General features: G+C 38.2%; 4 protein-coding genes across 4 annotated transcripts in view; 1 reads left to right on the plus strand and 3 right to left on the minus strand.

Annotated features, from left to right (window-relative positions):
• Nucleotides 1–382: 382 nt before the first annotated feature.
• RB195_015544 (uncharacterized protein) lies at nucleotides 383–4,193 on the minus strand (the record flags this gene model as incomplete). Its single annotated transcript, XM_064206302.1, has 10 exons — nucleotides 383–458; nucleotides 516–619; nucleotides 762–893; nucleotides 949–1,071; nucleotides 1,382–1,438; nucleotides 2,607–2,777; nucleotides 2,891–2,965; nucleotides 3,028–3,090; nucleotides 3,170–3,291; nucleotides 4,064–4,193. 10 exons carry the CDS (start codon nucleotides 4,191–4,193, stop codon nucleotides 383–385), a joined length of 1,053 nt encoding a protein of 350 aa, XP_064062183.1.
• A 24,812-nt stretch (nucleotides 4,194–29,005) lies between these two features.
• RB195_015545 (uncharacterized protein) lies at nucleotides 29,006–29,563 on the minus strand (the record flags this gene model as incomplete). Its single annotated transcript, XM_064206303.1, has 1 exon — nucleotides 29,006–29,563. The coding sequence occupies one exon, from the start codon at nucleotides 29,561–29,563 to the stop codon at nucleotides 29,006–29,008; it is 558 nt and encodes a 185-aa protein (XP_064062184.1).
• A 545-nt stretch (nucleotides 29,564–30,108) lies between these two features.
• Nucleotides 30,109–30,756, minus strand: RB195_015546 (uncharacterized protein; the record flags this gene model as incomplete). Its single annotated transcript, XM_064206304.1, has 1 exon — nucleotides 30,109–30,756. The coding sequence occupies one exon, from the start codon at nucleotides 30,754–30,756 to the stop codon at nucleotides 30,109–30,111; it is 648 nt and encodes a 215-aa protein (XP_064062185.1).
• Nucleotides 30,757–59,805: 29,049 nt separating this feature from the next.
• RB195_015547 (uncharacterized protein) overlaps nucleotides 59,806–60,110 on the plus strand; it is a gene marked incomplete at both ends in the record, with an annotated part of 952 nt that continues 647 nt past the window's right edge. Inside the window, one exon of the mRNA XM_064206305.1 lies at nucleotides 59,806–59,925. Within this exon, the coding sequence (XP_064062186.1) occupies nucleotides 59,806–59,925 (120 nt within the window). The remainder of the gene's footprint in view (nucleotides 59,926–60,110) is intronic.

Here is a 60,110-nt window from a genome sequence, read left to right on the forward strand (position 1 = left end):
GCTGCAAAAGTATTATCTTCGTAAGCAGAAGTTCAGGAATATAAGTAGAATTTGAATCAGTGATCTTTCTTCTTATGGGAGTGTACCAAGTTTACCAAGAATTATCGGTGGATTTTTCAAAATTTTCCTTAAACTCATAAATAAAATAATTTATTAGACGAGTTTCTTGTATTGCACATATAAAGTTATCACATCACAAATGCGGTCGGTAATCATAAACAATAATTCAACGAATGCACACCTGTCTCTTATGGTCAAACTGGGCCACAATAACATAACAGAACTAAGAAAAAAAAACAAATTTAGCGAAGAAAAACGGCCAAGTAAACCACTCCTGAAAAATACATCTATACGGTAATTACAGTTTCCTCTTCTTTTGTGTTTATAATTGTCGATATGTGTAGCATGAGATGTCGCCTTTTGTTTCTTGACAGAACAACTCCGTATTTGTTACGTAGCTGAAATATGAATAAAATGAGATGTGTGCAGGAAAAATAGGATTTTTGTAGGATTACCTGAAATCGCCATTAGCGCAGATTACATCGAATCTGCCACCGAATTGTGCTTCTGCGGCCAATTGGATCAATCGCTTCGAACTGTTCAAGTTGTCGTCAATGTTCTGAAGGAGTGATGTTGCTTTTCATGACAAACAGAAAAAAAATTCCTGCAGTACTTCGGATGCATTTCTTGATCAGTAGCAGAATTAAGCTTAGAGTTATAAGTTTACGCAAAAAAATCTTCTTAAAAGTTCTTACACGCACATCGAGCATCAATTTTCTCAGATCTTCCGAGTTGCAAAGAGGATCATCGGTTAGCTTAAGATTTGAGATATCCACGACTTTCTCCTCGGCTACTTCAATGGGGACTGTTGTAGACCCATCACCTTGAGGTGCCTAAAAAATTAATTTGAGCCTTTTATTTTATCACTTCCTTCATGAGTATCCTTACCGCAGTTGTCATTTCCAATCCGGATTTCTCAAGCGCTTGGTCTTGTTCTTCCAAAACTTCCTCGTTTTTGGAACCAGCAGCAGCTGCGGTAGCAGTGGCAGCAGCAGCTTCTTGTTGAAGACCCTGAAAGTGCTGGTTTCAGAGGCCGTAATTTGTTGACTTGGCTCCTTATTTCTTAAACATTTGACGAATGTGCGCCTTTTTGCGTTTATGGCGCAAATCGACTTCTACGATCTATACTTGTATTAGAATTTGAAGGAAAATGTACCTAGCATATGAGGAAAAAGTTCTGAAAAAATTAGGAAATCATGAAAATTAATCTTTAAAAAGTGTGAAGCTTATTTTTGAGCCGCACTGTCGTTGAACGGAAAAAGGTATTTCGGTTTTTGATAATCCATTGGAAAATTTTCAGATGAGAGCCTTCAAAGCTTACGTTAACGAGGTCCTGCGTAGAATCCCGTTGAGCAGCAGGTTCTACTTCTGATGTTCCCTGAAGAAAAAAAAAGAAATAATTTCCCTGAAGTTGTTCTTCTAATTGGGTAATGTTGAATTCCGTAATTCAGTTGTTTAAAGATTAAATTGAAATGTGCTTTAATACAAACAGTGACATTCAGTCAAGCCGCTCCTAAGTGTGTTGGAATTTCAGACCGTTAGTGATCCTATAAGTGGAGGTCAAAAATCAATTAATTGATGCTTCAGGTCACTTTTATTCTTGATGAAGAATAAAGGTAGCTTATAGCATCGATTACAGTACAGTGCCGACTACAGTACTAATAAGTTCTTTTACAATTGGATATTATATGCTAAACTCAGTAGTCCTTGTACTAAGCGGTGTCCCACATTTTGTTGGATTAAAAGAGTAGCGTTTAGCTGCACATTAATATTTTGTTACGTTTAGCGAGTATATTTAAGAGGATTCCGACAGTTTTATTCTGTTACTATGTTTTTTTGTATGCCAAAACAATCCCTGTTCCCTTTCAATTTTTTGTCTATCGATTTGCTGTTGAGGATTTCTAGGAACATCGTAGCTGTAAGAACAGAACACAGTTTCTATAGTGAAATTAGTGATGGCGTAATATTTTACGTGTATAGTGGCGCAAAAATTCTTCAGCCGAACTATCGTAAAGCGCGTTCGACTGGGTTTGAGCGTGAAGAAAAGAGGGCGCGTGGACAGAGCTGACGCGCTCCAATCGAACTCGTGGAAAATGTTTCTCTGCAGGAAGGGATTTTTCTAGATTTGATTCAAACAGTAATTTCTTGGAAACTTTTCCAACCTACCTTTTTTTTAAAAGGTTTTTCTTGCAACAGAACCGTGGATCAGTTAATATTTTATATATATTATGATGCAATATTCGACCAAACAAAAGAGGTATGAACACTTTTTGATTCCATCGCCTTTGAAACCAGAAAAAGGATCGACCGTATCACATTCATTTTTATTGCTATTTGGTTGGAGTGATTATTCGGTTTATATCGCTTTACAGAATTGTTTTCTTTACAAAAAATTTTTTTTTGAAAAAAGGTTACTAATTCCTCATAAACCCATAGAATTGTTTCTGCGGTTGTGTAAAATTCTTTCCGTGGTCGTGCAGTTGCATCAAATTTTAACATAGTCGTTCTTTTGTATCGTACAAGTGTACTTTTACTGCTGAACGTACCTGGTATGCTGCACCTTGCGGCTGTACTTGCTGTTGATATACGGGTAGAGTTCCAACGAGTTCTCCAGGGGGTTGCTGATAGACTCCTCCGGCCGGCTGCTGATAGGCACCTGCGGCCGGCTGTTGATAGACGCCTCCGGCAGGTTGTTGCGGGGCTATTGGTTGGACTTCCTGAGCTTGAACCATATAAAAAACATGTTTTCTTCAAATGGAAATTTTCAATAACCACACTTATCAAACATTACAGTAAACCAGTTACAGTAAAGGTAGTAACGTTCTTTTACCTGCGGTGGGTAACCTTGAGCGGGTGGTGCGCTCTGTTCATAGCTTGGTCCGCCTTGTTGGATGGGGAACGACGGCTGGAAGGGAGATTTTGAGAGTTTTCATCCCAAACATCTTCCCGAAACCTCAGGTCATTTACCTGCTCAGGTGGAGTGTAAACTGGAGACTGAGGTAGTAGTGGTGGGCTGTAGGAACCGCCACCCTAAAAAGGAAATTTGTGAAAGTATTTTTTGCTGCTTGCGTGGTGAATGTACAGATTTATGGGGTACTCCAGAACTTACCCCTATAGGGTAGCTGGGTGCAACAATTGGTGGCGATATTGGTTGAGATATTGGTGGTGGCAAAGGTGGTGCTTGAACGTAACCACCACCTCCTCCTCCACATGATGGTGGAGGGCAGATTGCTGAAACAAGATGAACATTTTTAGGCTATATTCTTCGTTTTTAAAGACAGCCCAAGGAAATATCACTACTTTTAAGTCGATCAAATTTTACTTGGGGGAGCTTAGGAGACGATCAGAGGAAGAGATTAACCGGAAAACCAATATTGCCAGTATTCTGGTGTGTTCCCGGAGAATTAGCGCACAAACTGGTGTTTATGTTACTTCCTACGCTCCACCTGGCTTTGAGAACATGCAGTTCAAGTGAAGTTAAAAATGGTCCAACCTCGACCACTTCACTTCAGTTTCGTTGAGCCTTCAATTCTGCATATTTCGGGTCTTAAACGCAAAGGAATGCTCAGACAAAAAAATTTGAAGCGGCTGCGTAAGCGACCGCTCCCGAAGCGGCGCGATGGAATCAACGGCTGCTATCGAGATGGGATTGTCGCTAGTTCTGCAGTTTGAGTGGAACTAGGATTAACCTTGATGCTACTACAACCTCGATGGCAAGCGCCAGCCGAACAGTGCCGCTTCCGGAGCAGCTGCGTACACATCTGCACCAAGCCTCAAGTCGTTTTGGCATATGACCAGGAAATCTTAACCTCAAAGCCGGAAAATTCCTGTTGAATATATCTTCCTGAAGTAGATTGAGCAGATAGAGATCTTTTTCAGTCTTTTAAACAATTAATTTTAGTGTTGTTTTTACCGAATTTTTGTTTATTTCTGGATTGTGCATAAAGAACTAATTTACGCGGGAGGAGTATTTTTCGTGACTCAAGCAAAACCGTAAACTTACGAGCAGGAGCGCAGATAGGAGCTGGAGGACAAATGGGCGCAGGTGCACAGCCACAACCACCACCACCAGTTCCAAAGAAGAATTGCGATGTGGAGACGAATAAGGCTGATAAAGCGAACAGCTGAAGCATTCTGAAAAAAAGGAGGACGAATTGAGTAGGAGTGAGGAAACAAGTCAAATTATCATTTTAGGCGACTCATATCAGTCAGATAGAAATAAAAATCGAGAATGAAGAGAGCAACGAACAATGATTAGGCGTTTGGAGACTTCGATAGAAAGGGATCAAAATGAGAACCATCTTAATCCTGAGACTGAGCAGACATCTATTCCCTTTCATATCTGTTTTTTCTCCTTATTACTATTATGTTTATTTTTCCAAATAGAATGTTCGGAAAAATTCCTAATATTCTGGTATTTTTGCTACATTTTTCTTATCCTTACAAAAGCCAAAAGCCAAACAATCTTGAGCGCAACAATTTGAATAACTTCCACGACATTAATATATTTTCTTTTTTTATTTTTTTTCGTTTGTTTTCTTTTATTCTTTCGATGTGTTCGTCTTTTTAATGATAGAATTGCCTAACCCAATATTCTAAAAAGCGCACACGCATTTACTTAAAAATTGCCAGTGATCTGCATACGATCAGCCACTGCTATGTACAGTAATACTATTATTTTATATTTTTTAAATCTATTTTTATACTTTTCTATTTTTTTAAACGTTAAAGTCACTGGCTCGGGATCTCCACCGCCAACACATACACTAACATTCAAAAATGTATGCGTTCCATTTCTTTTCTCCTTCCTTTTAAAGAAATAGAGTTCAAACAGTCACAAAAACCTATTAATATGACAAACTGGTGTGATTTGTATCAAGAAAATTGCGAGAAATCTGATTAGGGTAACTGGACGAGGTTTCTAGAAAGATGTTAGTACTGTTGCGGTAGAGAGGCTAAGAATTATTTCTAAAATATGAGAGTAGTCACAAATTCTGAACGTGACCATTCAGAGAGTTAAAACTTGAAGTTAGTTGAATTATGGAAGGAGCTGGGATTGCGTTATTTCGGATGACGTATGGTGTAGGATAACGAAGCATGACTGCGATGATTATGAGATAACCAGTTGAAAGTTTCGATGCATGAATGATTGTCTCCCGTGACGCGTTAACGGTTCGCGCTTGCAACCCCGACATATCAAGTTTTCTCCGTTGTTCTGATCCGGGCAACAATCTGGTGACGAATGCACTGACCACATTCTCACATAAGGCTCTCACATGAGAAGATTTTCTCTAATAAAAATCTACAAGCAGAGGGAGGGGCACACATTACCAGTGGAGCCGAAAGAACCTTTTCGAAAATTTCTTTACCACATTGGGTTATCTATTTTTATACATCTTAGTGATATTCAAAAAAAGGGTTAAAGTCACTGGCGCATTAATGGGAACCTCCACCGCCTTCACCTCAATTCAGAATCGTCTGAGGTTTACGATCGTGTAACTAGCCTAAAAAATGATCTGCGGCGTCAGCCAATCATAACGCCAGTGTTTTTACCCTCTTGGACGGGTCTGGTATAAATTTATCGCCCCGTGGGGATGAAAGCATTGGTTGGCACCAAAGCGGTTTCGAGCCATCGACTGTCTGGCTACAGCGAACCTCTAACCGAGTGCGCCGCACCCGCCCTTAATAATATTTAATAGTTGCATATATTTATTGCTGTAATATTTAATACTTACATATATTTATTACTGACTATCTTAAATTGGTTTTTAATCGTGGTTATGACCAAAGAAGACGATTGTGCACTTACCATCAAATGAAAACGAAAGAGAAAAGCAAATAAATACTTAGGGTCAGAATTAGACAAAAAGAGCTACGGTTACTGGGGTAAAAACAAGGAGATTTTGAGGGATTTTTACAGTTGAAGAAAAAATTCGATGCTTAATAACGGACGTCGTGGATATTGTGGGTGCACTTAGTATAGACATTAGTGCATTGTATATGTGTAAAGTAACTTCCTGCCAATAACAGCAGTCACTAACCGATTGAGCATACACTGAAATTGCACTAAAAATGGTAACAACTTTGAAAATTGAAAGTGAACGACAAATGCAAATAATAACAAAAAATTTGACAAAGATATTTCTTCAGAAGTATGCTAGAAAACACCTTATTCCCTGTTTTTTTTTTTTGTTTTTCTTTCCAAGATTAGAATTCTTAGAGGAATGTTCGATTACTCTAGGTGAACTGTTCTACTTGATTGTTCTTAGTTGAATCTTTGGAAGAATTTTCTGTTATCACGGATACTATTGACTACTACAGTATTTTGATCTATTTCATGGCTTGATATATTCCAGCAAAATGGGACGTTTTTTTTCGTAAATGGAAATTTTTTGCAATGCCTTTGCAGTGAATAGGGAATTGGTTGATTTTTTTTATGAGAGCTCTACCCGGTCTGTTTTTACAGCAAATCTGAATCTTTGGATTTGAAACTATTTTTGTTTGAAAACAATAAAGAATTGTAGAGACAGAGGAAAAAAGTTATTGCTCGTTCGAAGCTGGATTATCCTCTTACAACACTTTTTTTGAAGAAAAATAATATATATTGTTCCCTTAAGAAATCAAATATTTGGAACTCAGAAGAAGGATGAAAAAGGAAAGTTTCAAGACGTCGACGTACATGCATTGAATCATAGAGACATCCCGTCGAGATGTCGCACATGAATGAGGTCGTGATGAGGGCGTATCTTTTTCCGGACATGAACTTTAAGGTGTAAAAAAGTGACGACGAAAGTGATGTTCATTCGGTGATCAGCGGAACTTTTAAGGTCAAAACGAATGTTCTATCCAGATCCGGTTTTCAGCCGTTAATTGACAGGAAAAGATGTCGGGAAACAACATCAATTGGTTTTTACGTTCTGAAGACTCTCGGCGGAATTTTTTCCTCATCATATTTTCGATTCAACCTAAGTAGATTTCGGAATCGGAATGGAAATAGAATGATGGTCAGATGATTTCTTACTTTCAAGTTCAAGTGAGGTGCAGAACCATTTTGATCAAAGGATAAGTAAAGGTGAGATTATGCACGTGCAGTGAAAATCGGTTTCTACTGGTTTTTGTGAATAACGTCGTTGGTGCTGAAATAGTTTGGTCTCAATAGAAGAAAGAATATAAGACGGAGCACACAATATTTCACATCGATCGTTCCAACAAGAGAAAGAGAAAACGGGTTAAAAAATATCCCCCCGCCAATATTTCCGTCGCTTTTCAGAATGAAAAATTTAGTTTGAAATGTTGCTTCGGAGTCTTCTTCCACCTCACGTAGATCTCATTGAGAACTCAGCTGGGTTTCTGGGTTTTCGGTCAGTTTAAACACCAAAAATCACCGGGTGGATGAATGACTGCTAAGAAAGTGTTAAAAATCTTGTACTTTTTTGTTCTTTTGTAGAAAATCGACACTCCAATATTTAATACAAAATTTAATACAAAATCGATATTCGGTCCAATATTTACAGTCCTTAAACCACTAATATTATGTATTATATCATTTTATGCTCTGTCCTTTCGCTTTTTTTTTGTCGAAATTGGTCCTGTTTGGAAAACAGCGTTAACTGAAAATAATCGCCAGAAATTGAGGGAGAAATCTAGCTTGTGGCTACTCGCGATCTCGTGAAACTTTCACTTTGAACTGATTAGCTCGAGAGACGTTCTTTGTCAAAACAATTTTAGAAAAAAAATCTTTAGAACTTAGATAGATAGTTTTAGAAAAAGAAATCTAGGAGGAAACAGAAAAAAGAAAGCGGTTAAAAGTGAAAAGAAGTAGGATGAAAGAGATTTGAATCCGTAGGCCAGCCAGCCTATTAACCTTAGATGACTAAATTTTTTATCTAAAAAAGCCACAAAAACAAACGAAAACAAAAAAGAGAAGTGTTCGGAAGGGAAAAGATCCGGCGAAAACCAGGTTTCGTAAGGCAACAAAAGAATAGGGAGAAATCCATTCATCGCACTCCTCATCTCTAAAATATCAGAATCGTTGTCGCCCGATCCACTCACTACACTACGATGACGAAACGATGTGAACGACGTCGACATGATCGTCTTTCGCCTCTTTAAATGGCGCTTTGTATCCATCGAATGTTCAACCGATTTTCAAGCTGATTCAGGTGCGGTTTTCGGACGTTTCGAAGCCGGTTCTCTCGCGTCCCCCGAAGCCGTCGTCCCGTACCCGATATACGGAAACATCGGTCGGCGACACTCATCACCGAGTCGATCATAAGCCGTTTCACTCTCGATCAAGCCAGCTAACGGATATATCGCATCGTATGATCTCCCGCGTACGCGGCGATAATCGCACTTTCATGACCCTCGAGAAAAACTAAAAATCGACAGGAACATAGCATCGCATTTATGTGAACTCACTAACAAACATTAACCCGGTATGACATTTCTTCTTCTCAGTGAACTATTCAAATTGATGTGACGAGCGAGTGAAGCTAGCCTCTTTCCTTACGTCTGTTTGTGACGAATCTGGTGGTGTTTTCAAATAAATAAATGATTTTTCCGTTGGAAAATGAGTCAACATCAGTTGAAAGCACCGGCAACTCCTTATTTTGTAGTCTCCACCTTTTCATTTTTTTGGAAACCCACTCTGGAACGTTAACCACCTATTTGGCTTCACCTGATCGGAATTGTTAATAATTAAATTATATTATTGTCAATTTACAAATGACGAAGGTCCTTCCACGGAATCCTCATGAGTGTCGACCCTTTCCAGTGAAATGTATATCTCCATTCTATTTCTTCTTTTCGTAACTGTTTGTTTAAAGGAGTTCACACAACAGCTTGTAATTTTTCCAGACGATTATTTGCACCCTAAAACCCCCAAAAAAATGACTGATTAAAAACTATTTGCTGCCATTCGTGGTAATTTCCTAAAATGACGCTGCACAGGTGATTTTGTGCGTAAATCTTTAGACATCATATCCGGAAAAGCGAAAAGAAATAGGTTGGGATTTTTGGGTCATTTTCAAAGTTAACAGCCCTCTGAGCAAATCTCTTCAATTATTGTATTTTCTTGGCAAAATGAAGAAAATAGAAAATATATAGAAAAACGTATGTGTATGTAGGTCACAAGAATCCTGGAGAAAGAAAGAAATTGAAGCACTGTTTCTTTTTGTTGCTGACTGCAGAAATATGATACAGTTCATCAGACGACACGAAGCAACGTGTGTACAAAATAAATTTGAAAATGAGACAGAAATTGTAAAACAAATAAAAACAGCCCAAATATATTTTTCGTGTCAGACGTCAGGTCAGGTTTTTTTTTTAAGAAGCTCGAACATTTGAGGCAATCGGCAATCATACTTATTGTTCCAAAATAAAAGGTACAAAATAAATTAGAAATAGCTTTTCTTTGTCTGTTAGTATTTCTAACGTTAGAGTAGTTAGATTACTAAAGAGAACTTTTTCATGATTTTTATATTTATAATCTTAGTACAAGTTCACTTAGACATGAGCGGCTTCCGAAGTTGCTATGACATTTATTTCTCACCGACATTTTGGCTAATTCACATTAGTTAAACCCGAAAGAGTGAAATCGTTGGCGATTGTTCTGGATAATCAACTTATCCACCCAAGGAGAAGCCTCTAAGTCTTTTAATCTTAAGCCGACATTTTTAGTGCAGGAAATAGTTTTCCTACTGAAAGATTATGGTTACAAAGTATAGATCTTATGCTGTAACATGGTGGTATCGTAGTCGTTGTCGTATGCAAAGTTCGTAACTTCCATTTCTTTTCTAAAATTGCTTTGTGATCGAATAATAAACTTGTGACACGTACCGTTCTCGCTGTCAGCGTAAACTTAACGTATAGAAGGATATTTTGTATGGTGTTCTTCGTTTTCTCTTTCTTTGTTTTTTCTCCAGCATTCACTTTTGGATTATCGTCGTGGATCTAAAACACCTCAAGGGCTTTGTGCGCAACAACAAAAAAAAAACGTCGTGCGTCGAGATGATGGCCTTAATTTGTGATCTCAGTCCGATTCCGTGTCAACTGAACGTACTTAGGCCCCTGGTGAAGCACAGCATGTACATACACATGGAAAAAAAAACTTACGGACATTTGCATGCATCTTTCATTGAAAAAAACTACAGATTAAAGAAAAAAATAAAGACATATACGTAGTTTTCGTAGGAAATAAAACACTAGAAATCCAGGCGATCGGTCATGGATACTGGATACGTATGAGGAAACGAAGCACAAAAATACGTTACACTGATTAGAAATTAGAATATTAAAATAACTTAATTAGAAACAACACCACTTTTTAATTTTTTCAATCATTTTTTTTTGCCAGAGCAAAGTTTTCAATATTTACAGTTTTTGATTGTAGCTATGTACGATTCTTCAAATACATTTTTTTCTTTTTTTCTATGTGAAGACCAAAACTGATCTAGGTGATAAGGGATTTTGTTCCAGCCAGAGATTTTTTGAAGCACATCCTTGTTCTTTTTTGTATTAGATATAGGGATATGCGTATAGGGCTGAGGCTGCGAGTTTTCCCGCTTCGCTTCTGGTCATTTTTGGGTCACGAAACGTAAAAAACTACCAAAATGTGGCTTCTGGAACGAAAAATGAAGTGAGAAAGTTGTGGGAACCGTTTAATGAAGCAAAAGAGATTGATCTTTCCGTAAAGTGCACAATAGGGTGAAGGCAAATAAAGACTGAACCGACTCGAACAGTCTTAGTCTTGATTTTAACTCGCGATAACCCAAATTCACTGAATGTGAAAGATTCGATTCAAGCATAATGTGAAAATGATGAATTAACACGTAAGAAGTTCCTAAAGAAAGCAAAAATCCTACAAGGAACTCGATAAAAGCAGGTGGAGATTTGGATCGATAAAGTAATAAATAAAAAATAAACCTTGGGGTCCTTTTATTAGCAAAAAATTCTAAGTTTAACGTGTGTAATATCCATTCAGCTTTACAGAAGCGTCTTAGAAAAAATATAACCTTTTATGGAAAGTAAATCTTTAGGTAGGATGAGTAAGGAAAGGGCTTTCCATAGGAAAGATTGCCCTTTTTGGGATTCTTCTAATATCCACAAGTGTTAGCTACATTTTTCCAAATTCCCTGTCTTACATTTGTCCAGCCACGACGCATCGAGCGCTTGACCTTCGAGCAAGCAAACGTGCCTCGTGGGTTTTTAGTTTTCTGTCATACGATGGTTAAATACCTAAATATGCCTAAATATACAAGTTACGTTACTTGTTAATCCCATCAGAAAAAAAAACCCAAGGGAATTGGTTTTACGTTGACAGAACTCCGAGTGTCGCGTTGGTGTCGCGAACTTTTATTTTGAATCATTTCGATCGTTCTTGAATTGTGGAGCTGAAAACTGATCTGTAACTAATGTCTTGGAAGTTTCTGATGTGAAATTGTGAAAATTGAATAATTTCGACCACATCGCTTTGAGAACAAGCAGTTCCGAGCAATATGGCTACTTAAACTACTCCGATTAAAGAACGGTACTGCAGTATTTTATTTCAAATCATATCGATCGTCCTAATCGGTGTGAGTAGATGATCCTGGCATTTTTAAATGCGAAGGGGCTGTTACATACTTAAAGGCAACATACCACGAATCTGAGGAGGTGCGGATTTCAGGTGGAGTATTTAAATACGGGATCGTAGATTATGGAGAGGGGTGTGATTTCGTCCATTTCTTCCTAATTGCCGTAGAAACGGCTCGGAAGATGAGAGCGTGCACAAGGCTAGCGCGCTCCAATCGAACTCCTCGCGGGAAATAGTGCGCCGGAACGCTCGAAGCCGTATCTTCCGGGCCATCTCCAACGGCAATTAGGTAGAAATGGACGGAATCACTCTTCTCTCAATAATCTACGATCCCGTACACGAATACTCCACCGGAAATCCGTACCACTCTAGTTTCGTGGGGTGATGCCTTTAATTATATGAATGACCATGCTATGTACGGATGGTCCTCGGCGAGATATCAAAAATGGCGTCTCAAGTCTCCAGCCCCACGACCACGAAAACTAAAAAAAACATCTCCCTCTTTCGTGCCACAATCAATACGTATCGCTTCCGTACGGACGAACGCATGCGTAGTTGAGTATAAGTAACCGCTTCGTGATCTATTATTACGGTTGGTGGATCTGTGCAGCTGTGCAAACGAAGCACCCCGTATTCTTTTTACAGTGCACGTTATTGCATGTTCCAGACTAATGAAAAAAAAGATTTTTTTTCGATTTCTGCAATGAGAGATGCGGTAACAAACTGCGGAACTTGCTTGAAGACTGGAATAGCCTGAGAATTCTTCTGATGATAGATGCGTCTGAAAACTTCTTCCTAACAAACAGAATAAAACTTCTTGCAGCTCTTTAAGCAGCTGCTGATTAACGATAAAGCGAAGGTAGCCGAAGTGTTATCGGAAACAGGTCTCCGTATTTTTTATGTTTTCATGTAGATTGCAAGTTTGCGTGTGCGCATGCTTAGGAATGCGCTCTTTAACGATCATCTACTTATCACTTTAGGGCAAAAAAAGCTTGGGCGAGTCGGTTTATCCACATCAAAAAAGTGTATATGGGATTCTTCAGCGGAGAGGGACGTTTAGAGCTCCAGTTCTAGCGCAGAAGCATTTACACCGTCGATAGCTAAAGTAGTTAAGATAGTTGAAAGGGTCAGGAAAGAATCCATCCTTAACAGAAGTGGAACTTGCAGCCTGCATTAAAGAATTTAGTGAAGAAACTTCTCATTCAGCAGCGTTGAATTTTATTTTTATCACTAAATAAAAAATTTCGATGCTATTACTAAATAAAAAGGCATCAACAGTTGGAGATGCAGATATAGTCGGTGCAAAATAGGCTCCTCAAAATCCTGAATAACGACGGTACCGGCGAATTTCATCCCACTGAATTTAGCGCGGTTGTAGAGAGCACTTTTTCTTATTTGAGCAACATTTGCTGTTTCTGACTCTTCTAGGTTTTTGTGAAACCTAGTCGAGGAAACAGAACGATTGTCGTCGATACGCATTAGTTGTCCGGCCCACCTCATTCAACTCTTCCTCGTATATGCACCAGCGTCTCTGATCTTCGATCGATGTAATTCCGAACTTCGAATCCTCGCTTCTACTCGCGAGAAGTAGAGTTCCCACCCTTCCATTTGCATCAGTCCTTCAATCGAGTGTTCCATGACTCTGATCGCACTTTTCTCTTTCTTGGTCCCTCCTCCACGTTTCCGTAGCGTAGGTCAAAGCGGAAAGAACGGTGGCGTTGAAAAGGTGATAACGGAGCTGAATTTTCTTAGCCTTCTTCACTACATCCTCGATGCTTCTATATTATTTGTTATGGAATGCCAAGAATAAAGGATTACGACAACCTTGTGTCCGACTCAAAAAAACTAATATAGAATTGCACTTAATCTATGCAGTAGGTGCCCCTTGCCTTAAAGGCAGCATACCACGAATCTGAGGTGGTACGGATTTCAGGTGGAGTATTCGTATACCGGATAGTAGATTAATTAGGGGAGGGGGAGGATGTGATTCCGTTCATTTTTTCCTAATTGCCGTAGAAAACGGCCCGGACGATAAGGCTTCGAGCGAGTTGCGGCGCACTTTTTTCCACAAAGAGTTCGATTGGAGCGCCGGCCTTGTGCACGCGCGCATCTTCGGTGCCGCTTTTTTTTACGGCGATTAGGAAGAAATGGACGGAATCACCCTTCTCTCACTAGTCCACGACCCCGTACACGAATACTCCACCGAAAATCCGTACCACTCCAGATTCGTGGGGTGATGCCCTTAAAGTATGACCTCAAAATAAAGTGTAAAGATGAAGTGTCTGGCGTTAATCTGTCCGCTTGGGATGCGCCGCCACGTTCGCTTCAATTCAGAATCGTTGAGGTTTATGAACGTGTAACTGGCCTATACAATGACTTGCGGTGGCTAGCCGATGTGCCAAGTCAGTGATTTTATCCTCCCACGTCGTTGAACCCTTTCTTGCCATTCCACCATTTATGTATAGCTATTTTTAAAAGTATGTAGCATCTTATTCATCTGTATTGTATATATTAGTGCAGCAGGAGTTGACGATTAAAAATGATTACAATTTCACAGCTTGTAGCATTCCTGGACGACTTATACAAGCAAAGGCAATATAATCAGCAGGTATGGTTCAATTTTTTGTTTCTAGACGCATTCGAACTGGATAAACACACTGTTGAAATGAATTTTGCTCAGTGCTGCGTTGCGGCCGAGCGCATCCAAACGGACATGGCTTACTCGAGCCCGCCTGTAGCTGCGATCGCTCGTCGGATTCACTGTTCTCTTCGATATTCTCAAGGAATAGCGATATCTGCTATTTATTTCGGTCTCCTGGGGCACTGATCAAATCAAAATGTATGGATAGCTCGCGAGAAGCCTTAACGTAGTTTCACCGACACTGTCCGGATTTTCTGGTGCTTGTAGTGGTTTATGGCAGTTTTTGAATAATTAACAATAAATAAATACAGTGAAACGGTTACTAAACTGATTCAGTCCTAATCTGAGCAATTTCTTTTACTCTGAAGTAACAGTGCTTTCTTTTCAAGCTGAAAAGACCATAAAATCCAAGAGGTCAGGTGAACGGTTGGAAAAAACTGCTATGTAGGTTCGATGACTTCCTAATAGACTTATTCCACTTTTTCGTAAGTCCAATAAAGAAAACAACATATAACAGCACTCCGGCGCTTATACAAAGCAGAGGACACGTGAAGAATTCACGGAGCTCTTATATGACGGATCAAGCGTGGGTTGAGATTTTCTCAGCCGGGAGGTTCCTAGAAGGGGTGTGGTAGTGGAAGAGAGTTGTGAAGGGATCTGCGAGGAGAAAATTTTACAAATTACAAAACTAAAACATTACAAAACATTACAAATTACATTACAAAACTAAAACTTACATATGAAGGCGTTGAAGAGACTAATGAGAAACTTTCTTATTCAGCAATGATGAATTTTTCTACTATCATTCAAAAAAGGCATTTCGATGCTTTTACTAAGCAAAAATAGGCATCAACAGTTGGAGGTAGTGATACAATCAGTGCGAGGTAGGCTCCACGAAATGCTGATAGCGACGATACCTTTAAATTTCATGCCATCGAAATCGTAGAGACGATTTTTTCTTCACTTGAACAACACTTGGTGTTCAAATCTGCTTTCTAGTCTTTTTGAAAACCTTGTCGGAGAAAAACTCTGGATTTTTCTCAAAGTAATAAATCTTCGTTTCAACGTAACCGTAAATGCGACCATTTCAGCAGTTATTTCCAATCAGAGTCAGTGCTCGTCGTTAAAATCACTTCCAAATCACACTTGAATGCGCTTTTAATGCCTTTTAGGGATGTGCGGATAAAATATTCTTCTCAATAGATATGTTTCTCAGAAAATAAGGGCTCCAACTGTCAAAAAGTGAAATTATGTTAACTGGTAGGAAACAGGTGGCAACGCTTTAGGAAAGTGGCTTGCACCATTATCAGTTTTTTCCCCTTGCAAAAGCCAAGTTTCAAGCCATGAATGATCAAGTTTTTGATCATTCGTAAACATTTTCAAGTGAGAGAAATTGTGTCATCGAATACATGCTGAAAACTCCTTTCTGTTTTTTTTTATTTAACTTATATTTGCAGATTTGGACTGACACACTTTTAATTCATCTAATTTCAAATCGGAGCCATCTGTGGAATTAATAGTATATTATCTATTTTATTCCACTTATATTGCTGTGCATTATTATTTATTAGACTAGTATTTATTAATATTTATTGCATCATATTATTCTATTTTGATTTATTGAGTGTCCTTTTTGTTTCTTTAAAGGCATCACCCCACGAATCTGAGGTGGTGCAGATTTCAAGTGGATTATTCTTATGAGGGATATTAGATTATGGAGAGGAGGGTTATTCCGTCGATTTCTTCCTAATTGCCGTAAAAAACGGCCCGGAAGATGCTACGCGTGCACACTGGCGCGCTCCAATCGAACTCGTTGTAGAAAATAGTGGGCCGGAACGCTCGAAGCCGTATCTTCCGTGCCTTTTTTTACGGCAATTAGAAAGAAATGGACGGAATCACCTTCCCCCTTATAATCTACGATCCCGTATGCGAATACTCCGCCTGAAATTTGGTACCACCTCAGATTCGTGGAGTGATGCCTTTAATTCAATTTACCACATTAAATTTTAGATTGCTGTACTACTCCTATACTAGAAAGAATGAGATGGAGAAAAGTATTTTTTAAGAGAGTCTTTTATGAGAAGAGATTGTTTTCAAGAGGGTTTTTTCTCAACTACGCGCTTGACTATTCTTATAAGATTCTTCTGCGTACGTTACGCTTACGTTTCTGTGCGGTGACGTCTCGTGCAGCGTCGCGATCGCATGCGTGCGACACCGTTTGCTTCGTGCAGAACGGGGTTCCATAAACTGACTTATCTACCTCCATAGAGAGGAAAACGGTTCCATCCATCCAGAGAAAAATCAGGGATGGGAAATGAATTGAGGGCAGCCGATAATCTTTTGAGACCATAAAAATAAAGTAAAGAGAAAGTAAATGGAGTAAATAGTAAGTAAATAGTAATTATTAGTAAATAAAGTAAAACGATTGAATCTCTGTGGACTGAGATGTAATCCATACACAGTGAACTTCCCTCCTCACAAAACTAACCTGAGACTGATTAGGAGTCAGCAGTGTCGGTGACCAGAACAGGTTCCTCATCCAGTCTCCAATCATTTCTTCAAAAAGTCCGTTTAACGAAATTGACGATGTTGAGATCATCTCACAGGTGATCAACAGTAAGGACGAAATTCACAAATAAGAGCGCAATCATCCCCAATTTCTCTTATTAATCCAGAAAAAAAGATGTTCAAACAGCCTTTGTGATCCTCTTACCTCTACACGAAATCAGTAGAACTCAAATAATGATGTGCGATCACTGAGGGTTTATTTTGAGCCTATTTTATATGACTGAAGTAGTCACTATGCTTCCATTCTTCTTTTAAATTTCACTTGTTTTCCTTTCCTTTCTTTTCTTGTTTCTGATATTACAGTTTTCATCGTTTTTCACCATTTTTTTTTTGCTTGTAATTTAAAAACAGTAGATTTGTCAGTTGTTGTACAACTTTACATGATTTGGAGATGCTCTCAAGAAGCGATAGGCTCACTCATCTCATTTCTTCTTCACTCTTATTGTGATTTGGAGAACTGTGTATTTCTGGAGTAGGTAGTGCGGAACTTGTTACTTTATTACTATTTATTTATTTCTTCTGTTTATTTATTTTATTTGTAGTAGAGCAGCGCTCTGAATTCGATCCTAACACCTTGACAAATCTCAGTTAGCTCAAGACCTTAAACTCATCATTACATTCCGGAACGATTTGGACGTCACTTTCATAATGTTGCCATATTTCTGGTTCACTGTTATCACTGTTAAACATCTCGAAAATTTATAGGTCCCACATTGATTCTGTGATAATTTAGAACGCAGATATAAAGGAAACATCTTTCCCTTTAAATTTTCTTCCCAGAATTTGTCCGTTGCGTGATCGTCTTCGGCTAGATTACCTCGGCTAGAACTAAAAACTCCACCCGTGTATGCTTTGTCACAGAAGTGAAAAAGATTCCTGATCTGACATGATGATTTCAACTCTACTCAACAATACTGATCTCAACTTTTTCGTAAATTTCAGTAGTAGTGACCCTCCTTTCCTCATTATAGTCATAACACCAAGAATAACTTCCTCCATTGATCAAAATTCACCATAACTCAGATTCCAACTCCTCCTATATTCTATATTAGATTGTATCCTGATCAGGGTAAAAATTCCAGAAACATCGTCAAAAAAAATCAAAACAGATGTTTTTTCACAGAATTGGCTGTAAGTGCCATCAAAACTTCACATGTTACTTTCATTGCGAAACAGTCACTGTTTCTACTAATATTCGTTTAAATATTCAATTAAATGCTTCTCGAATGATTTTTGGAGTGGATTTTTGCTATCCGTCACGTGATAGCCCCTTTCCCACGTATCTCAATGATCAACGAGCGTTCGCTCCCAACATCAAAATGGTCTTTTAGGTTGAATGAGACCTCAGCGCAAATTCTATCATGCATTCATTAATTTATTAGTTTGAATGATCAATGACTAATTTCTCGTGGTCTTTTTATAACCGGCAGCGGGTGTTGTTTTTTAGGTGGTGCACTTCAAACAGAAAAAAAAGAAAGTCTTTCGTGTCAAGTAAACTTTATTAAAACCCCATAAACTTTCGTGAATATTTAAAGCATCAAGCAAGATTTAAGGACATAAACTGTGTTCATCTTAATCAGAAACCTCTGGAAATGTCACAATTTTACGAGGTAAAATAAAAAATAAAAGATGTAGATTAAAACTTCGAATAAGCCGATGAAATAGAATAATAAATAATGAAGTCTTAATTAAAATCTTAAAGATAAACTAAGATCTCAAAGTAAATCTAATTTCACGTTTTTCTCTTCTCGTCCATTCTAGATGGTGGTGGTAATACGTTTTTTAAAAACTTAGAAAATCCAAGATATGAATGAAAATATTTATTGAACTCTTAAAGATATTTAGCTTGAATTATGGTCAATAATCAATCAATACTAGCAAATTATGTTACGGTTCAGCTACAGTTGGTCATGTACCAATAAGTGTGGAGAGGTTGGTAGTTATAGAATTTGATATTAAAAACATAATATTCCAAGAAGATGAATGATTTCTGCAGTATTTTTGTGTATTTTTGTGTTTCTGAAGCATAAAATTTTCAAAAAGAGAGGAGACGCTCCAGTACTCAAAATGGGCAAATATTGGAAAAAGCGTAAGTTTCGGTTCGAATATTCGACTAACGTAAGTTACTTGTAAATTTTAGGCTGTAAATATTAACTAAGAATTGAACGATGACCATTTAATGATGAAAATACAGGTGGGTTTCAGTAATCTTAAAGGAAATCAATCTTATTAAATAAAAAGTTCATATTTGTCCTTTAGACAAATATATTGAATGTTTTTGCATCTAAAATCATTCTGGAGTTTTTCACTTTGGAATAAAACTTTTCCCTACGTATGGACATTAATTCTTTGAAGGAAAGTCCAAAGATTCCGACGTTGGGTCTTTGTCACGCCGATTTTTCACAGGTGCGCCAATATACGTTTTGAATGAGCGTGAGAATGCGTTTATTCAATGGAATTTCGCATTCGGTTCACACCACGGTGGTCAGAGGAAAGACTAATGAGAACCAGTGATCCATTAAAAAGTGATCTCTGACATTAGAGCTGATCATTAGGCGGGGTTATACATAGTTGTTCTATGCCTTTTCCAAGTGACCGTCGGTCGCAGTCTCCTCGAGCGGCGCTTTGAAAAGCTCAAGCCAAAGGTAATTTTCTAATTTTGTCGTCATTCGACATCATCTTTCTGGACTTGTTGGACTGCGATACTACGCAAATGATTTCTCGGATATTGCGCAATTATCCAGGTGACTCCTACGCTCAGTTGACATCATTTGTTAGTTCATCGCTTTTCATCCTGCTTACTCATGCAGTATTCGCACGGCTGTTGTTCGAGTGTTTGCTCCTTCTACTCTAATTGTGTGGATTTTCCTAATGATACGGTGAGAACCCTTTTCTCCGAAAGGCCACAGACAAACACTTGACTTAACAAAAATGGGAGTTTTTCTAAGCAAACTAGCAACATGTCAACGCATTCCTCACAATAATAATATTCCCTTCTTTTCATGAACCTCATTAAGGTACATGAAAGCTTTATTCGATCCTAAGATGTTTCATATCTTTAAAGGCCTTCAACCAAATTTTATACAGTACTCTCAGCAAAATCAACAATCAATCGAAACCAACATAACATGTGTTCTTAACGAAATGATCGTTCCTAGGATTTTTTTAGCGCTAAGGCACACCGTACTAGCCATACTTTTGCAAGTTAGGGACACTAGAGTGGAAAATGAACTAATTCAAATTTATCTCTTTTAAAATTCATTTTAAGGATTTTAGTCAAATTTGATACGACACTAGATTTTATTAATGTCACCTCAAAACGGTGTCATCATGAAAAACAAAAAAATATATCCAAAAGCACTGTTTTAGTCGATCTCGTCCAGTTTTCCATGTATCGGTCAGTGGACCTGAATGTATTTATCTTCAAATCATCCAAAATCACTCCTTGATCTAAAAAGATGTACTTTTAAGGAATAAACGTGCGCTAAGAAGACACTTAAGATATTCCAGGACCAATTTAAAGTTCCAATTTTAAAATCTCCAATTTCCTTCTGTCATCACAGTCGTTAGAAGAAAAAATCCACCAGCATCTATCCGGACTCTCTTATTCCCACTGACCCTACAAATTAACCGCGCGCGTATTTCATTCATATTCATTTTTTCATTCATCCATTCAATGGAGACAAAATGAAAATAAAAGGTGAAATAAGCTAAAAATGTCTGCGCTTTGCTGTATCCGCCACATTCTATCGCCTGTGTTCTAACAGCTGGATCTCCAAAAAAAGAATTAGCTTCAATTTATTTTTGAAATGATTTCCCCATAATTTGAAATGAAGTCTACTTTTTTATCTTTTGTAGCCCGTAATTAACTAGTAAAAGTGGCAACGAAATGAAATTCACCAAGATGAGAACTACATGTGTTTTACACAAAAATCCAGTTCACGATGAGTATTAGACAACTTCAATGTATCCCAGTTTCTACTTGGGTTCCCTCTAATTTTTTCCTTCTTCCTCTTGAACCGTTTACCTCAAGCTCATAAAAGCTGCATGATTTATGCCAAGCTTATTTTCTCATTACCAGTATCCAGCAATTTATCTTTTTAGTTTTATCTTTAACGACTGAAACCTTGGTTTCATTACATCTTTGATTTCTTTTAGTTCAGTGTATTTAATTTAAAAAAAAGAAACGAAATGAAAACCACAACAACATCGTTCAAAAAAATAAATAAGAGATTCTCAAAAAGGTGAAAAGACCAAGAGGAATGAGGATTATGGCTGTTTCGGAGAATCAAGTGGTCAACGTTTTTAATTTAATTGAGGGAATTAACTTTTGATTTTATTTCATTATTTGTTTCACTTTTCTTCTCGGATAAGCGTCACTCTTAGAAGTAATCAAATTTTGACAAGAAACCAGTTACATTGGGTTGGTCAAAAATCCTTTCTATAAGTGACAATTAACGCTTGAAAATGACATTCATTCTTCAATAGAAAGGCTAATGTTATCCATTTTTTGATGCTGCTATTTCTGCTTTGTTTTTTTTGATGGCAGTGACATACCGCTTTTGCTCTGATCAAGTCTATCGTAACTCATAGAGGTGATACAAGAAACAGAGCGAATCAGAGCGAATCTTGCTCCATATTCCACATCCGAGCCATATTCCTAAACGAATTCAAACGGAGTCACAGTGCAGCGGAGGCAACAAACACACCACACACACCACACACACCACACACACCACACACACCACACACACCACACACACCACACACACCACACACACACACATATATATATACACACGTGACAGAATAAGCTCGTTATTATATAGTATGATCATAATTCTTTTTCTTGAAAAACAATAATGTTTTTTCTTTGAATTTTTGAAAAATTTCGTGTCAATGCAAAAAAAAAAACCGCGAATCAACTCAGATAATAATAATAAACCAAAACAGCTTTTAGTTTTTAACTGGAACAGAATTAGATATATAACCAAGATACAGAAAAGTCGCTGAGGTATAGCAGTTCCGCTGAAAATGGGATATCTATGTTTGTTTATGTGTTATTTTGAGTGATTCTTCGGTAAAGGAAAAAGGAAAAAGTGTCTGGCGCTAAACTGTCCGCTTGGGATGCTCCACCGCCTTCACCTTAATTCAGAATCGTTTGAGGTTTACAAACGTGTAACTGGTCCGGAGCGACGAAAGGCTTGGTGAGCGGATTCGAACCTCGGATCGATCGTAAAGGAAACGGAACCTCTAACCCCTACACTACACCTGCCCTCATTCATATCTTCTCTTATTCTTTCCATTTATTCAACAGTAAATCTCTGAAATATCCAACAAAATCAGTTCTGTGACAACTTCAACCGTAAAAATACAAAACAATAAACATATACCATTTTTAGACAAAAATTGCAATAGCGTAATTTAGTAAAACAGCCGTGCTTATTGTAACGGTTGTTTTCACTTCACGTCGTTTTTATATAATATGTGAGAATTTTTTAAAAATATAGTGTCGAGGTTACAGGTAAATCTACCGCATAAATTTATTGGATTCGACAGTTATATTATTTCTATTTACTCCTTTATATTCGGCCGGCTCTAACTGAACTTTAATGAATCAGGTAGAATTTCATAAACTCCCTTTTTTTCTCGAGAAAAAGGAAGAACAGAGTAATTCTTTGCGCTAAATTGGATAACATCTGCGCCCTAACAACAGTGGCACTAAATGAGGTTATTCTCATTTCCTGAAATAATTGCGATAATGCTGCAACTAAATAACCCGCGCAGTTTCCTATTTTCCATTCTAGCAAAAGAAATGGAATTAAATGCACTTTCCATTTCGTTGCAATTTCCCGCACAGTATTTTTTTCGCTATACAAAACAAATTTAATTTTCTGAAAAGTTCATGTCAGCAATTTGGACGGATGAGTTACTGTAGAAATAAATTTCCTCACCAACTCACATCTTCATCGAAATGTAATCAAATCGTGATATTCATGTTACAAATGATTTTTTTCTACGTAATTATTCTTATACGTAAAGCATTTTGCTTCTCCTCTGTAAGCGAAAACAGTGAGCAGTGTATTTTTCTACCATATATGTCTATCTTTGAATAAATACAAACTTATTATTACTATTTTTGCAAAAAAATATTGAAAATGAGAACTCGAGCTGAAAGCATTAGATTTTCTTTTCCACAAGTGCATTTTGTAATATTAGGTTCATTTACAGTAATGGAAGTATTCACCATTCACAATTATCGGAGTCCTTGACTGCTACGTACTTTAAATTCATATTTACACTATGCACTTCGTTTGCACCATTTATTTCTTTTTTTGAGGCGCTAATTCCAAATTACGCTTTTTGAAGGACAAGTTCACATTATTTTTTTTTAGAAGAATGCTCTTTAGAAGAGGAAAAAGTTGTAATTGACGTAATTGACGTTTGTGGAAAGCAAATGAGTGCAAGGAGATAAGAAGAGGGTCTTTACTCGTCTTTACTCCTTAATTAATACTTACTTCTTACTCATTACTTACTACTTACTTCTTACTTCTCTTGCTAAAGAGCTTATCAAATGGAGAACTCGTTGAACACCTGATTCCATCTTTTCCTCTCCCAACGGTTTTCCAAAAAAAAAAAAACTTCTGAATCTGAGATGGTATCGTCAGTTTCGTCGCGTTCTGCTACCATTCGATAATTTCTCAACTACAGCAGGGAGGTATTCTTTCCTAAAAAAAAGAGCAAAATTATTTTTCCTACCCGATGAAGTGGAGCATGGGACAATATTGTTATTTGTAGTTACATAAGTCGAATAAGATCTGCTATGTAGTTTTGTTAGACTGCGTTGATTTTGTTCTACGGGTACATGATGACATCATGGAACTGCATTCGCTATAAGCTCACTTCTCACATAATGATTCGAGAAGAATAAGTCTGTTGACCACCGATAAACATTCGGTCTGCTTTTCAGTGGACAAAAAAGGGAAACTAAAATGCCTTAAATCCCTTTTAAATAACATTTCCTCCTTATAAACTTGCACTTGTAAATTTTGCACCTCACACTTCTATCGTATCCACTTCCATCGCGCTCCTCATTCTCACATCTTCCATCTGCTGCCACCGTCCACCTCCCAAATGCTGTTTGAAATACAAACCAAGGATATTTCCGTTCGTCTCCTCCAATTCCACTAGGGCTGCATGTAATCTAAAATCATCAAAAATCTATCTATCTGCCTCCGATCCTAATGCGAGAGCAAACAACTGAAAAAACAATATTTTGGAGAGAATCACCTTACTGCAGAGATTATATTATTGTATTTGTGTATCTGAATGATTCTATGCTACTGCATTTAAAAATTGTTAACTGAAACCTTTATCTTTTTCAGCTACTTTACGTTTGCACACTTACGTCTTCTTCAGAAGCATATAAGTGTTGCTCTGTACACATTCCAATTATATAGCGGAATTTATACCAGAATGTGACCTAAGCATTTTTTATCACTTTGCAACTTTAATACAATTGCACAGATCCATCAAGGCATTTACGGCAGGGTCAAGACGACCTAAACGACAGACTGGATCCCTTACTCATCTCTGCAGTTCAAATGCAGAAAACGAGGATCCACCCGGATTGCAATCACGAGCTCTACTGCTCCACTTCGACCGCAACCGCCTACGTATTTGCACCAGTACTCAAGTTGCTTTGACCACCGTAGTTTTTTACCCGTGAGTAGTTGTCAGTTTAAACATAAGATTGAACTATTAATTAAAAACTCTGGAACAAAAAAATAGGACATAAACATTCCTTCAATTCAAATTATGTGGAAATTAATTATTATTACTATATTAATTATTATTATTACATTATTACGAAATTATTACATGGAAACAAGTGCCTATGCAATGGTAGTAGATTTAGACCGACTAGCTTTAGCAAGCACGTCTAAAAAGTTCTTTTTTTAGTTTGCTAGTCTGTTTTTTTTTCAAAAAAAATGAGGACTTACATATGAGTTTCTCTCTGTTTTTTCTCGGTTTTTTTTTCCGTTTCCGTTAAATGTTCAAAAAAAAAAAGAAATCGAAGAGCTCTAGCGATTGCAAAAAGTTGATTCGTTGGGTTTGGTCAATCTTTTCAGTTTGACACTAATCTTACATCTGATTTCTAGATTTCTAAATTTTTTCAGGTGATATCCCGGTTTTTCAATTTTCGTTTTTTGAGATACTTGCAGACAACATACGCACGCTGTTTATCGCAAATAGAGATCATGACATCGAAATTTCAACGCCACCTGTTTTTGAGGCGCCAGTTACTCCAAAATATCTAGTGGTAGATGAAATTAACCGTAAAATGTAGATTTTAGCATTTTTTGGGAACCAAATCGCAGAAAACAGAGCTTGGTGACGTGAGTTCGGAAAGATATCTTCATCTCTGAATTTTGCGACAAAAATTGCAGCTTGTCGATTATCGATGTGAAGCAAGGCTCAAGTTTTGTTAACTCTCTTCATTATGGCTCCCGTTTCGGCGTCGTCGCCTTCGCCAGCGTTTGGAAGTCAGATCATCTGTAAAATTTCTCTCGGATGCCTTATCCAGAACAAGTCGTCATTCCGCGAGATACTAAATCCAAAACTAGAACTAAGAGAGCCTAAAATGTCGTCTTTACCTAAGTAGCCGCGTTGCCGTGATGTAAGAGAATCTTCGCGCGATAGAATCGCTCCGCTAGTATTGATCAGGATCCGACCCGCATATGATCCCGAAGATCAAAACCTGTAACTTGTTTTCATACAGAGCCAGGTCGTCGGTCACCTATGCCTATGCACTCTTCCTTTCTGTTCATTTTTGGGCTTTCAACGTTTATACCAAACGTTAACGTTTACACTAAACGTTTCCAATGTTCTACGAGCCACAATTTCGGGTTCTTGCAGTAGGATAGGTGCATGCATGCAGAAAGGACCATTTTTTTGACATTGTCTGTGATGAGCTTCGAAAGGTGTCACTTCGTTTGAGTTTTTCATCCCATCTAGGTGTTCTTCAATAGGTATACAAACAGGTCGTCCTGTATTCGTCAAGTTATTGTACGCTACATATTTTGAACGGATTTAAAGGTATCATCCCACAAATCTGAGGTTTTGCAGAATTCAGGTGGAGTATTCTTATAAGGGATAGTAGATTATGGAGAGGAGATCGCCGCAAAAGGGGCGCCGCACAAGGCTGGCACGCTCCAGTCGAACTTCTTGTAGAAAATAGCGCGCCGGAACGTTCGAAGCCGTATCTTCCGGGCCGTTTTTTACGGCACTTAGGAAGAAATGGACGAAATCACCATCCTCTCCCTAATCTACGATCCCGTGTACGAATACTCCACCTGAAATCCGTACCAGCTCAGATTTGTGGAGTGATGCCTTTAAATAAACCACAACAGAGATCATGCAGCCGTCTGTCCTGCCGGATGGGCACATTAGACAGTTTGGATTTAGGCAGATGCGACCGCACACTCTGTTTTGGATAAACGACAGAGGGCGACGACGCCGAAACGTCAGGGTTAATAATGAATGTTAACAATCTTGGCTCTTGCTTGACTTTGGTAACCAAATAAAGACTGGTTTTTGCTATTTTGAAAATGCTAAAATTATGTGATGTAGTTTTTTAAAATTTCGTTATTTCCTGAAGCCACGTTTGAATACTGCTAGAAATACAGTAACTGCGCTTTATTAAGGATCTCATACATTCTCATCTACCTATTAGAATGTGTGAGTATGTGTGAATATTGCAGAATCACTACCCTTCATTCTCTTATGGATACGAACGAACCTCTATTCCTTGATTCCTCAGGATCTCCAAATGTGTAAACATTTGTCCCTGCGAAAAACAATAACCGTGAACACCGTTTGTTTTCGCGACTTCTGTAATGAAATATTCCCAGCCAGATCCCTTTCTTCAAAATATTGAGATTTTTGAGCTTTGAAAAAACTATTCTGCAGGTGTGACTGGCTAATGGAAGTTGTTATTGACGCACCTGTTCCTTCGTTGGCGTACTTTTCCAGCAAGCGTAGGCTTTTCAAAATAACATGTTCATGTGCTCATTTTTTCTTGAAATGTGGCGCACGGAAAAATGTTAATAAGCCACTTTTTTGTGAAATCAGTTGTTATTGGCAAAATAAATTGTCAGTGATCTATTTCCAATCGGCACGGATGACCTTTTCCAACGTGCGGGCAGCTTGTAGATACCTTTGCACTATTCTTTCTTTCGTCTTTCGATCGGAGAAAAATGATAAAATACCTTGATAAAATAAACAAATTTTGCTGATAAAAAGCTTCCTCTCCAAGTGGCGAACCAATAAGCGGAGTTGATGGTAATCGGAGGGAGCAAATCGCGATTGTCAAGGGCTCTCACCTCTCTCGGGGTTTACTTGACAGCAAAAACCTACTTAACTCACTAGCATACTTCATAATAAAGGATTTTAGAGCAAACGGAATAATTAGTGAAACCTCACAGGAAATTAATCTTTCTATCATTTTACCATAACCATGATGCTTTGCTTAAAGGCAGCATACGACAACCACAACTCTGACGTGGTGAAGGAATCAGCGGGCAAAGTTAAAGATAGGGATGTAGACTGTGGGATCCGGGATGGTTCCGCTTATCTCTACCTTATAGTCAGAAAAAACGGAGTAAAAGACATCTTTTTTAATGCGATTTCAGTTTCAGTGCGTCACCTCTGTGCCCGCGCTGCATCTAAGAGCAAGCTGTGGAAGATAAATGAGATCTCCATACTTACCTATTCAGGTGAAACCAATGAATAAGCTCTTGAGGGAGCCTGAACGTGTAGACAGAGTAGAGTTCTAAAGGTAACTCGCAGGAGCTAAAGCGTTTCCCATGTAGTTTTTCGCGACGATAAGGGAAAGAAGAGCGTATCTCTAGCTTTGACTCACCTTTGGATTCCCTAAACGAGTCAAGAGTTTTTATTTTAGAACCTTACTGGCCGCCCGTAGATGAAAACTCGCGCAGATCTTGATATGAGGCTAGTCCGTTTGCGATCGCAATGCAGCCATTCTTTCTGTTTATTTCAATGTGAGAATATTTCATTCATTTCGTACATTTCAGACAGCATCCTCTATAACAGGGTGATAAAGTCTCGTTGCTGCACCTCTCTCTAACGACCCGAAACGAAACCCATGAAAAGAAAGAGGTAACCTGACATCTCCAAGTCCTCTCTTCTTTCCATTTTCATTTCCCCACATACAGTTCCTTAACGTTGTCCAGACACCAGTACTTAAGGATACTGCATAATGCGTAGATCTCATTCGCCTTGGTGACAGTCTTTAAGAACGCGGTGGCTTACTAACCCCCGCTAGTCGGTGAAACTGGTCAGTTGTTTTCCTTTTGAAGGTCTTGCGTGGTGTACTTGGAACAATATCGATGCTTGCCGAGGAGAGAGGAGGAGTTTGACGGGATATGCATGCTATCAAAGACCTCGAACCATTTTCAGACCTTTGAAAAAGACGAGTCTATCCAAACGTCAGGCCAATAAAAAAGTTTCACCTAAACCTCGTTAGCATAACAAGAAAACATAAATAACCTGACATCCTTCCAAGAAAAAATTGCGGCAACCATTGTAACCCCCGTTTACAACTGGAAACATTGATAATAGAGCATTGATGTTGATTGCAGCATTGACACATAGGTAAATGAGATAATTGACATAAGTGAGCCTAGATTTCTATCCTACAGCATCAATCGAACCGATTAACAGAAAATCTACGTAAAAACCTCAAAATTGCAATCTTATTTCGCCTACGGAATATATCATTTTCTTTCCAACCTTTGGCGCTCTACAACTTATCCCGTCTCTTCTTAAATTGGAAATTAGAATTTTAGAAGAGCTTTTTCGGCAGGATTTTTGTTATTCTCACTTCCCACTCATTCATTGGTATTCATTTTGTTTGTGTTGCATGCAAATATTGGCCAAATACAATAATGTTCTTCAAAACAGTCGTGAGAACTTCTGCAAATTGACTTTTTCAATCTGCTTGCGTAACGTGTAGGAGTTTCTCCAATTACTGGACATGAATATTAAACATCAAATATTTAAATAAATACAAATACTTAAACAAAGAATTGGGTCAAATTTTGTATTTACTTAGATACTTAGCTTACTTAGATGGCCCGTCTTCACTCGACGTGCGGGCCCCAGCATCTCTTCCACTCGTTTCGTTCCCTCGCCATTGTCATCCAAGATGTTCTCAAGCTTCGTGAGTGACGTTGACGAGGTCCTTGAGCCGTATCCAGCTGAGCTCTCAGCTGGTCCATCCGTGCAGCGAACACGTCACTCCATCTCGTTGGCGGTCTCCCTCGGGGGCGTTTAGCGTCCCTTGGGATCCACTCTAGCGTTCTTTTAGTCCATCTATCGTCGATTCTTCTCATGATGTGACCGGCCCATCTATGTTTTGCTTTCGATACATATTCCGCTGGGTCGCGAAGACGGGACATTCCTCTTAAGTCGGAGCTACGAAGACCGGCAAGGTGTTGTGTGCGCCGGTTAAACTTCAGGAGACATCTCTCAAGGGCTCTGTGGGTAATAAGTAGCTTCCTAGACGTGGCCGCGGTGTCTGCCCACGTCTCCGCTGCGTAACAGAGCGCTGGAAGGACTGTCGAGTCGAACAGATGGGCACGAAGATCATGGTCCGTCAGTTGGTCCGTAGCTTCCTGACGGCTGCGAATGCTGCCCATGCTGCTCTCATTCTTCTATTCAGTTCTTCCTTCAAGTCGTTTTCCATGTTCATAGAACGTCCGAGGTATACGTATGACGAAGTTTCCACGATTTGGGAGCCTTCAAGTTGTACTCCTCCGTCCTCGCAGTGCGCGTTCTTCATGAACTGTGTCTTCTTTCTGTTTATTCGTAGTCCTATTCTCTTCCCTGCTTCGTTCAATTCGTTGAGCATCGTTTCTGCTTCATTGGTGCTGCTCGAAAGAGAACGATGTCGTCCGCGAAACGAAGGTTCGAAAGAAATCTTCCATCAACACGTATGCCCCTTTCTTCCCAGGATAGTGATTTCATTATCCATTGCAATGCAGCCGTGAACAGCTTCGGCGATATAGTATCGCCTTGTCGTACCCCCTTTCCAATGGGTATGGTGAGAGGGCGGTGGAAAAGCTGTATCCTAGTCGTGCATCGTTCATAGCAATTGGCTAATGTCCTCACATACGACGCGTCCACACCTTGATCGACCAGCGCTGACAGTATTGCATTCGTTTCTACGCTGTCAAAGGCTTTCTCATAGTCGACGAAGGTTAGAACAAGGGGCAGGCGGTATTCCCGGCAAACCTCTATGACCCCCTAGTCCGAATCTTCCAATCCTGTATTCCTCTTCTGTGGCCTTTCCTAGTTTTGCGTTGAAGTCTCCGACAACGAATTTGTAAAAGGACTTCTCGTTGTAGACTACTTCCTCCAGCTCCTCATAAAACGCGTCCAATTCGGAATCATCAGCTGCTGATGTTGGTGAATAGCAGTTGATGATACTGATGGGTTTTTGGCGCAGAGGGCGGAGGCGAAGAATGGCCAGACGAGGTGACAGGATCTCGTGAGAATCGACGAGATGGACGACAGATGGGTGCACAACGAAACCAACACCGCCTACATTTCGCGACGGAACCTTCTCTCCACGAATGACGAGTGTACCGTCATTCATCTGTCGTACGTCGCTCCTTCTGCACTTGGTCTCCTGCAGAGCAATCACGTGAAATTTGATACGCTCTGCAGCTCCGAGAAGGGCATGCAGGTCGGCGTCTGTGGAAACTGTTCTCGCGTTGTAAGTACACAGTCTGAGACAGTCTCCATGGCGAGTCGTGCGTGTGTCGCCTTGGTCCAGAATCAATGACGTCCTGAGCAACCTGAGATTTGATCGCCTCTCACCGGTCGCCATACCGTCCGACGTCTGAGACGGCAGGGCCCAGTGTGCAGGGTACTGAGGCAGTGAATATGCTGGAGTGGCAAAGAGACTTTTCCCCAAACTAAGCAGCCATGCCACGGCGAGCTTAGCTTTCACCACAGGTCGTCGCCCAACCTATATGGATCAGGGAACCACCTTGCGACATTTTGCCAAGACGGTGGTGAATCTTAGCAGTGGTTTACTCTTAGCTAGGCTTCCGATTCCGAGAAGTCGGAATGTCGGATGTGTCGAACTCCTTCTCAGCTTGGGAGACCCTGCCGGAGGACGAACCTCCGCTGTGCATCGCAGTTCGACGCCCAGTGTCACCTCCACGCCACTATGAGGCGGTAAACCGTTGTGGAGGAAATTTTGTATTGCATTTTTTAAATTTTTTTTTCAAATTTTTTTTTCCAAAGTTCCATTTTTACAAAGTTTGTGCATTGTTTTTCGGATAGTCAGATTTCTACGCGGGTCGTTATGAAGCACTTTTCAATTTTATTGCCCACATATCTCCAACGCACGTGGTCATGAACAGGTTTGAAAATAATTCTCCGTCCAATTTTTTGAAAATGTGATGTGAAGGGGGAATATGATCCACACAACCACCAGATGCCCTCCTCTCGTATTGTTTTTAAGAGAAAAGCATATCCGGTTATTTTGTTTATGGTTTCGTTAGTTTTCAATATCTGCTTATAAATGAAAAATACTCAAATGTCTACACAAAATTGTCGAATAAAAATAAAGAAGTGGGAGTAGAAAAGCACGATTCACAAGAAGTTCTAGTTTTGCTCAGCATGTTTCAAACTGCAGTAACTGTTAAAGAGGGCTGTTCTTTGGCGGTTGTCAAACATCGGTGTATAATTCATTCTATATTTCAGGTGAGTTGAGGTTGTGCTTATGAAAAAAACTAGTGTTGTTTACAGAAAGATGTGGATGATAGCATAGATTTCCTAGTAAAACCAATTTTAAAATAAAGTGAGAGAATTTGTATTTAATTTTGGGATGTAACATTGTTTCACAAGAGTTTTTGATCGGGGAGCAGATCTTTCTAGGCGGATATGAAGGATTTGTCAAGTTTTCAACCGGTTAGATAACAATAATAATCAATAACTATTATTTTCATGTCATAAATCTCCTTGTAAAGCATTTACATTATTTCTCAGTTCTCCTTGTAAGGATCTGCTGCAGGACCTAAACGATATATCCGGAATAGAAAAAAATGGCTTCTTAGCCAAGCTCTTCAGACAGAACTAGTTTTGGAAAAATAGCTGTTATAGGCTATCTTTTTGTCGACCTCGCAACAACAGCTCTTTCCTTGTAGTCGTACCCGCCACCACTTTCCCAGCCGGGGTATGGGAAAGATTGCTAACGGCAAAGTACTACGGTAGCTTTTCCGCACCAGCCGCAGTATGTGAAGGGTGGCTCTCAGTCCAGTTCCCTTCTTTCCTTTTTGAAGGCATCACCACACGGATCTGGAGTGGTACGGATTTCTGGTGGAGTATTCGTATACAGGACCGTAGATTGAGAGAAGGGTAATTCCGTTCATTTCTTTCTAATTGCCGTAGAAAACGGCCTGGGAGATACGGCTTCGAGCGTTCCGGCGCACTATTTTCTACAAGGAGTTCGATCGGAGCGCGCCAGCCCTGTGAGGCGCCGCATCTTCCAAGCCGTTTTTTTACGGCAATTAGGAAGAAATTGACCGAATCACACCCACCTCCATAATCTACGATCCTGTATACGAATACTCCACCTGAAATCCGTACCACTCCAGATTCGTGGGGTGATGCCTTTAAGTCGAAAAACGCAGGCATATAGGCCCTTCGCCTGAACTTTCATTTGAATTCTATGGCTTATCGTCATATCAATCTCCTTTCCTCAACAGTCTCTTCGGTGCACAGTAGACATTGCCGAGCTGCTGTGGATATATTCTCTATATGTATATATATGTATGTGGACATATTCTTCTATTCTGCTCGAAATATATCAGTAATCCTCTGATTTTTTCCTTGGTATGGTCATTGCGGAGTGAAATCTCATGGTCACTGAGATTAGTTGTTGCTATTTGTGCCGAAAACTACAAGACCCTATCAACACATGAGGATGTAAGGATCTAACTTTGGCTAACAGTCGTAAGCAAATATTCTGAGCTGGTAACCTTATGGAAGAGGACTTCTTTTTCATCATAAGTATAATTAGCCACACAATCTTTTTCCGATGTCATTTCTATAAATACTTCAATTTTTCTAAAATTTCTTCTGAATACAGCACAATCACAAGCTGATGTCTTTGTCGACATTGCTGATGGAATATTTTTGTTTGGTTAGTTGCGTAAATTGTTGCATTCACCTATTTTAGGAAGATAATCTACCACGATAATTCTTCACAGAAGATGAAAAGAAAAAACTCCGGAACGCGTTTTTTCGTTTTCTAGCGAAGAATTGCCGTGACTCTGTACAGCTTTATGGCATTCTCGCTACTAATGTACACCTGCATGTAGATTCTGACTTCGTTATGTTACAAGTACCGGTCATCACTTATTTGAACAAAACCCCCTGTGTTGGTTATTCTGGAAGCCTGTCCTTACGTTTCATCGCCACACCTGCACAATTTTCTCCTGATTGGTTCGTATCACAGTTAACACATCAAGAATCAGGCAATAACATGCCGTAGAGCATAAATTGTGCGTAATATTTGTGAATTCTAGTTGAATGCACATAATTTTCACAGAGCAATTTATATTTCTGTTCAAAGAACAGCTTCCTCACTTAATCCTTGCCTATGGACAATCAATCCACAATGTTTCATTCAAGAAAGTCTAGTTTTATCTTTTGACCGTATAAGTCATTGCACAAGAAGAAAATTCTTCGAAAAAAGCGCAGAAAAGGACCTTCCTTGTAAAAGCACTTACATTTTATGCGTATTTCTTCAACCCGCAACTAAAACTCGGTCCGCTTTTGAAGTCTTAACGCTCTCGCCCCATTACATATGTTTTGATGCAGTCGACAAAATTTCTGCTTCTGTTACTCGTTTCATTGCTTAACTGCCGGCTCATCCTAGAAAAAAAAATACTGAGGTTTTTCTAGGAAATTATTCTCATTCTCCATTAATAAATTGTCATTGTGCCTCTTCTTTTTTCCTATGTCCCCTGTATCCCCACTTTATTTCTTCTATTTCGCCAGTGTCCTTGCTCTCTTCACATCCGTGTTCTGGAGAAATATCGCTCGCACAACTTTAAAGTTTACATTAGGGTCTCAAATCAGTGATCGCTAGTATTTTATCTCCTAGTGATCCACCGCTACCCAATCGTTATAGCCATAAATCACAAATCCACAATTTTCCAATTTCACAATTAAAAAATTAAAATAGCTGCAGCGCACTTTTAAAGATCTCAGCTATCTAAAAGCAATTCAGTTCACCTCATTTTGTTATATATTATCGCTCCAGAGTTCCAACAAATTTTTGAAGAGACTTTTTCGTTTATCTACGCTCTTTTCGGGCAATTCCGTTCTAATTTACTAATCTTCTAATTCTAATTCTAATTCTACTGGTTTCGGGTGTCCTGCAACTTGACAGAATGGCGGCAAAAATATGAGAAAAAGAAGAATTGAGGGAAATGAGGAGTTTGCATATCGACATTTATAATTCCTCCTCTTTCATAAATGTGAACATGTGCGTTCTCAAACCAAAAAATAGAGGATTGCTTCCATTTTCATATATTTTTCTATGTATCCCATTTGAAGGGATAAAAAAGCTGAAGCGTTTAACTGAAGCGGGAACGATCCCTACGCGCCGATGCGAACGTCTTTAATCCAGAATCGTAGAGATTTATAAACCCGTATACGGCTTACACAATAATTTGTGGATTTCGCATAAAATTAATGTTTACGTTATCAGATTTACCAAATGAGACAGCACATATGAAGACTACTGGAGGAAAAAATTACGACGCTATCATTTGAGTCCAAGATTATAGTACGCAGGTCACGAGAAGTATTTTGAATAACTACCAAAAGTCAAAAAATGAGGGGAAGGATGAGTGCGTTGCAGTGAATTAGAAAACTAGATGAACCATGTCCAGGTATCTCAGCGGGTTTGGTCTACAGGGCGGGTAGTCAGGTCCCTTACAAGAAACCATGTGACCTATAGTGGTGGTACGTGGTTGGTCTGTTGCATTACCAGATTCCTGAAGTGAGATGAGGACTACCCGATGTGTGGTTGCTTGAGCTTACCTACCGTTTGGATGCTTTCTGTAGAGTAATGAGGTGTTTGAGAGGATAAATCACTTGTTGCTTTGATTTTCCAGACTTTGACGAAGGCGATAACGCCGAAACGTTACCTGTTAACAAAGAAAGATCGATACCAATCTCAACTAGAGCTCAAGCAAATCAATAAAAAATATTTTATCGACGTCGGAGAGATGAACGACTTTGTTGGCCCGACGTGAGACTGAACCACCCCGACGAATTGTGATCTTCGATCAATGCGCTATGGATGTAGATCATTTTGCTCATTGACTAGTTATTCCTCTAGTGTATATTTATAGTATTGTGATCATATCTATAAAAAATGTAATAAGGTCCGTTGTAGCCACACGGTCGAGGGTTCGAAATCGCCCTAGTGCAAACTAGGCCTTTTATCCCTCCGCGGTCCATAAATTGGTACCAGATTTGTCTGGGAGGATAAAAACACTGACTTGATCATCGGCTGGCGCCCGCAAGTCATTGTATAGGCCAACACGCGTTCCAAAACCTGATCGATTACGAATTCCAGTAAAACGCGTTGGCGCATCCCAAGTGGATTGATACGCCAGTGACTTTATGCTTTTTTTTATAAAAAAAAATGTCAGGAATGGCCTGGATGATTTTGCAGTTCTACTCATTTCATTCTTCGAACATTTGCACCGCCTGGGTGGTAGCAGTAAGGTTAACTCGTTCAGTTAGGCTTGGTGCTATCCAAGAAATTTTGCACTGTTCGATCTTACTTCTTGATCCTAGTCTTAATCTCTTTAGTCTTCTTAATTGCGATTAGTGTAAACACAGATATATATTGCCACGACAGCCCTACCATAAAATTTCGATTTATTTCCGCAATACTATTATCTACAAAATAACCCACGGCTTCGCTCGTATAACCACACCATCCCTAATCCGCCCACGAAAATCTATTTTTACGCTTAATTGTGCTCTCACCGAATCGGCAAGTTGTGTTGTTTTGTTCACAATTTGTTTACGTTAACAAGAATGGGCCGTAGCGGTTTTTTGTTCTGGGATATATGGTTGACGTGTGGGCGTGGCACGGAGATATCCATGGGACGGGTGTGGTCCTGACATTAGTCCGAATGCTTTGTGGTTTTTTCGAGCGTATATGACTCCGCTTCGAGAATGTCGTCACTACGACAGACTCTCTCTCTCTCTCCCTCTCGCTCACACATCTTTCTGCACGGTCAAATACATTTGAATATGTTTTTTTGTGTACAGTCATGGATGTGCTTGTGGATTTATTGAATAAGAGGCTCGATAATATAATATGTTGATCACAAAGTATCGCAACACTAGAACTCTCCATGATGTAATTTCTCTGAAATGAACTTTAAAATATTTTTAGATGAAAAAAAGAAATGAAATGAAAGATGGATTCTCAAAACGGAGCATTACGTCTTATCTTATGAGAATTAACATAACCCTTTTGAACCTTTTTTTTGAATATTTGTGGATTGACAGTTCCTGATTTGTAGTTCTGACCTTCAATGGAAACCGCTTCAAAATCTCGTTAGCTTTGCTTGAATAAAGCAACTACTACATACTCCAGAACCTTTGAAAATGTTTTTGGAAGATCCTCGTTGTTGACGAAAATGTGAAGAACCTGTACTTTGTAGAGATAAATGAGCCGGATTTGTCCTAGAGAAGTCAGACATTTTGGTGAGTATGCTAGTCATATTTATTCTATTTTTTCTTCTTCTGGACACTGTTTTTTTTAGTAACAGAAGGAAAATTTTGGTAATAGTGAATAGCCTAAAAAATGGGCAGTCTAGAGCAGTCGCTAAGAGGTTCGGCTGTGAGTGCACGATCGACGGTTCGAAGCCGCCGCAGTGCCACCCAAAGCTTATATCCCCAGATTGCTACCATTCTTCTCTGGGAAGATAAAAACACTGACTTGACACATTCACTAACCTTTGCCAAAGCCCTCCGGTGTTCTTGAACTACAAATGGTTTTGAAGTCCAATCGACGGGGGAGGAAGATCTCCATAGGAAATAAGAACATCGTTCCCTTTATTCCTCATCCTTTGTTCTCATTTCAAGGAATCATTTGGCTTTGAAGCTTTCAGTCAATCTTCGCCTCACGCACTCCAATAGTATCATTTTGCACGCTTGTGCTCTTGTTTACCCTCAAATATACCTCAACTTGAGGAGCAATGGCTCAACCCGTAATCTCGAGACCTTAGTTGCAATAGAAGTAAAGCGTATCTTCTGAGCGATGAAGTTATTGTATGCTTTCGGACACCATTATGATAAGTTATTTGCTGAAGTGTCTCTTTTTTTCGTTATAGAAAAATCAACTTCTCCGAAAAATCCGAGAACCGAACTGGTCTTATTATCGGGTGTCGACTAATCAAAACTGTAATTTATAGATGGATGAAGTGTTATTCATTTATTTATTTGTTTATTTATTCATATGCACCAAACACTAATTTAGAGCAAGGATTCTTCCTGGTTTTTTTTTTTCTTTTATTTGAGAGGGAAACTTAGATATAACCCCTTCTTGATGGGAAATCAGAATATTACATGAAATATCTGGAAACTCTTCTTCCTTTTCCAAGTGATAGCATCCCAAGAAAAAAAAGTCCAATCCATTGAAATGAGAAGCGTTCGCAAATTGCCAAACAAATAGCGGTCGTTGAGAAAGTTTTTCTCCGATACTATTATAAAATTGTAAGAAGTTACACAACAGACCTCAGACATTTCGTTAAACTCATAGGTCTCCATCGCTTGGTGGCGATTTATTTTGAGGGACCATTGGGGCAGTACGTACAATCAACGACCCTTCATGCTTGATTTTATGTAGCGTATTTCTTTAATGACATAATCATCCATTGTCGACGACATGCAGGTGGTTATACAAACTCCATTTTTTGGTGGAAATATTTTAGTAAAATGAAATTCTTTTTAACCTCGTCTGGGACTAGCAGAAAATTGATGTACCAATAAAAATCAGCAGTTCTGCATTTTCGATGAAAGGGTTTAGGGTTGTAGTGCATTGGGTATCGGAGATTCCTATTCTTCTTGCTATTAAGGCTTCCTCTGTTCTTCTGCGGTTTTCTCCGGAACTGAAGAAACCTTTTTTTTCGGAACGGAATGTTTATTGGGGGTGTGTGATTGGCTAGCTGGTAATTATTCCAACCCATACAGCGTGATATCATCCGCTCCAACCTCTATTTTACTTGCAAACATTGTTTCTACGCTGGTACCGGATAAATAATGAAGATGCTAATGCTTAATTCATTGTTACAACCCAGAAACTCCCTTGCCTTTTTCTTTTCAGGAGAATAGCGAGAAGTTGTACTAAAACAATAGGGTATTGAGAGACGGAGCTGCCAGCAGATTCTTCGCAATTACTTCCGAGTCAGTTGCTTTTGTTCCCTACAAGGAAACGGTAAAAAATAGGACAAGGTCTGAAAAAAGTCAATTATGAACCACTATTAATGATGAAATTATACTTTTTGCACCTGGACACTTTATTTTGAATCACAAATAAAACTTCTTTTTTGACTCAAACTAACATGGTCTTCTAGTCTTTATGCAACAAAAATCAGGAACCACTGGCTACAGTAAACGACAAAAAGACGAACCACGGCATATAAACTTAGAGCTTAAAAAATTTCATTAATTTATTCTACTTCGAAACCATTCCAATAAACAGAGCAAAATCTGCAAGAAAATATACACTGGGAAACTACACAGAAAATACTATGTTTATGATGACTTCTGAGTAAACAATATAAAATAAAAAAGTATGAAGATAAGTATTTCTGCGATAGCATTTTTTTTTCCAAAATATCTGCATGGACGTTGATGCTTATGTTCATCCCGACAGCCGCTTCACGCATCGTTGGCCGCGTCGTAGTCTTCTTTGTACTCATTTGCATTCATGGCAGCTGCAAGTCAGCGACAAAGTGTTAGGGCGTGGCTATCGTGTCTACTGACATGTGTTGCGGTTGTCTGGTACAACATAAATACCAGCACTTGTAGTCTTTTACTGTAGTGATGTAGTAATTCTACGATGCAATATAGTAGCAAAGTAATGTAACATTAGAAAAGTTGAAAATTGAGGTTGATGTGCAAAGCCAACTTGTTTCAGTTTATTATTATTAGGATTTATTATGAGTGGTTATGGCGCAGTCGGTTAGAGGACTGTTGTAGGCACACGGTGGGTGGTTCGCTCTAGTGCTCACCAAGCCTTTCATCCCTCCGGGGCCGATAAATTGGTACCAGACTTGTCTGGGAGGATAAAAATACTGATTTGATCAGCGGCTGGCCCCCGCAAGCCATTGTATAGGCCAACACATGTTCCAAAACCTCAGCGATATCTACGAACTCCAGTAAAACGTGTTGGCGGACCCCAAATGGATTGATACGCCAGCGACATCATCCTTTATCCTAATAATTATTATAAAGAATTACAATGCTTACAATGCGATCCTTCGGATCGGCTGAAGATAAGAAAAGAAAGAACATTATCTCATATGAAGCGCAACTGTAGGTAATGGGTTTCAAACAACCTCGAATTAATAGTTAGTTATTTTCAGACTTTTTAAATTTTGTAATTTTTTAGTTAGTTATTTAAAGCAGGCACCGACCCATTCCAACAACCTGTAACGGCCTCTCCTTCCAAGGAAGAAAGATGAAATGCTGGAAACCTTTTAAACTTGAATTAAATCTTAAGTGAGGGAAGGTAACCGTGGGGTCGTTAAGCGGAAACAGTTCAAAGGAAAATGTTATCTTCAAATCGTGTTTCGGAGGCGTTAAGCGTAACTCAGTGGATCCTAGTCTTCATCTTCAAACATTTCTGCTAGTTGTTTGTGTACGTAACGGATGATAATTCATTTATTAAATTAACCCCATGGCTGTCCTTCATATTTACAGAAATCACCATACATAATCGAGTATTTTCTTTTCTCATTTCAATTTTTTAAATTTATTCACACACATCGATGCTGCTCCAAAAAAAGAAAGCACAATTGGATAAGTCAGAACATCTTAAAGAAAAGTCAGCACCCAACTTATTTTCACTTGATATTTTCTCTTCAACCTGGTGCAATCTCTTTCGTGGCGGACAACGCATCAACCATATATGTGAATAGATAAATAAATAAATAAATAAATAAATAAATAAATAAATAAATAAACATGTCTGATTGCTTTTTTTTGAACTGCTCCGCATCGGTTGAATGCTTCAGTCTTCATGCCATCGCCGAGAACATTTGAATTTTCGTCACAACTCTTCTGATTAAATTCTTCAGATAATTTCCGTCGTACAACTCATTTCCCAAGGTGCGCTCTGAGGTATTTTACAGAAAAAAGCCCTTGGATAGACGTAGAAATATCCTAACTAATCGCGGAGTAAACGTGTGAAGCTGTTTGAAACTGATGAAATGAAAGCGAGGAAAAAAATCACGTGCTCAATTAACAGTTGCACTAATTAATTATTAACTGCTAAAATGAGGCATTACTTGAAAAACACTAATTACAAAATCGTTACTAATTACTCATACATTTGTGGAATGCCATTTCTTGTTCTTTCGTGTTGTTTCACGTTCCTGAAAATCAGTATCAGATTTGACACGTTTGAAACTTGTTATTACAGGTACAAACATGCTAACAACGGGAATCATGCAAGAATGAACACGTCCTGTCACGTCTGAGTTACGAAGTTCGTCTTCAGTGCGATAAACTTATGTGTACACGATCCCATCGTCGCGCTGGCTGTGGTCTTTTACGACGGCGCGACACGCGCTCGGCTTAAAGGCAGCGTACCACGAATCTGAGGTGGTGCGGATTTCAGGTGGAGTATCCGTATACGGAGTCGCAGATTATGGAGACTGAGGTAGTTCCGCTCATCCATCCCTGTATCGCTGCAAACAGCCGCCTCCAGAATGCTGTTTTGTACGACGCCATCTATTGCAACGCTCCACCCCTTGCGCCGCCTCCGCCCTCCGATTCGTCGAAAATCAATTCGAACTGCCCCGATAGGCAGTAAGGGACGCTTCGCGTGCAAGGGTGGCGCGCTACAATAGAAGGCATCGTACAAAACAGCGTTCAGAGGCTGGCTGCTTGCAGTGATTCAGGGAGCGATGAGCTGAAACACCCCGGTCTCCATAACCCGTACGACCCCGTATACGGATAGTCCACCTGAAATCCACCTCAGATTCGTGGTATGCTGCTTTTAAAGGCAGCGTGTTAAAACTTTTTTCGTAGGAACAAATGCTGTTCCCACTTTATCCTTTACGACAATTAGGGAAATATAAGCGGAGCCAGGACGGTTTCCGTAATCTACATTCCGAACTTTACGCTTTTTGTGAGGTTTCTGAACCATGTTAGAATCGTGATACGCCGCTTATAAGCGCTGCTTATGTGGTCTTCGGCGGTTGTTACGGTCATCGGTCAATCCCAGAGTCTAATGCTGAATTGTGGACTGAACATACATCATTCGAGGGTTCTAATCTATTCTTTTTCCTGAATTTTGCACCTCATTTATTGTTAAGAACGAGTACATAAATTAGAAGCTCTTCTGAAACAAATGAACTGACAACTTCTATTTCTTTCTATTTCTATGAGGTTTCTATTCCCAGGAGTAAAAGATTCGACGTGCTACCGTAAACGTTTAACCCTGGGGATCTCTGCGGAAGTTTAATGTTCACGCTCGTGCAAATATTTATCTTTTTGACGTTTTTTTTCAGTTGTTGATGTCTGCTATTTATTGAACAGAAAAGTGCATTGTGAGCTTTTTTGAATTCACCAAGGACAACAATATTTCGGGTTTTTCTGGATTCATTTATGGCAATTTGTCATTCATTTTTCCTTTTTTCCCTAGAAAATGCTTCTCTTTGACGCCTTCTAGCTCCAAAAGATTTCCCTAAAACGTTATAGTCTCAGAAATTGCTCTATTGACCTTATTTACATGTTCATAAGTAGCATAGCTGAAGTTTTCCATTGTATTGAGGAACAATCTAATAATAAGGCTCTAATAATGGGGAATAAGTCTAGAAATGGAAAAGGAGTGATTTTCTAAATTTCAACCCTAAAACTACACATTCAAATGAATAGTGTACGTCATTTGATAGAGAATTTTTCGTTTAACACGACAGTAGTATATTGATGTTTCTATTTATTTATTACTAATTATTGTCTTTTTCAGGTCATTAAACTGGGGTCTTCACTAGACCAAACATTGCAATTTTGACACCTTCTACTTTTTTGCAAATAATGTGTAAAGCCATAAGGCGACAAAGGCGCTGAAGCTGCTCGTTTAATTTGTGCTGTGTGTAAAGAGAGAATCGAAAGATCGATAAAAAATCTAAGAAGAACGAAAAATAAGTCAAAGAAACATTTAATAACAAGAAAACAAGGCAATGAAAAACATGCAAGAGAAATCGCAGAACTTTCTGAACGAGGGAGGAGTTTCCTAGAAAAGATGAAAAAGAAAACAATGGAGATTGTTCCAGAGCCTGACTCGTCACGCTTTTTTTTTGTTTTGAAGAGATTTTTTTTTTGTTAATCGAGGATAATTGGTCGATGGATGTGTAACCCTTTTCCTTTGAGATCAAAACTCCCCTCCAGGTGCGCGAAGACAAATAGCGTTTCGCACTTTCAATCATTTCCTCTTTCCCTTACACCGTACCAATCCCAGCTTCAACGGACTTTTCGTTCCGGACGTATAAAAAAAGAAATGGTGCCGAAATTGCCCTCTTCTCTTGAAATTTCATTTTAACCACCCGTAAAACAAACAAGGAACTAAGAAACAAGCCCGTCGGTAAGACCATTGGCTTTGGCGAGAAATTCTCTATCAAATGGTTCATTTTGTCGGTACTTCCCATTTCTATGTGCATTTTTATGTGAAAGAAGCGAACCTCTTCTGTTACCGTACCCGGAACCGCATCGCGTTCACCATCTTTAGGACATCTATGACCGACTTTACGTATTCACAAGAAATCCTAGATGTTTTTTTTACCGTCAATCCTGTCTCAACAGGACCCGATAACAACGACAATAAGTAATTGCCGAATGAAAAAGGTTAACACCTATAAATTCTGTTACGCATTGTCCACCTTCCACATCCTGTCTAATACATCATTTTTCGATTCCACAGAAGTGGTGGCGTAATGTTCGGATCGATTCTGCACATTCATGCTCAACAGAGGCGTTGAAGCGTGTAATGGTGGTGTCAAAATAAGCTGTTTTAGGTCGTTACCTTGCTAGGATTTTGTAATGATAGGAAGCTGTGCGATAGGTATTTAATTGGTTTCCTGTGAACGATGCTCACTATTACAGGTTAGGCAGATTCTGATAGGGTGACGATTTCACTCAGCACAAGTCGATTGAAATTTTTCTTGATATTAATCTATCAGAATTTGTCGATCATGGATTTAAATACGAGCAATATTTAGAGAATAACTGAATATGCACATATAGTTTTGAATATTTACATAATTACATACACAACAGATGCCTTTTTTAATCCAAAAAAAAAATGGAAAGGAGCTGCTAAGCTTCCCAAATCAAGCTGTAATATTCTTACTTATGTCAATTACTGACTGGTTGCTATCACAATATTTTTTTTCAAGAATTAGAAAGAGGATCAAGTTGCGCACATCCAGTAGTGTTGAGGAGTACTGGATGCCTCATTGGAATTGAGTGTTATGAGTTGGTTGCACCGCCCATAAAAGCTGTATTCACACTATTACACGGTAATCTGCCAGATTTTCCTCTTCACATTTTCTTCTTGGCATGCTGACAAGAATTTTTATTTGCAACATTTATTATTTTTTAGCTTTAGGTCTCGCTTTTTTTTGTTAACCTTAATTTTCGATTTTTTGAGAGCCAAAGGGGCCTACGTAGAGGTTGATTGGAACAATTTCAAGGGCGGCGGCGGAACAGCGATACATCAGGCTAACAAAGGTTCCATCGAAAAACTTTTTAGGTACTTCAATAGAAAACATAGACAGAGTTGTGAGAGGCATGCCAAGGTTGCAGGTTTCAAGGCATAAACACGTTTGAGGTGTCCTCTTTACCTTCGCTTTCACCCAAACTCTCACTTATAACTTCACATTGGCCATTTCAAAATAAAGATGTAACTTTTTCAATGGAAAAACAACTGAAAGCATTTTTTGTGAGGTGATAGAGATAGTTGTTTCCAGAAAAAAAGTTACCTCAGGATTACGGCAGAAGATTCATAAGAACTTCCGTCTTTACTAACGTCTTTATTCACAATTAATTCCTCCTCAGTTGCTGTTAAAGGTAGAAGACTTATGTTTTCATTCTACCACCATCACTGGTAAAATCCGTTATTAAAATCCACTATTAAAATGCATAAAACAGTTCCAGCCAATTTTCGTAGGTCACATGAGAAGGAGAAAATATATGCATAATGATAAAATGGAATTGAAAACATAAACAAAAAAGGAGAATATATTTACTAGAAAAAACATTTCAACGGTTGATGACATCTCCTTACTCATCGATATTTTTATCCGTATGTTTTTATCCGTTTCCGCAAAATTTTCCTTTATTTTGGTTCGTTTAAAAATTAGAATCTAAAAAGTGAACTTTTTCGTTCAGTAACAGTTAACCTTCTGTTATTTATGTCGAAGTTACACCACTGAATTGAATTTTTATGTTAAATATGCACTTTTCCGCCTACAACACGATTGACAGTCCAAGAAATGTCAAATTACACGCTCCAAAGCTATTTGCCGGATGAAAAGCTGTTTATACAAGTTTTATATGCTTATTGTTTTACAGCATTGGTAGACTACTGTAGTCTTTATCTTTAGACGCGAAATGCACGCTAAAGGACACGCTTAAATTGTTTTTTGTTGAAATTGTTAACTAGTGAAAGGACATATTGTCTCTCAATTTACTGAAATGATAACAGCCCATTTACTTTTTCACGGATTCATGACCTTTTACAATTCTTAAGGTATTAAATGAAAATGCTGATAAAAAAAGGCGTTTCAAGTCAACATTTTGTTTCCGCTATTCTCCATGTTGTTCATTGATAAAGTGCTAAGCGAGAATACCTGCTACAATTTTTTTTCAGCTACAGTAACTGTATTTTAAGCAGCAAAGGTTACTTTAAGTGTTATTCCTTTGAGCCATTGATAGATCCTTCACTAAAAAATTGTTCGCTTGCGTTATTCTATCAATCACTGATTTCAAGGGCGTATTACGAAAAAAAAATTAAGCAAAAAACAGTGATTGGTGAATGTTTTCCTGAACTTTTCGGAAAACTCACAAATTTTGCTCTTACAAAAAAATTCAAGAAAGAATAGTGGTTTAAAGTCGTTCTTCTAGTAAGAAGTAAACTTTTTTTTCTTAAAATTATAAGCATTAGATGATCCTTGAATTGCTGTAATTTCATCTAATGACACTGATGAGAATATTTCTTTATCCCTAAACCTGATTCACCAACTCACCTCTAAACACTTAACTATGTTGACCTTTGTTGTAAAGAGATTATCTTTCAAGCATAGAACATAATTTCCTTATTTACTTGGGGATCTGAAAACCTTTACGAAACTTCATAGGCAGACTCCGGATGAATTCTGTTCCATTATCCATATTCCATTCCATATTTTAAATTACGGTATGGATTGTTTTCAGCGGCGGTTGCGCCCATATTCACCACGATAAGCTTTTACGTGTCCATGATATCCTTGCCCTTTTTTGTGAGTTATTCTTATGGTATAATGGTGTAGAGAAAGATAGATGGATTCATCTTCAATAAGAACTGACGTGAAACATGTTCATTCGATCTACTCCCATCCGTAGATTTCTCTCCTGAATCTTAAATATTTCTATACAAGCTGGTAATCTGCAAAAACTCTCCCACTATTTGCAAGGAATCCGTCAGTGACGTTTTTTGAAAGAAATGATATCAGAAATTCATTAACCAATGCAAGAATTCCCGCGGTTTGATGAGAAATGCTGGTGCTTTCAAGAAAGAAATGATAGGATTTCAGTTCAGAAAACTCAAAATCTAACTTTTTTAAAACTTCCAAAATGTGGCTACTGAACTTTTAAACTTATGCGATTTTATTTAATTACTACACTTACGTATTTATTTGGTTTTACTTAGATTTCATCGCAGCTTTACCCATAAAAATCTCGTATTATTCCTATCCCATCCATGATTCCAATATTCATTATTCACAGCACATCTTTTTCACTTTTATATAAGCATGAATAGAGCGCTACCATTGTAAAATATGGTTCATTACGTTTGTTTTCGAATGGGCTTCTCTCTCTCTCAAAAAAAAATCGTTTCATCATTTGTTAGTCAGTGAATTTTTGTCAGTTTCCGCACCGCCGCATCATCGTTCATTCACGTAAACAGGTAGCAGCGCTTCTGCCTCCTCTTCTTATTGTTACTTTCGTTCAGTTTTCTTTTTGAAACACTAACAATTAAAAATTTACGGGTGATGGATTGCAAACCATGAAATGTGTGATTCAGAGTTATATTATCTAATATCATATTACATTGTGACATAATTATTATTTCAAAAAACACCCTCAAGTGTGTAGTAAACAAGAACGAGAAAGAACAAGGTCCCTTAAAATTACATGGCTAAGTACATAATTGGCCAGCTCAGCTTATAAAAAACCTGAAAATACATTTGTTCTTTCCGGACTGTTTCCCCATACTTTCATATTTTCTGATTTTCGTCCTTTTTTATCTTTGTTTTCGGTTTTCGTCTACGATGAAAATAAAAAAAGAACTACTTCATGGCAAGAATCCTTGATCAAAACTATCGTGACAAACCTCCTTGTTCTCTGTTGAAAAATGTTAGTTCTCAGTTGGGTTTTTTTTGCAGCCGAATATTGACATCTTTCATTTTTCTCACAATTTCACAACCCAAACAACGCTATAAAGAAGGGTTATTCCTCATAGAATTGAACTCATTTCTTGTTGGATTGCCTCTTCGCGGGTACCGGGCCCGTCTTTGGTGCCGTGGGCGAGAGCTTCACTGTCGTTTGGAGGGATTATTTATTAAACAAATGTTTCGCTATACTCTGATTTTTCTTCTTCTAGGAATACACTATGGATATGTTCACGTTTTTGATAAGTTTTTCTTTTTCTGAAACCAAAATAAGCACGAGACGGTAACTATGTGGTGGAAATTGCCGCTAATGGGAGTGAAGCTAGAACCGAGATTGTTGACACCTGATTACGACTAAATTATGGTTTCGCCGCCTTCTTCAGAGCCTGGAAAGTCAAAACATTTGCAGTTTCTTCACATATCCCTCGTCCAGAACAGGGTACTGTTCCATACGCGACCACATCCGAAATCAAGGACCAAAAGAGCCGAAACCGTTCTGCTTACCTCACTAGTCGCGTTCCTGTTATATAGGTGGATCATCGTCTGATAGACTATCGCTTCACTTGTACTAGTTAGGATGCGACCCGCATATGATCTGTAGATCAAAACTCGCAGAGATCATCAAGATATAGCTCATCGGTCACTGCTATACACTCTTCCTTTCCATTCATTTTTGGACCTTTAGAACTCATCCAGAACCTTTTTTTATTATTAAAGGATGAAATGTCTGTCATTAATCAATCCGCTTGGGATTCACCCTCACTCACGTTCACTTCAATTCAGAATCGTTTGAGATTTACGAATGTGTAAATGGCCTACGCAATGACTTGCGGGGGCCAGCCGATGATCAAATCAGTATTTTCATCCTCCCAGACAAGTCGGATACCAATTCATCGACCCCAGAGGAATGAAGGGATTGGTTGACACTAGGGCTCGCTTCGAACAAGCCACCGTGTGCTTGGTGAACACAAGGGCGGATTCGAACCTCCGATCGATCGTGCAGGAAGCGAAACCTCTAGCCGTTATGCTATACCCGCCTTTTCTTATTATTTATTTATTTTTATTATGCTGTAGAATTGTGGTAGCTGTGCGGAGAGGATCGCTTCCATGACATTGTCTGTAATGAGTTCGGAGAAGTGTCGTTGTATCCGAGTGTTCCACTTTACGTATTTAGGTGTTTTTTCATCCGAACACAAAGTGGTCGTCCTGGTTCACGAATGTCCTGCGTACCGCATACGTTTGGCAGGAAATTTAATAGACTACGCCAGAGACCATACAGTCGCCTTCCGTGCCGAATAGACGTGGTATGCAATTTAAAGTTAAGCAGAAACGATCATACATTCTATTGGAAATTAGCTAATTCTTGAGATTTGTGAAAGGTTCCACAACTCTCACTTAGTCCTCGAGGCGTCATCTGGCCAACCTACTCCGTACCGCTCAACCTTATTCATCAGATAAGACAAGCAGAAATTGCTTTCTTTGCAGTCAATCACGTTTGATCCTGGATTTTATGTGATGGTTTTTATGACGTAATTTGAAAAGTCTGCAAAACGAGATCCTAGCATCTTATTTTAATCCATAAACATTTTCAAGATGAGAAATCCTTGGCTCAAAGTCTTGAGCCACTGGAACAACAAGTCATTAATGCTTCTCAACAAATGTTTCTTTTGATGGGCTGGAAGAGCTGGCAGAGGCTACGAAAATATTCTCCAGTTTGAAGCATACTGCATTACTCCAAATCTCATAAGCTTTCTAGCTGTTTCTAAGAACTCTTCCAGATATATTACTTCGTGGATTAAATGACGTTATCCACTCGTCACATATCTTTTCTTGCATTCGTATCTTTTTTTACAGGGTCTAAGATGTTTTCTAACCTTTTGATAATGAAGATGATGAGTTCCTTCTTTCGAATATCTTTGATGTCTAAGCGAAAATTCACTCAAAACTTGAAGTTAAGCCAGAAAGCACATTTTTAAAAAGAAAATTGGAAGAGACATCTATTTCACGCATATATGTACTATTATATATGTTTCTTGCTGCTGATAGTTTCAAAAATGAATTCTCAATTGAAACTGATCTTTGATGTTGTTTCGATGTTGTCTTTTATGGCAATCGGTACTCGTCTTTTTACTTAACATTCCTGAATTTTTTCCAAGAAAAGAAAAAGAAAAAAAGACAGACAAAAAGACACACACACAAAGAAGAAAAATGTTCTTTGTTCTCTTCTTCGCAGACTCCGACTACCGGAAAAAAACCAAAACAATACGCAAGTAGAGTAAGTTATAGGATTTAGTTATTGCTGAAACACATGTTTAGAGGACGTATTTACATTATTATTATTGCTGTTATTATTATTGTTATTAGTTTTATTATTATTATTTTTGATATTATTGTTTCATATTCGCGTTGAATTATTATGACCCTAGTAACTCTCACAACAACCATATTAACAAGTAATTCTGCTTTTTTCTGTAGTTTTTTGTTTATCCTCAGTAAATGTCTTTAAGAATGTTAGAAAAAAAATATTTTTACTTGAAATTTTGCAAAATTGGTTGTGAAAAGGACTAAGGATTAATTTTTAACTCATTAAAATATTCTTTGGACTATCTTCAGCCGGAGCAACTTGTTACATCTTTTGTATTCGCCATTTTTGATGAAGCAAGTGTAGCTTGTTACAAGAGCTATTGAAAATGTACAAATGACTATTGAAAACGTACTTATGTACATTTTCCTCTTTCTTTTGTTGCTCATGGAACTCTTCCCGAGAAACCGCTATTGAGATTCGAGAGTGTTCTCCTTCGGTACTTCTTTGCCCTTTGTGTTCTCTTTTTTTTCGGATTTATGTGCATATAGGAGCAGTCACAGCCGAACAAGGTCTTATTTCGTAAATTGCGTGTTTCCCTTGCATGAAGAATATGATATATGAATATGAATATGATTGCAATTCTACCCCCACGAAAATGATTATTCCTCCTGAAATATGACGTTGATGGATCGTTTGGGATATGAGAGGGTGTTCTTGATGGATCTAAAAGTATCGCTGAGCTATTACCCACCCATGACCATTTCTCACGAATGCAGAAAATTGCCGGTGTCCTACACCGACATAGAAATTCATCGCTTCATCCGCTTCTGGATTCCTCAAAGAAATTTCGGATGGATATCCAGATTTTCTGCCTGAATTAGAAGGTATGTATGTATGTAATACTAGGTAGTTGTTTAAAATTTCAAATACCACCGATTAGCAATAAGAAATCTTTGGAACATTTTGGCATATTTAACAAATACTGGTGCAGCAATTTTTCTTCGGATCATCTACGGGTTGTGTTCATACATTTGTTATTGCATGGATAACCTATGTACTCCCTTAAGGATAAAGGATAAAATCGATGGCGTATCAATCCACTTGGGATCCGCCAACGCGTTTTGCCGGAATCCGTAATCATTGAGGTTTTGGGACGCGTGTTAGCCTATACAATGACTTCCAGGGGCCACCTGATAATCAAGTTAGTGTTTTTATCCTCCCACACTCATCTGGTACCAATTTATAGATAAAATTACCCGGAGAAATGGACTTAATTTAATTCAATTTACCCCGGAGAGATGGAAGGCCCGGTTTTTTTCTTGCACGAGGGGTGCCCCGAACCCTCAAACATGTGGCTCCACAACGGACCTCTAACCAACTGCGCCTCACCCTTACATGGGCGGGATATTCGGATGAGGAATATTCGTCGCAACCGAAAAGATATTAATTTTTAGACAGCAATAGTTTTTAATTTTTTTAGAGCAATAATTTTTAGATAGCAATAACGATAATTTTGAATGAGAGCGGCTGGGGCGCAGTCGGTTGGCCACACGATCGATGGTTTGAAACCTTCCTAGTGCAAACCAATCCCTTCATCCGCTTGGAGTAGATAAGTTGTTGCCAGACCTGTCTGGGAGGATAAAAACACCGAGTTGGTTATCGAGTGGGCCCGGCACGTCATTGTATAGGCCTACACGCGTTCCAGAAACCTCAACGATTACGAATTCTAGTAAAACGCGTTGGCGCATCCCAAGTGGATTGATACGCCAGTGACTTTCTCATTTATCCTTCATGTATTCCATTATACAATAGAAAATGCGAAAAAGAAAAAGAAAATGCAAGATTATGATGGGGGATATACATCTCCATTTTTATTCATGATATACATCTTCAAAGTTCACAGAAGTAGATGTCAGATGTGATGTGTTTATGTACTTCCATGGATAACCTCGATAAACAGCACATGTGTGCAAATTTTTTGGACAACGCTAACGATGAGCAACTGAGTCTGAGGTTTTACTTTTCTCGGACTGAATCGCTTCAAACTCTTTATTTTGGATTTATTTTACATTATTGTTTCAATCATTTATTTTTATTTTGTTTATTCATTTACGTTTTTATTTTTTATTACATATTTGTTTTATTTATTTTTATTTTGGACTTTCTTAATTAAAAAGGAACTCTTTCGTGCTTGAAATGGCACGATGCCCTCGGATTTTTTCCTTCCCCTTCACGCTAATCCACTTTGATGTACCGGAGCGACCGAATGAGTATGTACCAACGTACATTTCTTCCACGAACCGCGCACATAAAATTGAACAGTTTTGTTAGCGACCACAGGTAGGGTATCCTCGCTATTGTTCCCCACCTTATCCATGATCTCAGCGTCGAAATCATTTCCAGTGATCTATTGACTTTTTTGTGATATTTTTTGAGCAATTGTGCATTTCTCAGCAATTCCCTTTTGCTCTTATTGTCCTGGTGTATTATTCCTGCAGCAATCACTCATTAATTTTTATTGCTTACTAATCGTGCCACCCTTTTCTCCCCTTCATTTCTTTCCTTTTTATTCTTTTCCTTTTTTCGATATTTGTGATGTTATGGATACTTGTGATATAATGTGGTTAATACGGGTATAAGGTAATTTTATCGCATGTGTTGGAGTCCGAAATTCGAAACTATCCCGTTTTAACGTTTCTAATATCCAGATCTGAATGGGTTCAGAGGATATCTTCATGGAATACTCTGTTTTTTTTTATGTCCTCGCACTTACTCTTCTCACCTCCAGTTTCTGATAAATTACAGGAAAACATTTGCCTATTTTCCCATCAATTTCCTCTGTTGTTGATATCTCCATTCTTTTTCTGCAACACTCTGGTTTGTCTTCCCACTGACTACTATCGTCAAGATTAAGTCTAGCCGTCTATGGGAAATTTCTTCATGTACGTCATCTGAGGATTGCGTGGGGATCATGTAGCTTATACAGTAACTCAAACAAGCTCAAATACGTAAATATGAGAAAATCCAGCTAGTTATTAGGGGAAAATTTGAAAAACAAAAGCTTTCTAGCTTTTTTCTTGTGACATCATATATAGTTAATATGTTTACATGGATATCAACTGTTTCTAGGCGATGGATTTTCTTTTTCTCGTTCGAGATGACCAATTCGAGGTTTGACGATTTGATCAGTTTTGATCAATAGAAATTTTTATTGAACATTTTGGAGTTGCCAGCAAGAAAACCCTCATCCGCTAGACTATGACGAAACAGTGAGGCACTTGCACATTTTTTGTGGGGTCTTTTTATGTTTGTGAAAGAAGAGTGGGATCGAATATGTGGATCACAAAGCAAGGATCCCAAAAAAGGCTGATAATCCATTTTTGTTTTCCACTGAGGAACATAGGCAGTCTTGTTTGTATTATTTCACCTTGATCACCTTGAATTCAGTTCTTCTACGAACTGGTCGAGCAGGCGCCAGTAATTTTTCTACTTGTCCTGTTAACGTGCCAGAATGATGCAATGGTCTGTTCTTTCGGACATGAAGAGCATCAAATTTCTCTTCGAATGACTTTGCGGAGAAGTTTGACCAAAGGGACAGCGGTCTTCTTGTAGTGGGTTTAATATCCCGTTAAACACATTTGCTCACGGCACTGGTCCAACGGTTGTCGTTGAAGCGCATCACGTGTCCGGACCACTTTATTTTGCTTTCGACGCAGGAATTAGAAAAACTAAACGCTGGAGACAGGAGTTGTATCATATACATCTTAGAAAACTGTACACAATGTGAGTTAATGAAAATGACGGTGTTCGAATGTTTTGAACTGGGTGGATGTTTTAAAAAAGACATTAAAAAATTAAGACATCAGCAATGGATGTGACGGGCTCTGTAAAATACGGATCCAAAGAACTTTGCGCTGATCAATTCTATGGAATTTGGAAATGTGTCTCATATCGGTTTATAACCATAGAAATTTATAAATGTAGGGACTGCGGACCCAGCGACATAGATTGCGAGGGCCTACCACTCAACCACCTACCAGTCAGGTCTGATATTTATCCACCTTAGACTTAGTTGGCTTGGCGCAGAGTGGAATCGTCGACTTGCGCAGACCAACTGAGGACCATTTACCGTTGCGCTACATCCGTTACTAGATTGATTAACGAGCGGCTATATTTTTTTCGAAGTTCTTATCACGCTCTACACTTATGGATACCTATTTAAGAAGTGGTTCTTGTGGTCTTTGAAAATCTGTTCTCCGCTGTTGTTCTGTGGGTTCTGCAGAATTTTCTCAGCATCAATAATGCTACCATGAGAAGTATCAGATCCTGGATTTACTTACTTTTCCTGCACTCTATCCAACTTTTTCTCATATTACTGGTCTCCTTTGACTGTTCTCATTTATTTCTGTGTATATAATCTGTCTTCGCGTAGAGGGTACTCAGTTGCTTTTTCTCAAATCATCACCCAATCAATATCCACCTGTACCAGGTGATATTGAGGACTTCCATGGTTTACTCAATGTTATCAAGCGCAGTTTTTTACAACGACCATTAAACTTTTGATTAAAACATCGCATTGTATGTCAGAGACGAAGATGATTATCTCAAGAAATATTAACATATAATTAATTTTCATGACCATTAGGAAAGGTTAGATGATGTCTCTGTAGAAATAAACAGGATAACAACAGCAAATAAAAAAACTTAGACACATTTTACTGAGTTCAAATGTTGACAACAATAAAGAAGAAAAGAGAGCACGTGTTGGTATTAAAAATGTAGTCTAAGCCTCTTAGCCATACTTTCATCATGCGATAATACGTATTAATGCGAAAAGCAACGTCAAGCCATCACAAAAACATTGTACAAAACACTGCCTTCTAAAGTTTGCTTGCGTAGATTGGTTTTGATCAGAGAATCAATCTCCTATGTTTTTTACGTTCAAGTTTTTCACTCTATTACTTATATCATGATAAATGCAGACTTTTTCAGGTATGATTTGATTTTGAGATGCATGGATCGAGAAAACATTTAGGTCGTTTTTATATCAATTTAGTTTTTAATTATTTTTTTTTGGCTAGTTTGTGGTTTGAAGGTTCCAGAATCTCTCAAGGCTTTCATAGTCACTGCCAAATTTGTTCGACCAAATGACCGCGACGCGTCGGCAGCAACACGCTCTCTTTCTCTGCTTCACATCGTACATTCTTTCCATCGCAATCGACAAAGCTTCGCTGTTATCCAATTGAACGGATTTTAAGTCAGAGACGAAGATGATTATCTTGAGAAATATTCATATATAATTAGTTTTTATGCCCAAAAAATGCTAATACAGTGAAATCGAGCTGTGAAAGAGTTTTTTCCAGTGTACCTGAAACAAAATCTCCGAGAAGACAAGAGAGATGTCACAAAATTTCCCCCCAGCCTTCCATGTATTTCAAGAACAGTCTGAATACCCCTCTATTTTCTTAAATCAACACATCACTATGGCTTTTTTTAGCATTGTTTTGTTTTGCACCGTCTTTACAGTGAGCAACATGGAAGTGATCATAAAACAGGCAAAAAATAAGCCCTCAAGGTTTAATTTTGCTTCCGGATACTGGATTAGCGTATGCACATTCTCATAGCTCTATTTATATGTAAATTAAGGAGATCTCTGTTCACATTTCTATGGTTGTATGGCAGTAGCAAAAAAAGTGTTATTTTGCTTTCAGGAAAAAAGAGAACACTGAAGTTCTTTGGTCACAGGAAAAAGTTTCCGCAGTGAAGCCATATTTGAATTTAAATTTCTCGCTGTTTAATTTTTCAATGTCTATCAGATCGTGAAGACCATTCATTATCCAGCATATGTTATGCATAAAATAGGATAGGGGAATATTTGGAAGCCGTATACAGCGAATAGCTTGCTATATCACATTGATTGGGACTAAAATTATATTTGGTCAAAAAAATATTTAGCTTCTACGATGAAGCACTGTTGAGCTGAGTTTCAACCAGGTAGATCATTTTGGATTGCTTATGGGGGAAGAAAAAATGGATTTTTGTTCGCGTTTATCGTTCTTATTCTTGCAAGAGCAAATATTCATGTCGGAAACAGTCCTAGATACTAGATCCTACATCCTTGGTCTCAGAATTACCGGAATTGTGTGCTATCGCGCATCTATCTTGCTGTTCAGATTTTTTTATTGTTGACCTTGTGTTCCTATTCATATTTCCTTTTTTTCCTATTCCTATTTATAGAACATCTTTATTCCTTGAGCTTTTGTTCAACGTGAAAAAGTCTTGCGCTTTTTTTCCAAATATTTTTTTCCATTTAATGAATACATTAAATTGTGTTCAGTTCTGCTTCTAATTATGAATACAGTGTTTCTCAGAAGTTGATGACAGAAAATTCTTCTCCTTGCTACTCATTCTCCATCACCAAGCCTCTTGCATTTTAAATTTTGAAAAAAAAGTTTAGTTGCTCTTAGATTTGTATTCGATGCTGGCCTTCTCTTGGTTTTTCAAGCAGTTTTTTCCCTGCACTCACAGCTGAGGGCGGTACGAGTTACCAGTATGCATAATTCTAAAAGGGATCGTTATTACAATCATTTGAGGGAAAATTTCATAAAGGTGCGTGTATGTATTTTATGAAAACGACATGCCGCTTTATTTTTTGAGCTCAACTCGAAAGAATAAATCTTTATAAAAAGTTGTTGAGTATTTTGTTATCGATTTTTCAAATTGAAAAAAATTGATTTATAAGATGTTCATGCTTTTCATTACGTTATTTTCGGAATATTTGAAAACTTTTGGGAACCTTTGTGATTTTTTAAGTAAAGTAAAAAAATGTGCTGTACGGATTTGAGTGGCAATATTTCTCAGTTCATTTTTTTGCGAACATTCTAAATCTTCTGTATTCACTACGTTTATATGAATATTTATAAATGTATCATTGTTTATAAGTACATTAATATTCATAGGTTCACTAACATGCGACAAATTCCATATTTCGTATATATTCAGATGAAGTTTTATCATATTTTCTTTATCATTCAATAATAAGTGCAAAATGATCCAAATAGTCGCTGATTTTTTCGAAGAGTTTTAATGCCACCCTAAATACAATTATTATGTACTATTGTTATTATATTACATATTATTATCGCTACTACACATTATTTCCTCTGTCGTGTACCTACTGGCAAGTTTTGGCAATTTTCGTTTTATATTTAAGCAGCACAGGAACTGGAAATACACCACAAAGTACTTTTGTGAAGCATTAGTTTATTAATTTATTGTTTAATGCCATTAATTTATTGTTCCTATAGGATCTGGCTTATTGATTAAATTATTATTATTATTATTATTATTATTATTGGCTTATTGATTAAATTATTATTATTATTATTATTATTATTATTATTATTATTATTATTATTATTATTATTAAATCTGGACTATTTTGAGTACTAGTAATTGTATTTAAATAGTTCTGCTAATTCATAAACAAAAAATTCTGGAGGAATTTTCATTAAAGTCGTTGAAGGCATCATCCCACGAATCTGAGGTGGTACGGATTTCAGGTGGAGTATTCGTAAACGGGATAGTAGATTATGGAGAGGGAAGGGGGGAGGGCGGGTGATTCCGTCCATTGCTTCTTAATTCCCGTAAAAAAAATGGCCCGGAAGATGCGGCGCGTGCGCAAGGCTGGCGCGCTTCATTCGAACTCCTTGCAGAAAATAGCGCTCCGGAACGCCCGAAGCCTATTTTCCAGGCCATTTTCTACGGCAATTAAAAAGAAATGGACGGAATCACCCCTCCTCTTAATCTACGATCCCGTATATGAATACTCCAACTGAAATCCGTACCACCTCAGATTCGTGGGCTGGTGCCTTTAAATCAAATTAAATTAAATCAGTGTTATTATGCGATTTAATTTATTATATTAAATTTCAATTTTTATTTTTAAATTTAAAGTATCATTACATTACTACAAGTGATCGTATTCAAACTTTCTCGAAATCTAAAGCATGGAATTTTAGAATTATTTTACAGTTAAAAGAACTGCATTCAATCCCTGATCTCCACGCACTTTTTCGAAACCCCTTTATAATCTTGGACAACCGAAGTCCATGCAAATTCCATCTCCTTCGTGCATTTTTTCCTGCAGTCGTTCGCGTTTTTTTTTTTTACCAACACCAATTAGATCTTAGGAAGAGGAGAACTTATAAAAAGGTTTCTCAATCATACGCATCGTTACACATTGCTCGTTCAGGCTAATAATATCATTCACCGAAGAAGACAACGAGATTTTTTTGCTCTGATATGTCATCAGTTTCGTGTACTGTAAGTCATTGTTTTTTTTTTCTCAGTCGCCATTTGCACGGCGTGACTTCGTGTAAAAAATCGCCACGCCCCTTCTCGGATATCTGCAGCTTGCAGTTGTTCTGATTTCTCCGATCGCTTCTAATCTCTCGCCATTCTTGGAGAAAGCTTGTATTCTAGTCTTTCTTGTAAACTATAACATAACAGCAGTGCACTGTCGCATCAGAAAATAAGTAGAATTTCGAAGAAAGGAAGAAGAAGAAAGTAAAAAATATAAAGAAAGTTACATAACCTCGTAAATTTTACTACTAAAGTCCTTGTGCTCGAATATACAATAAGCAATTGAGTATTGAATTTACTTTTCGTTTTTTTTGTCTGCTCGTTTAGTGTGGACAGATTCAGGAAATGAATAGAAGTAATAAGGTATAATGTGATGGCAATTACACGTGAAATTATCAAAAAAAAAACGAATTTGACGTCCATCCAATCCCTCTTCACAAACAATACATACTTAATTTCCTCTTTTGCTACCGTTTTTTGAAAATTGTTTGATCTCAAGATTGACCTTGTCTAGAAATTTTTCGTTTAATTTTTTTCCCATGAACATTCATTTGGAATATTCAGTGGATGTTTATTGTAGCTTTCTGTAGCCGTGAGGTTCTAAAGAAAGTCTGTGGTCATCACGCGGATTTTTTCCTACATAAAACGTTATCTCCCAAAGCGACGTGATTTCTTATTTCCACAATGACTGTTTTTCATGAATGTAATCCTCGATATTGTAAAAAAAGAAGATTTTGTTCAATCTTCGCTTTGTTTTTGCTTAACACTTGTTTTTAATTATTGTGCAGGAGAAGGTTGTTTTTGTGGTCGCAAGGTGACGTCAATAGAATAAATAACAAATAATTAGAATAAGCATTAGTGGTAATGATTGAAGGAAGCGTGGTTTTCTCCCATTAGAGTACTGTCACCACCATTACGGTAAACTCGGATACAAAACTTCTTAATTTTGCTTGGCAGTCGAAAGTTCTCAATGCGAAGCTGGCCTTATTTTTCTTAAATCTCTCCTTTTTTACTTTTTCTCCTTTTTATGTGTTTTCGTAATTCTCTTATGTAATTTTACTATAATAAAATTCGAACGCTGTTTTAAGCAAGGAGGAAAGAAGCGAAAGGATGAAAATAAAGTCTGGAAGAACTGTCGGAACCGTGGAAGAGAAGAAGAAGTCAATAATGTACTAATGTTCACTTTCTTGGGGAAATCTCAAAACGGTACACGTTGTCTAATTATGTCCTGTTGTTGGCGAAGAAGATTGCAGCGCATGACATTCTGGAAACAATTACGAACGATCGTTATTCCTGGAAAGAAGATTTCTCTCTGAAATATGTACATACTGTCTTTGCATGTGTCTCGATAATTCGCCAAAGTACCTGTTTGAATTCGTCTCAAAGAACGAACAGCACCGTTTCGGGATTGAAAGTTGACTTTTTCTTGCACCAGAACCTTTACATTATAGTGTGCATCAAGAATTTCATTTCATTCTCGTTTTTTTTATTTTATTTGAATTCACTGGTGCTTGTTTGATTGGACAGGTCGATTAGTTCTTTCAAACGTATGTATGAGTGCATCGCTGTGCATGCAAGTTCTAGTTACATCCAATCGGTAGAGCTCACGAATCTACTGATCTCTAGATCTTATAATAAAGATCAAATTGAGGTGAACTATGAAAAAAAGACGAAAAAGACGCGGATTCACGTCTTTCTCGTCTTCTGTCGAAGAATAAGCGATCCTACTGTAGGCACGACAGTTGTCGCGTTTACAGAAGCTTAGAACTACGTTTTAACGGATTTAGACCCAAGAAAATATTTACTTTAGCAATATTCATAAATCCAACACTAACTAATGCGGAAAGTCCAACAAAAACTGCCGATAACCTCTTTTCTTTCTTTTTCTTCACTTTAAGAAAAAAAATTCTTTTCTTATTCACAGACGTTGAGTTTTCTGCCAGCTGCTTCATTTGTTCAGCACACCTTTCTGTGATCACTTGTATCCCTACGATTTGCTTTAAAAAAAGTGGAGAAGGCCATTCGTTTTTTTATATCTATCTGGCTTTAACGAAAAAACAAGACGAGGACATGTTTTGAGGATTTTTCTGGTAAAATCAACTTGTGCTCATTTTAAATGATGCATAGTGGAACGGTCGAGCTGGTTTTTCGTCCCACAGGATATTGGTTGCCCTTGAAAATTGATAACCTCATCCATTATTCATTAAATATATCGGCATCGTTCATATTTGCTGTTCATCATTATGCTGGCTACTATCGGCGAGCCCACACAATTTACCAAATGGCGTATTTGGTTTCATTGCGTGAGAACACCCGTACACAAACGAACCATCAAAGATCAGCCGCGATGCTGAAAATTTCAGCCGAATTCACCACCAAATTTTCTATTGGAGAAAATTGGGTATTATTTGAAGAAATAATTACTTCTCTTGGAAATCTCTGCGTTTCTACACCACTTCTGCTCCACCTATCGACCCCGAAGGAATGAAGGGTCTGGTTGGCACTAGGGTAAATTCGAACCTCTGATCGACTATGCAGCTACAGCGAAACATCTTATCGACTACGCTACATGCACCTATGGAATTA

The sequence above is a fragment of the Necator americanus genome, chromosome V (assembly GCF_031761385.1).
Source record: "Necator americanus strain Aroian chromosome V, whole genome shotgun sequence".
Lineage (NCBI taxonomy): Eukaryota > Metazoa > Nematoda > Chromadorea > Rhabditida > Ancylostomatidae > Necator > Necator americanus.